The sequence below is a fragment of the Arachis hypogaea genome, chromosome 6, assembly GCF_003086295.3.
Source record: "Arachis hypogaea cultivar Tifrunner chromosome 6, arahy.Tifrunner.gnm2.J5K5, whole genome shotgun sequence".
Classification (NCBI taxonomy): Eukaryota; Viridiplantae; Streptophyta; class Magnoliopsida; order Fabales; family Fabaceae; genus Arachis; species Arachis hypogaea.
The window spans coordinates 7,017,796-7,089,884 of NC_092041.1; the positions used below are offsets into that span (position 1 = coordinate 7,017,796).

Sequence of the window (72,089 nt, forward strand, 5' to 3'; positions counted from 1 at the left end):
CGCACAAGTCCTATAAGGCCGTGTTTGGATGCGGTATAACTAACACCAGCAGCTGCGCCAATACCAACCGAAGCAGCCACACTTGCTGTGCATATTATGGATCCACGTGTCCTTCTTGCCACCATGACACGTGCAGCATGCTTGATGCACGCTGCTGCTCCGCGAAGATTCACAGCCATGGCGTTGTCAAAATCGTTCAGATCTAAATCAAGTATGTTAGAGATAGAGCCTGCAATTCCAGCGTTGCTGAACATGATGTCTAGGCTTCCGTATTTCTCCACCGCGAAAGCCACGGTTTCTTCAACTTGTTTCTCGTCTCTAATGTCGCAGTGGCAGTAACTCACCTTCTCTAACAAGCCAATGGAACTTGCAAGGAGGTGACCGAGCTCGTCTTGAACATCTGCTACAACTACAAACGCACCGTTTTCCACAAATACCCTCACTGCTTCTGCTCCTATTCCACTTGCTCCTCCGGTCACTATTGCCACCTTGCCTTCCAACCTATAAATCATATATATATGAAAAACTTATAGGAGATAGATCAGAAGATATGATAATAGAGAGGATATTAAGTAGTAATAGCTACCTTTGTTTAGACATTGTGAGAGAGTGCTCAGCGATGACGAAGGAACTTGATGATATGGAGAAGTGGAAACAGAGAGAGTGAAAGAGAAGCTGAGAGAAAAGAAAGAACCAGAGATGGTGAATAATCACACTTTGAAAAAGAGTGAGGTGGAATCTTACACAAACCTTGTCTAACTAACGTTGGTTAACCTAGCTATTGAGTTAAATTAACCAAACAGATGTTAGCTATTTGAGTTAAATTAACCAAACCTTGTCTAAATATATATTAAAGGAGTGTTAGAGGACAGTAAATTTTGTGAATTTTAATCATTAATTAACTATTAATAATATTTTTAGTAAGGTGAAATTTCATCTAATAATAAAAAGTTACTCATTTTTTTATTGACTAAATACTGATTAAATTTTAATAAAAATTCTGGCCCTAAACTTTCTCTTTAGGTTGGATATATAAAAGCGAACAAAAAAAACACTGATTTGTTATATGTGCAAATATCAATTTCTTTCAACAAAATATTGAAGACTATGCTGCCATAGAATAATTGCAATTGAAACAGCGAAAAAAAAAAGTTCGGTTTATTGACTCTAGGCTCTTTTATTTATTTACTAATGAGTATGCAAGATCAGTATCCAAAGCCAGAAATAAATCTTCTATATTTTTTTCTTAGTTGTTAATGTAAAATGTGATTTTTTATTATCGTTTTTTTAAGTCAAATTTAAAGAAATATAAAAAATGTTAAATAATAAAAAACACATTTGATAAAATAATTAAAAAATAAAAAAATTCCATTCCCTCCAAAATCCACTAAGCATATATAACAATAATAATTCAATTCGAGGATTAGATATTAACTAACCCCACTAACAACATTTGAAATAAATTAGTTTAACTTTTTCTGCGACATAAAATAAAAAATCCATTCATAATTACGTGTAATAGCACAAATAACAAAAAGCTACTGATATTATCTGTTTAATACTTTAAGGTTTAATTAATATATCTCACACATGTTAAAATTATTAATTAAATTATTATTTATAAACTATTAAAAAAATTTAACTTTAATTTTTAATGTATTTACTCTTAAAATAAAAATTTAATTTATGTAAATTATGTTGTAATAAATTCAATAAATATGGATGCTCATTAATATCATAGTTGGGTGACTCAGTTTTCATATTACCAAAAAAGAACTTACATTAATGTAGGTTGAAAATTTTCCTTTATTATGCTTATAAAAAGAGGTTAAGCCTCCATTAATATTACACACACAACAACAAGTAAATACTATTTTCTCTTTCTTTCATATTATTAATCTTTATTCTCTCTCTTTATATAACTTACTATAATATTAGTAAATATACTAATTATATCTATTATATTGTGATAATAATTATGGTAAATATTACTATTAGAGATATAATTATATTTTATATTTATTATCTCTTCCTTATTTATTTATTTATTTCACAGCAAATTACTTTTATTAATAATAATTTTAACATGTTATTTAAGAGTATATATTAGCTATACTCCTATATTTATTACATTAATATATTAACATTAAAGAAAAATATGATAAAAAATACTTTACAGAATTATCGTATTTAGGCTATTTTTTATAGAAATAAAAATTGTGATATACTTAAACATGGTAATTTTTAGTATTTTATAAAATTGTGGAAGATATACAAATTAGATAGTTCGATTTCTGTACCTCAAATTTTTTTAAATATAAATCGAATGGTCTAATTTTTGTATCCCAATTTTTATTTATCTAATTAAACGATTTTATATTTGGGAATAACACCTGTCAATCTAAATTTTTAAAAAATGCCATTGTGACTCCAATATTAAAAACAAAAAGTTTTTGTATTTACATACGTATAAGACACATTTTAGATCTAATACTCATCTATTGTTCAAAAAAATTTATAGTACATGCCACTTTTTTTTTTTGTTTCATTTTATAAAGTTCTCAGTCCTTGTTTTAATACTGTCTTCTTAGGATTATGCCGCATCCGAGGAAGAACCCAATGAAAAAGAGTCTGGAAGAGAAAATTACTTTTTATTTTTATAAATCCAAAAGTTGAGCATCACTTCAAACTCTATTACATCCTAGCCAATAGAATAAGAAATATTATAAGACAAGCAGAGGAAGCATTAATCTATTTGGAGAGACATAAGAGTCGATAAATCATTTATTTTTATGTTGTCAATTTGTATCTAAATTATAGTAGATGGCATTGGATAGTAAAAAGGAGGCCACTCAGATAAAGACGTTTAAAACGTTTTTTTTAAGATATTTTCATGTTGTATTTTAATTGGTTTTTATATAATTTATTCGGTATTCTTTATCACATATTATTAAATTCCTCAAAAAATTTTCTTTTCAAAAATAATAAAAAAATATTTAATTTGGACTAAAACAAAAAAGATAATAGATTAACTATTAAATTTTTTTAAAAGATTATTTACATAAAAAAATATCACATTCATCAAAATATATATATATATATATATATATATATATATATATATATATAACAAGCTCTTAAAATTTTTATAAATAAAAAAATAATTAATTTTTATTCGTATAATATATAAAATAATTACTATATTATTATTATTATATTATAGATTAAAATTTACTAATTTAAATTTTGTTTTTATTTTTAATATAAGCATTAGAAATAAATAATTTTTTTATAACAAGATGTAATGTAACAAAATATATATAATATTAATTAGTTTTTAAAAAATTTTGAAAAGATGGTTTTTTCTAATAAAGTGTTATTAAAAAAATTAACATGATAAAAACTAATTTCAACCAATATGATATAATAGGTTATTAAATATATTTAATACAAAACACATTGAATATAAATTTTTATTGAGTTTAAATTTTAAATAATTTTTAATTGAATTTCGAATATTTTTATTTTAAAGAGTTAGAATATTTTAACACCATTTTTTTTGTATCTTTTTAATTGAGTCTTTGATTTTTTAAATTATAAACCTTATTTATAATTAAGAGTAATATTTTAACACTACCAATTAGTCACACATATAAAAATACAAGAACAATTCTATTGTCATAATTATAATCTAACTTTATAAGCAATACAATACAATGAAACTATATATAAGTAATATAACTAAATTTTATCTACATCTATAGTCACATTTCATAAATAATATAATTAAATTATATTTATGTTTACAATTAAAATATGAATAAAAATACAAAAACTTATCAGAATGGTTAAATTTTTTTCGTTCATAATATTTTTATTATTTTTGTTGTGAAAAATTTAATTATTTTAATAATTAATTATTTTTTAAAAAAGATAATTGAATAACACAAAAAAGTCTTATTAAGAGTAATTTATTTATATATGATTAAAAAATAATTGAATAATTATATATGATAAAAAATTAATATTATTAAAAAATAAAATTAAATTTTATTTTAAAATTAGAAATAAAGTTTATTTAAAAATAAAATTAAAAATCATGATTTTTTTTTCTTTTTTCCAAAATTTATCTACGAGTAATTCTATAAATATTTTATGATGAATAAAAATATTAAACTCGTACTAAAATTTATTCTAATAAATTTTATTTTTATTCTACTAAACGTTAAATAAACTATTGAAAAGAATTTTGTTTCCTCCATTAGAGAAGAATGATAAACTTTCATACTTCTATTATGTTATGGCAATAATTTGGTCTATTATTTTTTAATGTACATAATAATAATAATAATAATAATAATAATAATAATAATAATAATAATAATAATAATAATAATAATAATAATAATAATAATAATAATAATAATAATAAACAAGTATATCACAATAAAAAAGAAAGCACGTCACCAAATAATTTATCATCCGAATTATATATGAATCAAATTGATAATATGAGGGCTAACACTACAAAAATCGATAACAAGGTTAGGGACTTATAAAACCTTTATTAAGATCATAGAAAAAAAAACGTTTATATTTGTGTGATATAAAAAATAATTATCATATTATTATTATTATTATATATATATATATATATATATATATATATATATATATGAGCTAAAAAGTTCAACTGTTTTAAAATAAAATTTTCTTTTAATATTTGATTAAATATTTTTGTATTTAGTACTTTTTTTGGCACTTCTTCTTAGTTAAAAATATAATCATTAGAATCTTTTAGTTATTATTGCTAGGGGTATTTACAGATGGGATATAGCTGAAATTTCGATCCAATCCACACTAAACTCGTTAGATCAAATTCGATATTCGCATTTTTTATGTTTGGAATAGATATAAAATATATCCATAAAATAAAAAATATTAAAAACTTTTATTTTTATAAAAAAGTCAATAATTTTTTTGTTTACTTTTTTTAACATATTTATTTCTATCTGTTAGAGTGTGGACACCCCTAACTACTACTATAGGTTCATTGTTGCAAAAGAATTCTTTTTTTATTATAAACCATTATTAGATCTTAATTACTATTAAAACAACTTAATTATCAACAAAGAGATAATACTTATTGGTCTATGAAATTATGTTCGTATTTCAATCCATAGTTATAAAAACCGAACTGAATCGGCTGGTTCGACCGAAAAACTAGTGAACCGGACTAGAACCGGACTATAGTCCAGTTTGGTTTATTCTTTGGACCGTTTAAGAAATAAAACCGGTGTGAACCGATAAGAATCGGTGCAAACCAGTCTAACCGAACTAGTCTGCTTGAAAAAATTTTTAAAATGTCTCCACAAGGTCTTGAACCAAGAACCTTGGAGCAAAAGCAACCTCTACTTGCCACTTAGCCATTGCACTTCTAAAATATAGTAACCTTTGCTTACTATATTTGACAAATATTAATTATATAGTATACATAAATATCTAATTTAATTTAATTTTTGTTTTTTTTATTTTTAAAATTAATTATATTTTAATTATATACCATTATTAATATAAATATAAATTTCACTAAAAATTTATTAATTTACTTGATCTATTTTATTGCTAGTATTGTGACTAAGGTTATTTGTTTTGATGTTAGTGTTAAAATCTACTAATATTATAGTTAGATGATAGGTTTTGTGAATTAATTATTTTTTATTGTGTTAAAATAAGATATTATTGTAGTATTAAAATTTTATGCTTTTTTTATATTAGTTATTTTTAGAAGTTGAGACTTGATTCTTCATAAAATGTTAGTGAAGATATGCATTTCAAATTTTAATTTTAAGTTTTTAACTATTTTATATTTTATATTTACGTGAGACCGATTTTATCGGTTCAACCAGTGATTTATCGGTTGAACCAATAAACCAATGAACCAATAGCGTGACCGGTTCAATAACTGGTTCGGTTCTAACAACTATGTTTCAATCTAATTTCAAAAATTTTGATTTACTCAATTTAATCTCACAACTTAATAGTTATGACTCACATTGGTTCATAATCTTATTTTTATCACTGTCTCACAAAATCATTAACGACATGCTGAGATGGACTAACGATTGCTACATTATACATTCTAGCGACTATTTGATGTGACAATTGAAATTTTTTTTACCTTATTTTTTTCAACTAAACACTTAAAACCCTAATATGAGTCACGGATACCTAAGTTAAAAAATCAAACTAAGTAAATTGAAACTTTAAAAATTAGATTAAAGCTCGAATATAATTTCAAAACAGAACTTTAACTTATGTAGTGATTAATTTAAATGAGAATCAAATAAATCAAAATTCAACATAATTTTTATCAATGTTTTCAAATTCAAAATTTCTATACCAAAATTAACTAGGATTTTTCTTTAAATTAAAAATTTATTAAAATAGTGACTTTAATTATCTTAACCAATGTCCTAATTAATTACTTTTATGTCTTAAAAAAATTTTATATGAAAAGAAAATAATTAATGTCTACTTTAATAAATAGTTATTTTACTAAAATAAAAAAAATTATTTTTTTAGAATTTTTTAAGAACTAATTAATATTATATATATTTTGTTACACTACATTTAGTTATTAAAATTTTATTTATTTCTAATGCTTATATTAAAAATAAAAAAATTTAAATTAGTGAATCTTAATCTATAATATAATAATAATATAATAATTATTTTATATACTGTACGAATATAAATTAATTATTTTTTTATTTATAAAAATTTTAAGAGGCTTGTGCTTTTATATATATATATATTGATAAATGTGATATAATTTTTATGTAAATAATCTTTTAAAAAAATCTAATAGTTAATTTATTATTTTTTTGTTTTAGTCCAAATTAAATATTTTTTATTTTTTTTGAAAGAAAATCTTTTAAAAAATTTAATAATATGTGATGAAGAATACCGAATAAATTATATAGAAATCAATTAAAACACAACATGGAGACATCTTTTAAAAAAGATGTTTTAGGCGTTTTTGTTTAAGTAGTCTCCTAATAAAAAAGTATTTTGTGGACCTTGTGACGGTAGAATATAGTCTGAATGTTGGGAAATACAAACTCTTAGATATATAAGGAAGAAAAAGTGGATTATGTTCTCTTTTCCAATAATATGGGCGATATGAAATTGTAGAAATATTAGAATCTTTGAAAAAAAAATTGTTCCACAGATGAATGTGTGGGAAGAAGTGAAAGCTCTCGTTAATAAGTGGTGTGAGGTAAATAAAGTGGAGAAAAAAGATATTGAGAAGGTGAAGTGTGCAGAGAAAAAGTATATATAGGTGGGTTTGGTGGCATTGCTTCCTGTATAGACCTATTATTAACAAGTATGTAGTAGGGAATTTTCTAACAAGCTTTGACAGGTCTGGAACGTTTGATGGGAGATATAGGGCGAAAGCTAGTACAATTCAGGTAAAGTAGGGAGTGCAGCATTCTTTAAAAGTTAACCTACTATTAAAAGTGATCAAGGTAAATTAAATTTATTTATTATTGTTATTATTTTTTGGTTATGGGATGAACAAACAAACCGACACTAACAAAAAAAGCTAATTCGCTCGATTAACAAAGGACTATCTTTACACCAAAAAAATACTCAGAAAAATTTAATCGAATTTCTCCGTTATTCTGTTATTGTTGATGTGATGTCTTCAAGCATTTTTACTGTTTTATTTACTAGCAGGTATTTTTACTATTGTTCTGTCTAGCCACAGATTTTGACGCTCTTGAACCCACTCCATTCCATCTCTACCATAAATGGATCTTCAAAGCCGAAAAAATTGCTGCCATAGAAAAGGAAGATGCTGTTGGCTAACTCCAAACTGATTCTGTAGAAGAACTGGTCTCCATGAAGGTACTATGATTCTCAGATGATGACGCAGTCAAATCACAAAATACATGACAGTTATAACAAGTCTATTATCTTTTATTTCAAATTATCCTCAACTTGTACGTAATAGAATGAAAAATTAAAATATAATTTTATTTAAACAATTATTTGTATTATTTTTTATTAATTTATTCAAAAAATAATTAAATTTTGAAGCTAATTGGTATAAAATGTTACAGATATAAAACTAAGAAAAATTTTTATTTGTATAAGAATGGGCCTAATAAATAATTATTCTATTTAGATATAATTAAGAGTATTTCTTTCTTTGTCAACGAGTTATAATTCAAATGACATAATCTCTATATTCACCTAAAAGTTGGTAAAAAAAATATTTTTTTTTATTAATTTTTTTAAACATTAATTATTTATTTTACATACTATATAAAAATAAATGAATATAATATTTATTGAGTAGACATAGTTAGGTAAAAAAATTTTATTGTCATAGTATTTGAACCAAAGAAAAGAAAGTATTATTTTAAGAAAAACTAACAATATATTTTTAATAATATTTTTAATACAAAATAATAAATTTTAAATATTTTTTTAAATAATATATATTAACTAAAATAATATAATTATCCCAAATAATATATTATAAATATAGTAAAATGACATATTTCAATAAAAAAATTGTTAATAAAAAATTATATAAATTTTTGTTTCGCACAAAATAAAATTATTATATGTTTGTTTGCTTTTTATGTTATATATATGGTTTTTTTAATTAAATTAATATAATACAAAATCTTTTATTATTCTATTCATATTTAATGTTTTAATTTTGTTTTTCACAAAATAAAATTATATATATATATATATATATATAACACAAAAAATTTTATCATTGTGTTTATATTTAATATTATAATTTTATTTCACCATAAAACAAAATTTATTTAAATTTTAATATTATATACATAAAATATATATATAACACAATTTTTTATCATTGTGTTTATATTCAATATTATAATTTTATTTCACACAAAACAAAATTTATTTAAATTTTAATATTATTTAAATTTTTTTTAGATTTAATACATGAATTTTTAACTTATTTTTTATGTATTATTTATTTTAATTCTAAAGTCCAATAATTTTTTTTACAGACATGTTGTTTTTAATATTTATATACTATTTTTTTATTTTGAATTTCAGCCTGAGACTTATAAAAAAATTCTAAAACTTGTAAAAAATTATTAACCTGATTAACAGGTTACCTTTTTAAATCCAGACCATTCAAATAAAATATAATAAATGAAGAGTTTAGATTTAATAAATTCACAAGGTGTGCAGCACTCCATACTTAGCAAGGAGCGTTTAAGAATGAGCCGAGATATAGGCCTGGTATGATAAATTTTTTTGAATAGGTGAATATTTTATTTTATGTTTGATAAATTAAAAAATTTATGTGTTTATATTTGAAAATTTTAAATGATAAAAGTGTTTTTAAAAATATTTATTTTTTAAATTAATTTATATTTATTAAAATTAAAAAATTTAACTTTTATAAATTATTTTTGCAAAATAAAAACTTTACGAAGAGGGTCCCACGGTGATGCTCTGCTAGAAGGACTTTAAAATGCAATACAGTTTTTGTTGGAGGAAGTTGGTGTTGTGTAAGGAGACTTGGAAGGTGGTTAATGGTTATCGATAATAAGAGAATAGTTGAATAGATAAAAAGGAAAGAAAAAGCCAATTGGAAGCAGAAATTTGTGAGGATAATAAAACCATGAGCATGAGGCATACATTGCAGAACATTAATTTGTACTGTGATCAAAGGTGAAAGGGATATTAAAATAATGAAAGAATGGGAACAAAGGGCGCGGAAAGGGAAGATAAGAAGTGGACATGGTGGGAATGATGAGAAGAAATTTGACCAAGAAGGAATGCAGATTTCATGCAAGAAAAGGGGTTACATTAGATAACAGTAAATATGATTAAATAATCGTATCATTGGAGTAATGCTCTTCCACGGAGTTGCAAGGTATGTTGGCTACATCATTATATTCAGGCATGGTGGTGGAAGATAGATGCAGTACATGCATATTGTATGGAGAGGTTCTATTAGCTTTTTTTTTTTTTTTGTTAAGTGCTATGTTTTATTTATCTGATCTTTGTATTTTGACGATCCTTGATGGTTATGTCGAAGAAGATTATTTAATTATCTAGAAGAAAAATTAAAGTGGAATTGTTCATTAAGCATTGCATCATTAGAACTGAAAAGAAAATGATTAACGTCACTCAAGCCACTACTAAATCATTACATCACATAAAATGATGAAAATCCATATCTAAATCTAGATAAGAATGGAAAGAGTAAAAGCTAGTATCATTAGCAAGGATCGAATCTCGATCATATATTACTCTAATCAAACCATGCATGCATTACTTCATTACTAATCTCAGAAATCAAATGCGCCTCACGAATTCTTTTTTTTGTTAACCTTCTTGGACTTGCAACCGGCTTCATGTCCATGGATCATATCATGCAGCTCAAAACCAATGAGGTAGCAAAAATAAGTATCAATGGTGATGAACATCATCTTCTCATCCGTATACACGTTGTACAAATGCCACCAGGTCAAAGTGCTTTTTCCAGTACTGTCTTCGCCAACTTGTCAAGATAGTACTGCCATAGATCTACCTTCTCCCCTACCTCTTTCATCCCTTCTACCGCCATCGCCCTAAGGTCCAACGCCTTCTTCAGTTCGATCCCGTGGTGCTTCTCCAGCTTTGCCTTCACGTTTTCGATCTCCATTCCGACCGTGATAACTCTAGGGTTGACGAAGAAGTCGCGGAGGGGCCTAAGATTTTGCTTCCCATTGTAATAGTCAGCTTGTTTGGGAAGAGGGTAGAGAAGGCAATGAAAGCCAACGCAAAGGGAAATGTAGTCGTAGCTGACACCGCGCTTGGTGCACCTGGTAAATTGGCGGAAAGTGAAGTCATAAGTCTCGTGTTCAGTGATCATGTTGGGTTCAATGCTGATCTCGAGAACCATTGTTATTACTTGTTAGTGGTTGCTGCTACCCTGAGTGAGAGGGATAAAGAGAGAATGTGGAAAGAAGAACGAAAACCGTTACGAAATGGTTTGGAATGCGTGTGGTTCGTTATTAAGGAGAGGGACGCAAATATGATTCTGTTATAACAAATGCGTATGGTTGTTGGGAATCACGCGCGTCGTTTTCGTTGCCTTCTTTTTCACTTTTATTTTTTGGCCAACAGATCGAAATGTCTGTTTGAGTGTAGACTGTAGTGTACCGGAGAAGTGTGTCTGTGTGAGTTAATCACGGGTTCATGCTATCAAGATGAATGACTAAATATGAGTATATGACTGCGCCTGATTCAATACTCTTGGAAGGTTTGGAGTAGGTTTGAAGTATTAAAATTCTTCCTAAAGAGTTAAACAAAAGTTAACGTATTTGGAGTTTTAGTACTCTTTAATCAAGAAGAAAGGAAAGAATTATCATTTAATTTTTAAAGAAAGAAAAAATAATTAGCATTAAATTCTATTTGGATTAAATTTTTTGTTTTAATTTAAATTTATTTTATTTTTAGATTGATGTTAAATTATTATAAAATTATGATAAAAATAAAAAATAAAAAGAATTAAAAAGATATAATACTCTTATTATTCTAAAAATTTTTTTATTTAAACAAACATATTCATATTATTTTAAAATTAATACGAATAAATTTATTTAAAATTTTTAAATTTTAAATAAATATATTCATCTTATTTTAAATAAATGTTCTCGTATTATTTTTTTTAAAGCGGTTAAATATGATTTTTAAATATCTCAACAAAAGAGATAGATATATGTAATCTTTCAAATTAATAATATTAGAGTGTATATATAAGTACATAATATATGAAAAGATTAATAAATCTTACTTAAAAAATATAGTTAGAGATATTTTTTACTTAAGATAATAAAAATAATACAAATACGTTTATTTTTATTAAATTAAATTATTAATTTAAATTATATCTATCTAAATTTTAAATAAAAAATTTTAAAAATTTAAAATTCAAATATGTGAATAAAATTAGATTAATAAAAAAATAAAAATATACGAATACGATTTAAATTGTACAGAAATAGGAATAAGTTTGTTGGTGAACAAATTCATTATTTTCAATGAACAAAAGAAGATAGTATATTAAATAAATTTTATGAAATAATTATAATTTTAAATAAATAATTAAAATAAATAAAATATAAAATTATTAATTAATTAGATTTTATTAAGTAATTAAATAACTTATATACTAATAGAGCATATTAAATTTCATATAATAATTATAATTATCATTTATTAAAAATATATTTATAAGTTGTAATTAATATGTTTGTAGTTTTTCAAAAAAAAGTATTAATTGTTTATCGATTTCATCAGTATGCATTAAATATTAACCTAAATCAACGCAAAGTAAATTAAATTTTAAATTTTAATAATATTTTTTTGTTAAAATTATATGGAGTTTTAAAACTCCAAACATCAAAGAAGTATTGTAACATCCACCGTATATAACGCATAATTTTGCTGAGTTAAGTAGAAAGGGAGACGGTGACGGTTCAAGCTAAGGTCACTGGTTTTAAATGAAAGATCAATGAGTGTTTATAACACGGAATTAATAAAGTATTTGATAATGATTTATTTTGTATTTAAAATGTTATTAAATAATATTAAATAATTAATTTTTACAGCTATCAGCTAATTTTTATAAATTATTTTATTTACCTTAAATTTTATGTCATAAATTATAAATATTTAATTTTAAATTTTAAATTATAAATTTAAATATTAAAAATTGATTATTATTGACTAACAAAAAGCTAATTTTTTATTTTTTCTCTAGATATAAATTTATGAAGAGTTAGTAATATTTTTCTCATATATTTGTATATATAAAAGAAGAAAATGATAGTCCCACTCTCATATTCATAATATCACTACTTTTTAATTGTAACTTTTTATTTTTTTTTTAAATTATCCATAATATTTATAGACATGACAAAAAAGATTAAAAAATAATGATATGACAAATAAGGATTGAGCATAATTTTGGAAGATAAAAATAAAATTAAAAAGGAGTGACATTATATTTTTTTAAGAAAAAAGAATTTATTATTATACATCTATCAAGTATGATGTTATTACTTATTTTAAATTTAAATATTATCTTATTTTAAATTGAATTTTTATGAATTAAATCACAAAATAATTTAACATAAATTTAGTTAGAATATTGTCCAAGTTCAAATATCCTATTAAATTTAAGTATTTTTTCGTTCGAATTTACTTAAACTTATTTAAAAATTTTTGTTAATTTAGGTTGTATTGATACTGAAACAGAGACAAAAAAACATAAACTCGTATTTAGCAGATAAAATATGAACATAAACATTGTATTAAGAGGTACTGAATTAGTATATTTTGTGTCCATCTTGATAGAAAAGACACAAAGATACTATCAAAAAATACAACTGATTTTTTTATTATTTTTATTAATTTTTTATAATTATATTTTTTGTTGTTATATTTTTTCTCAATTTTTTGAATAAAAATATGAAAATAAATTAAATTTTATAATTTATTCTATTTTATTACCAAACAAAATATAAAAATACTAAATTTTATATCTCTATCTTTTTATGTATTATTTTTAGTATCTTATCTTAATTATATTCTCATAAATAAACACGGCTTTAGATAAAGAAATCCTTACAGATACCCTATCCAAATAAGGATGTCGGATAATCTATTTTCGGACAAATAACTCCGAATTTTCATTCAAAATAATCTGAATATCTTACTACCACCTTCAAACAATTAATTTGTCTATAAAGTGATTCTTTAAGGATTAGAAAGAATATGTTGGTTGTGAAGATTTCTTACAATGTTTTTTTATATTACATGAATGACCTCTAAATTAGCAAAATTATAATCAATAAATTAAAAGATGGTCTAATTATACTAATAATTTTAAGGCATAAATTTAATAAAATAAAAATGTAGACTTTTTGAAATAAACATGTATTTAGTAAAATTAATTTATTAAAAACAATATATATATAAGTAAATATCAAAATAATCAGTTATTCCTTTATTTTTTATATTGATAAAAATAAAATAAATTTGGTATTAATTTCATTTGCTTTGCTTTATTTTATTAGTACCAAAAATATATATAATTAATTTGAATCTTTCAACAAAATTATCAATGAAAGTAAATATTCAATTTGAAATCCTTATTTACAAACTATGTAATTTATATATATTTAAACAGATTAGTAGATAAAATTTAGTAATTATATATATCATGGGTAATATAAATAATTAAAAATATAATATTTAATTACTTTAATTATTATTTATATAATACTATTAGTTAAGTAAATATAATCAAGTTTTTAATTGTTTTTAATATATTTAAAATGAAAAAAATTCAACATTTTTTGATTTTAAATTAATATAGTAATGACTTATTAAGGACAAATAGGTTATATATATGTCGATCATAATTTAATTTTAGTCCTTCCAAAATTAATAAAAAAATATATTAGCCAAACATGCATTCTTCATATAAAACTAATTTCATTTTCCGTCTTTTACACAAGAATTTAAATTATAATTGTAAACAAATATTATTTAGTATGAATATAAATTAATTTATTTTAAAATGATTGATAATATATATATTTTTAGTATGTAATAGTAATATTTGACGTGTAATTTACTAAAAGTTGATTTATTATCCTATTTTTTTTGTAAAATTATAGCTTGAAAAAATAGTAACTTTATTTTTTATTAGTTAAAAAATTATCCATATTTTTTTTATTATGCAATTAACTTAGTTAATAATTTTTATTATTGTTTTCCTACAAAAAAATATCAGCTTATATTATTCATACATTTTTTTAAGACTAATAAGAAAAAAGATATTGATATTTGTTACGGTAGGTAACCGGAGATTAATAATACGGATGGCGTTTGGCGGCCCAAGTGTATGATGGAGGAGAACTCCGGGTAGGTCCGCAACTCGGGAGGCTCCGTCCGACTTGTGCTCGCGCGTGAATGGGGGGTGGTACCTGCAAAGACACTCCGATGCCTAAGTTAGCAAGAGTGTAAGCAGGTCTCAGAGAGTATTGGACTTAGAGATACCTGAGGGGTGTCAGTGTATTTATAGTGATGAGCCAATAACCACCGCTGGTGTAGTGCCGTATCTTTAGGGTAGTAACCGTCCCTATTATCTTGGGGAGGTTAAGATATGGCTTTATGAGGCGGTTAGAGAGATTTTAGGGGCGGTTACTCATTTGAATGAGTGTTTATCTGCCAGCTAATCTTTCATCCGACCTCTTCCGACCAAGTCGTGGTTGATACCGACTTCTTATGTGAAGGTCGGTACTTAGCTAGGCTCTAATCCTTTAGATTAGGCCTTTTAGTTGGACCTGGGCCTTTGTATTGGGCCAGGGTATGAACAGTGCCCCTACTTGAGCCCAAATTTTCTTTAAAGTTTGGGTTCAAGTATTCAACTCGGGTTCGTAGTCGATTTGTTTGAAAGAACACGGATCTTGGAAACCGACGTGATTTTCGCGACTTTTGGTTTCTGACAGTTACGTCAATTCAAGCGTCGTGTCCGTTGAGGGATCATTTAGGGATTGAGGGCTTTGGTAACGGTGCAGTCTCATTAATGACTGCTTCGCTTTTTACCATTATGCCCCTTAGCCTTTTTTATAAATACTTTCCCTCTCTTTCCATTTTCCGTTTCTGCAATCTTTCAAACTTTCTCTTTATCTTGTTCGTATTGCATCCTTGCGTTCGAAGACTTCTGCCCTTCACCAACCTCCCTTTTTGTATAAAGGTTAGTTTTGCTTTTTCCATGTCATGCTTTATGTTTGCATGTTTTGTTTTACGAGTAGATAGGTTGGCCCGTAGATTCTAGTTTCGAATCTCTCTTCTTTAGTGGCCGTGTTTTTTGATTTTCTTTTTCTTTTTCCTTTTTGTAGGTTTTCTGCCACTTTTCTTTATATAAAAAATGGCTTCTGTAGACGTTCTTTCTCAGTGGGTTGACGATACGGTCCTTGGGGAGGAACCGTTGGTCGACGCTGAGTTCATCACTCACCTTCGTACTCATCATAGACTCTGTACTTCGGACGAGGACGAGTCCAAATATGAACTGATAATCCCGGGTCCTGAAGACCGGGTCTGTTTTGGGAGAGTTAATGAGGCGGCCCCTCATTTTTTCTTCATGTATGAATGTATGATCACCCGTTTGGGTGTTTTGCTTCCTTTCTCAGATTTCGAGATATCCGTTTTGCACCACTGTAAGGTTGCCCCTACTCAACTCCACCCCAATTCCTGGGGTTTTTTGAAGATTTACCAGTTTATAAGCCACGCTCTGGACTTCCCGACTTCCTTGAGAATCTTCTTTTATCTTTTCCATATGACTAAGCCCTTTAGTGGGCTAAACAACAAGCAACAATGGGTATCCTTCCGAGCCATTCAAGGTCGGAGGATTTTCACCCTTTTTGACGAATCTTTTCATGACTTCAAAAACTTCTTCTTCAAGGTTCAAGCTGTAGAGGGTCACCACCCCTTTTTCCTGGACGAGCATTCCTCCCCTCGCTTTCCCCTTTACTGGCTGCCGGCCACCCCTTGTGAAAAAATTGGTCTAGATGACCTAGACGAGGTGGAGGCAGCCATTGTGGGGTTTTTCCGAGAAGCATGGGGGAAGGCCCCATACTTAGATACGAGAAAAATCCTTCAGGGGACGTCAACTTTTGTTCAATCTTGCATAGGTAGCGCATGCATTCCCTATTTCCGACTTGTATTTTACCGACTTGTATCCTGCCGACTTGTATTTTACCGTCTTGTGACTTGGTTGTTTCTTTTGTAGATATGGCAAAAAAGAATGCTCAAGAGTCCTACCAGAGGGTGCAGGAAGCCAAGGCAAAGTCCCGGGCTAGGTCCGGGGGTGGCAAGGCGGTCGTCTCCCCTCCTCCTCCTCCTAGAAATGTTGGTACTCCCTCTCAACCTATTATCATCTCCTCCTCCTCAAGTTTGGCTCGACCACTTCCTTCTGCCCAACTACTTTCCGAGCCGGAGAAGAAGAAGCGCAAGACTTCAGAGTCTGGCCCTTCTTGGGAAGGTGGTGTTAAGGCGGATGCTCTTGCATTCGTCCGAAAGAACATCTATCCTCTTATAAGTATGGATGATGTTTCTGTTCGGAACCACCTTTCCGCTCTGGCTGAAGAAAGTTTTAGGGCGGCGGGAGTTTGTGGCAAACTTTTGGATATATTCGAGAAGACTCCCCTCAGCTCCTTGGGGACTTCCCCAAAGGTTGAGGAGCTGGAGGAGAGGCTTCTCATGTTTGAAAAACATGAGAGGGAGTTGAAGGCGGAGAGGGATAAGTTGAGGAAGGAGAGAGATGACCTCCGGGAGAAGGAGAGCCAGCTGCGAGCCCAATGTACTATGGAGGTAAGTCTAAGGAAGGCAGCCCAGGAGAGTTACCAAAGCCTATTTAAAGATATGGTGGAGGTGAAGAAGGATTTGGTGAACTCTCGGAATGCTTACGCTGACTTGGAGGACTCTATCGCCGATGGCGCCGAGGAGTCTTGGAGAATTTTCCTAGAGCAGGTCAGGGTTATAGCCCCCGACTTGGATCTTTCTCCACTACATCCTGACAAAGTGGTGATTGATGGCGCCATTGTTGATCCTCCTGCTCCCGAGGTCCTTTCCGAGTCAGACCTAAAGACTCGGGGGCAGAGGATTATAGAGTCTCCTCCTCATCCTAAAGTAACTCCGAGTTCTTCAACCCTTGCTCCGACTTCCTCTTTGGCTCCTCCTCCCGGCCCTGGTGGTGTTCCTCCTGGTGGTGGTGATTCCTCTACTCCGTCCAAAAAATGACTTCTTTATTTTTGTGGCTATATGGGGGCCCGGCCTGTGGGTCCCCCCTTTTTTAAACTTCTATTTATTCATTGATGGTTGTGAACAATTTGCTTCTTGGCCTTTTGAGGCCGTAAACAAAATGATCTGTTTGGTGCCCTTTTTGGATAAGGGTTTTAAACAAAATAAATGCCCTTTTTTGGATAAGGGTTTTCTAATCGAAGTAGGTGCCCTTTTTTGGATAAGGGTTTAAGTTACTTTACGCGTGCACATGCTTTTCTGTTTTGGATATGTTTGATCTTTCTCGGAAAAACCCTTTGTTAGCTTGCATTGTTTTCTCGAGCCTTTTTCGTGCAAAGGCTTGTATGCAAACTTTAAACTTTTCAGGTTTTCGTATCTCTTTTGTTATCCTTTATACTCAACTTTGCTTTAGTGAGTTTTTATGACTTAGGTTATTTTTGCGATGCATTTTTCATCTACTCGGAGCTCGGTTTTCTTTTACCCGGAGCTCTTTCGAGTTTGTTTTACTCGGATTTCCTTTCGACTTAAGAGTCGGATAGTTTCCGAGTTTAATACGATCACTTGTATAACCTCTTTACACCGACTTGTACCTCGTCGTTTTATCCTGACGACCATGTTAGGTCGATTCATGGGATTTTCACGCTTTGTCGAGCTTAAGTCGGCGCGTTTCGTAGAAAGACTTATAAGAAATAGAGGAGGATATTTAAGAGAAATATAGTGATAAAAAAGATCTTTATTAATTGGGAAGGTACCTTTTTGCTACTAAGGGTCTTGACAGCGTATTTTCCCTTAGCCTCTACTATGATGCCTCGTTAAAAACCCCTCTCCAGAAAAAACCCTTTTTTGGGAAAAAATCATGAAGCTGGGAAAAGAGTACATCAGGTTGTAGAGTTCGCTTCTAACTGTAGTACCTTTTCATATTACAAGCATGCCACGACCTTGGTAACTCAGTGCCATCCAGGTCGGTTACTTTATAATAACCTTTCCCAAACACTTCCTTGATTTTGTATGGCCCTTTCCAATTTGCGGCGAGCTTTCCATCTCCCGACTTATTGACTCCAATGTCGTTTCTGATTAGGACCAGGTCATCTACGGCAAATGTTCTTCGAATGACTTTCTTGTTGTATCTGGTAGTCATTCTTTGCTTTAATGCCGCTTCTCTTATCTGGGCGTTCTCTCAGACTTCGGGGAGCAAGTCGAGCTCCTCTTTGTGCCCCTGTACATTTCCGACCTCATCATGAAGAATTACCCTTGGGCTTTGCTCACTGATTTCTATAGGAATCATGGCTTCTACGCCGTATACTAGTCGGAAGGGTGTTTCTCCTGTGGCGGATTGGGGGGTTGTCCTATAAGCCCATAACACTTGAGGGAGCTCTTCAGCCCAAGCTCCCTTCGCTTCCTGTAATCTTTTCTTCAAACCTGCCAGTATGACCTTGTTAGCTGCCTCGGCTTGCCCATTGGCTTGTGGGTGCTCTACCGAGGTGAATTGATGTTTGATTTTCATACTGGCTACCAGGTTTCTGAAGGTGGCGTCGGTGAATTGGGTTCCATTATCTGTGGTGATGGAATAAGGTATCCCATACCTTGTGATGATGTTTTTGTAGAGGAACCTGCGACTTCTCTGAGCGGTGATAGTGGCTAACGGTTCTGCTTCTATCCACTTTGTGAAGTAATCTATTCCCACGATTAAGTATTTAACTTGCCCTGGTGCTTGGGGAAAAGGACCTAACAGATCCATCCCCCATTTTGCGAAAGGCCAGGGGGAAGTTATACTAATGAGCTCTTCTGGTGGAGCCACGTGGAAATTTGCATGCATCTGGCATGGCTGGCATTTTTTTCACAAAGTCTGTGGCATCTTTCTGCAAGGTCGGCCAATAGAATCCTGCTCGGATTACTTTTCTGGCCAACGACCTTGCTCCGAGATGGTTTCCGCAGATCCCACTATGTACTTCCTCCAAGACCTCGGCGGTTCTTGAGGTCGGTACGCACTTCAGCAATGGTGTTGATATCCCTCTTCTGTAAAGGACATTTCTCACCAAAGTATAATGTTGTGCTTCCTTTCGGATCTTTTTAGCTTCTTTCTCCTCTTTAGGGAGGATGTCGAATTTTAGGTATTCGACTAAGGGATTCATCCATCCGAGGTTTGGGCCGACTACCTCAAGTACCTCTCGTTCATCTTCTGCTTTTGATACCGAGGGCTCTTGGAGGGTTTCTTGAATCAGGCTTCTGTTGTTCCCCCCGGGTTTGGTACTTGCTAACTTGGATAGTGCGTCAGCTCTGCTATTTAGATCCCGAGTTATATGCTTGACCTCGGTTTCCGCAAAGTGCCCTAGGTGTTCCAAGGTTTTTTCCAAGTATTTCTTCATATTGGGGTCCTTTGCCTGATATTCCCCACTTATTTGGGAAGTCACCACTTGTGAGTCGCTGTAGATCGTCACCTTTGTGGCGCCAACTTCTTCTGCTAACTTTAATCCTGCAATCAAGGCTTCATATTCTGCCTGATTGTTTGAAGCCGGAAATTCAAATTTTAAGGAAACCTCTATCTGGGTTCCTTTTCTATCTACCAATATTATGCCTGCGCCGCTCCCTGTTTTGTTGGAGGATCCGTCTACATAGAGTTCCCATGTAGTCGGTTTTTCCTCTTGTTCACCTGCGCATTCTGCAATGAAGTCGGCGAGGCACTGGGCTTTGATTGCAGTCCGAGCTTCGTATCTCAAATCAAACTCGGAAAGCTCTATCGCCCATTGAACCATTCTCCCTGCAACATCCGTCTTTTGAAGGATTTGCTTCATGGGCTGGTTCGTACGAACTCTTATTGTGTGAGCCTGGAAGTAAGGTCGTAGCCTTCGTGAGGCTATCACTAAGGAGTAAGCAAACTTCTCTAATTTGCGGTACCTTAGCTCAGGACCTTGTAGAACCTTACTGGTGAAATAGACCGGGTGTTGCCCGACCTCGTCTTCTCTGATCAGGGCTGATGAGACAGCTCTGTTTGCGACGGATAGGTATAGGACGAGGTCTTTTCCCGGTTCTGGTCGGGTTAAGATAGGAGGTTGGCTTAAGAATTTTTTGAACTCTTGGAACGCCTCCTCGCATTCCGGAGTCCATTCAAACTGGCATCCCTTCCTTAATAGGGAGAACAGTGGAAGGGATTTTAGTGCCGATCCTGCCAAAAATCTGGAGAGGGCTGCAAGTCGGCCATTAAGCTGTTGAACCTCTCTCAAACAAGTCGGGCTTTTCATTTCAAGGATGGCCCTGCATTTGTCGGGATTGGCCTCAATCCCTCTTTGTGTTAGCATGAACCCTAGAAATTTTCCTGCCTCTACTGCGAAGGCGCATTTTGCGGGATTTAGTCTCATCCCATGCAACCTTATAGTGTCGAAGACTTGTGAGAGGTCGGTTAAGAGGTCGACTTCTTGCTTGGTTTTTACTAACATGTCGTCGACGTATACCTCCATTAGGCTCCCTAGATGGGGGGAAAACACTTTGTTCATCAGCCTTTGGTACGTGGCTCCTGCATTCTTCAGTCCGAATGGCATGACCACGTAGCAGTAATTGGCTTTTGGTGTGATGAACGATGTTTTTTCCTGGTCGGGTTCATGCATCGGGATTTGATTATACCCCGAGTAGGCATCCATGAACGATAGGTATTGGTACCCTGAGCTGGAGTCCACCAGGGTATCAATACTCGGTAGGGGATAAGGGTCCTTAGGACATGCCTTATTTAAGTCGGTATAGTCGACGCACATTCTCCATTTACCATTTTTTTTTTTGACTAGCACTACATTGGCTAGCCATGTTGGGTATTTGACCTCTCTGATAAAGCCGGCTTCCAGGAGCGCCTGTACTTGCTCTTCTACTATGGAGGCCCTTTCTGGGCCGAGCTTGCGTCTTCTTTGCTGTACAGGTCGGGATCCTGGGTAAACCGAGAGCCTGTGAGACATGAGCTCGGGATCAATCCCGGGCATGTCGGAAGCCTTCCAGGCGAAGAGGTCGGAATTAGCTCTTAGGAGTTCACCCAACCTTTGTTTCAGGGTTTCCCCTAGGTTGGCTCCTATGTAAGTGTTTTTTCCTTCCTCCTCTCCGACTTGTATCTCCTCGGTTTTTCCTCCCGGCTGGGGTCGTAGCTCTTCTCTGGTTCTTGCGCCGCCTAGCTCTATGGTGTGGACTTCTTTGCCCTTCCCTCTCAGATTTAGGCTTTCGTTGTAGCACTTCCTTGCCAAATTTTGATCTCCCCTTACCGTTGTTATTCCTCCTGGAGTCGGGAATTTCATGCAAAGGTGGGGAGTTGATACCACTGCTCCAAGACGATTAAGGGTAGTCCTGCCAATTAGGGCATTGTAGGCTGACCCTTCATCGATGACTATGAAGTCTATGCTCAGAGTCCTTGATTTTTCCCCTCTTCCAAAGGTGGTGTGAAGGGGTAAAAATCCCAGTGGTTTTATTGGCGTATCCCCTAACCCATATAGGGTGTCGGGGTAAGCTTTCAATTCTTTTTCATCCAACCCTAGCTTGTCGAAGGCGGGCTTGAAGAGGATGTCCGCCGAGCTTCCTTGGTCTACTAGGGTTCTGTGGAGATGGGCGTTGGCTAGGATCATAGTTATCACCACGGGATCGTCATGCCCGGGGATTATCCCTTGCCCATCTTCCTTTGTGAATGATATAGTGGGGAGGTCGGGTGTCTCATCCCCGACCTGGTAGACTCTTTTGAGATGTCTCTTGCGAGAAGATTTGGTGACTCCTCCTCCCGCAAATCCTCCTGAGATCATGTGGATGTGTCTCTGCGGTGGAGGATCTCTCCTGTCCATATCATCCCGCTTTCTTTTTCCATGGATGTCCGACCTCTCCCTGAGATATCTGTCAAGTCGACCTTCTCTAGCCAGCTTTTCTATCACATTTTTGAGGTCGTAACAGTCGTTGGTGGAGTGACCATATATTTTATGGTACTCGCAGTACTCGCTGCGGCTTCCCCCTTTTTTATTCTTAATAGGTCTTGGGGGTGGCAGCCTTTCAGTGTTGCAAATCTCTCTGTATACATCCACTATAGAAGTCTTTAGAGGAGTATAAGAGTGATACTTTCTGGGCCTCTCGAGACCGGGTTCTTCCTTTTTCCTGACTTCCCTCTCTCTTTCCCTAGAGGAGGAAGTAGGTCCAGGTCGTGAACTCAAGTCTCTTAGTCTTGCATTCTCTTCCATATTGATGTACTTTTCGGCCCTTTCTTGTACATCACTTAGAGAAACGCGATGTCTTTTGGATATGGACTGTGAGAAGGGACCTTCCCTAAGTCCATTGACTAACCCCATTATTACTGCCTCCGTCGGCAGATCTTGAATCTCTAAACATGCCTTATTGAACCTTTCCATATAAGCTTGTAAAGACTCTCCGACCTCCTGTTTTATCCCCAGGAGGCTCGGTGCATGTTTTACTTTATCTTTTTGGATTGAGAACCTCATCAGGAATTTCCTTGAGAGGTCTTCAAAACTAGTGATGGATCTTGGAGGGAGGCTATCGAACCACTTCATAGCTGCTTTCGATAAAGTGGTCGGGAAAGCCTTGCATCTCGTAGCGTCGGAGGCATCGGCTAGATACATCCGACTTTTAAAGTTGCTAAGATGATGCTTGGGATCCGTAGTTCCATCATAGAGGTCCATATCAGGGCTTTTGAAGTTCCTTGGAACTTTTGCCCTCATGATGTCCTCGCTGAAAGGATCTTCTCCGCCCGGGAGTTGATCTTCTCCTTCATCGCGGGAGTTCTTGAGGGAGGATTCTAGCTGTAAGAGTTTCCTTTCTAACTCTTTTCGCCGTTCCATCTCCTCTTTAAGGTACCTTTCGGTTTCCTTTTGCCTCTCCCGCTCTTGTTCCAATTGCTCCAAGCGGCTATGGACCAATCCCATTAGTTCAGTTACGTGAGGTGGTCCGCCCTTTTCTGATTCACGTCCATCTGAGGAATTTACCTTCGGATTCTTTACTCCGGAGGTACCCTCTCTGTGTTGGTCGTTATCTTGTTGTTGGGCTGTGTCTTCATTGTCATTTCCCATGTCCAGATTCTCTTGTTCAGAATCTGTTTCCACATGGCCCTCTTCGTGGGATCTATCCGCCATCGTTGAATGATCTCTCGGGTCCCCGGCAACGGCGCCAATGTTACGGTAGGTAACCGGAGATTAATAATACGGATGGCGTTTGGCGACCCAAGTGTATGATGGAGGAGAACTCCGGGTAGGTCCGCAACTCGGGAGGCTCCGTCCGACTTGTGCTCGCGCGTGAATGGGGGGTGGTACCTGCAAAGACACTCCGATGCCTAAGTTAGCAAGAGTGTAAGCAGGTCTCAGAGAGTATTGGACTTAGAGATACCTGAGGGGTGTCAGTGTATTTATAGTGGTGAGCCAATAACCACCGCTGGTGTAGTGCCGTATCTTTAGGGTAGTAACCGTCCCTATTATCTTGGGGAGGTTAAGATATGGCTTTATGAGGCGGTTAGAGAGATTTTAGGGGCGGTTACTCATTTGAATGAGTGTTTATCTGCCAGCTAATCTTTCATCCGACCTCTTCCGACCAAGTCGTGGTTGATACCGACTTCTTATGTGAAGGTCGGTACTTAGCTAGGCTCTAATCCTTTATATTAGGCCTTTTAGTTGGACCTGGGCCTTTGTATTGGGCCAGGGTATGAACAATATTATTATATTTATTATCCTAGATAATTGAATAATTCGCATAAATAAATAGTTTGGGATTGAAAATTTAAATTTGATTTTAACAAGACTAAAATACTTTTTTAGTTTATTTTAAATGACTAAAATTTTCTTTTTAAAATTCAAACCAAAAGAAACTTTTAGTATTAATTTAAAAAGACTAAAATACCCTTATAATTGATGTTCAAGAAAACAAAACAATCTCAGAAGGTTAATTCAAAAAAAAAAAAACATCATAGGACTATTTCATATTATTGATTGTGTTAAAATTAAAAAGTTTGAATATGATCTAAAAATAAAAATAAAAAACTCTTGTAATTCGTATTTATAATACTAAAATATCCTTTTAATCATTAGCATGAAAAAGGCTAAATTTTTCTTATAAGATTAATTAAAATTGTTTGATTATTTAAAAGATAAAAATATTTTTATACTTAACTTTTAAAATACTAAAATAATTTTTTATAATTAATATTAAGAGACTAAAATATCTTTTATGATAAATTATATGTCATTATTATATGAAAGATACTATTTAAATTATAAAGTTGTGTGTCACTAATACATGAAAGGTTATTTTAATTATAATTCACCTATGTAATGTAATAATTTATAATTGGATTTGTCGAAAAATAAAAAAAATTAGAAAATAAATTAAATATAATAGAGATTTATTTGTGTGGAGGATAAAATAGTCATTTTAGTTGTCAAAGGAGTGAAATGTGGTTGTGCCACATGTGCAAATAAGTAAAAAAATATACTTTAATTCTAAATTGATTTAATATCAAATGAGCCTTAAAATAATAAAAAAAATGCATAAAGATCTTGATCCTTTAAGGACCTTGATATTCTTTCACCATGGTAGAAGTCTCCACAAACATTACCTCAGAACAATAATAAATCTATAAATTTTTTATCAAATATATTGTTGTATTAATCTTTTAATTAGATAATACATACAAATAATAACAAATTATTTAAACATGTTAAATTAGATTATTATGATACTTATTCCCAACACTAAAGGAATTACAATGTCACAAATGACTATCATATGCGTGCTAGCTATCAATTTAACTCATATACTTAAAATTATATTAATTAAAAGATTAAATATGTATTTGGATTAATATTTGTAAATAGAAATGTGTATAAAATTGATTTTACAAAATTAATTTTGATTAAAAGTGAGTTAGTATTAATGTAGTTTATATTTAGTAATTTTTATTCAAAATGGATTATAGTAAACTAAATATTGTTTGGATTACATTATTTAAAATCACTTTTAGATAAAAAAAAATGATAGAAAAGTACATGAATTTAAATAATTATTTTATGTTATTTTATAATTTTATTTTAAATATGTTTTAATATTGTTTAGTACTCTTTAGCACTCTAATAAGATTAATCATAATACAAAACAAAAAAATATTCCATACAAACATAAAGAACAATAATAATAAAAAAACTCATATAAACAAAAAAATAAGAGTTTCATAAAAAAAATAATAATATATATGAAAGAGTATTAGAAAAAAAGTATTATAAAAAAATCACAATATATGAATAATAAAGGATATAATTGATAAATAGATAATAAATTTCACTCTATCGTACAAAAGTAAATGCAAAAACTAGAATTTATAGTTTTCGATGAATATGAGTTTAATGATAGAAATCACAAATAATAAAAAAATTATCAAATATAAAAATAAAACATTTAAGAGACTCAAACATGTTTCTCTCTTTTATAACACAAAACTAAACACACCCTACGACTTTTTTTTTTTTTTTTTTGGTTAGATATGCCTTACTGCTTATGCATCAAAATATATATATATATACGAATTTTTTGTTTTTCATAATATCTTTCTAACTCAAAATTAATGGGTCCCCCTCCATTTGCTACTAACAAGTAACAACTTTATCATGTTGTCAACAAAAAACCTGTTTGATGGTGTCTTTTTGTCAAAATGAAATATTGAAATCCATGAGCCTAAAACTCATCGCGTGATATTAAATTGTTTGGAGTTTGGACAAGTGAAGTCTACAGATTTGGTTGAGCCATGCAAGCCCTCACACAAAACCAATCAAAGGCCCTAACTCCTGGCCCAAGAAAAGGTCCTAATCAGCATCTTAATAGGTTGACCCAAAACTTTTTAATAAGAATGTAGATTCATAGTACTAGACTACTAGCATAGTACTATCACCAAAAAATATGTAATGTCGCCATAAGACTACTAGCATAGTACCTATGGATAGGAAAAAAACAACTGCTTAGGATGGGGCAAGGAATAAATTTGCCAGCTCTGTCCTTAGTTGCGTGTCAGGGAATTGATGGATGATGGTAAATCGAGTATTAAATTAATGTTGTGGGATGCTTATCCAACCTGATCAAGTAATATAGTAGCAATTACTGGATTAAATAATTTGTTTTGTCCCCTGATTGAAGAGATGGCATGGGACAATGGCATCTTCCTCCCTACAACCTCTCTTGTGATGACAATTATTAAAATATATGTATAATGACTACAATCTGACCATAAAATACTAATTTGATGCATTATTTGTGACTAAACTGTTTTTATCTTGTCTAAACCCACCAAATAATTGGGTCAATTAGTCACAGGATGAAGAAGGAAAGAAGGAAAGAAGAAAAACAAACAAATATATGCTGCTCCATAAACAATGTGCAACCAACTGGGAGCATCGAGTAATGATTAGTATTCAAACTTAAAAAGCTTTCAATCTGAGGGGCAGCCCGGGGACAAACTTAGCTGTGTTGGAGCACCGAAAATCGAGATATAAACAAGGTGCAGCATCTGGGTCAAACCGCAGGAACCTTTTGATTTTCTAATGAAAAAAAAACATCAATTTTAATTATACCATTAGCATTTCTTTAATTCTTCAGAAAATATTCATTTAATCATTATCTTTATGTTTTTTCACAATTATAAAATCGATTTAAGTAAGGTGGAAACTCAGTGTAGTCAATTTCAAATGAAGTTGATAATCGAAAACGGTTAAATGATTTAATTGATTCGACTAAATTTTTATCTAACGACTCTCAACTATTAACTTCACGTGAAGTGCACTGCACATAAATTTTCATATTTAAGTAATATATAGTTTGATTTTGCCCGAGTATTTGAGTGATATGATATAAAGTTTTTTTTTCAAAAATAATAAATAAACCATAAATTATATATTCATCATGCATTGATGATGGAAGGTCACATGTCATTGAAAAGAATCTTTTGTTATTACTCAAGTAGGTGATAGTTTATTAATGCCACAAAATATCATACCTACGCCTTTATATTCAGAGTCATCTCTTCACCATAAAAGAAAAAATAAATAAATAATAATTAGGTTTGGCTCATATAAATTTTAATTTAGTTAATAAATGAACTCATCATTGAGTTTATTTCAAGTTTTGTATATTTTATCCAAATTTTATTCTTCAAAAATGTTAAGACATTCTACCTAAACTATAAGTCATAACTAATAACTATGCAGCTTGTTCAGTGTATCCAGTCACTCAATAGCTAGTGTATATTCCATGATTTACTGTTATCAATATAGATTTTATAAAAAATATATATTTCTATACTTGAAACGTATAAAATAATATAAATAATTAAGTCAAATTACTTTACTAGTATAATAAAACGTAATTGAAAATTGATATAAGTTTTTTTTTAAATAACCAGTATATTAAAACTAAATTAGATATTTATAATGGTTTGATCATAATAAAAATGAGTCAGTTATAAAATGCAATAATGTGAAAGTAGGTTAGTATTTTTTTCTGTGGTATGGAGATGTGTAATCGGTTGATCTGATTACTTTTCAATGAAGTTTTTAAAAATATTTTTATATTAAATTAGAGAGTATATTTTTTTTATAGTGATTTTTTTTTAGTTTACAAATTAAATGATCTAATTTTTATTTTTAAAATAAGATATTTTGATTTTTACATTCTAAATTTACATCTAAAATTAACATATTTACTGTCTATAATCTCAAAAAATACTCTTTTTATTCCAATATAATAAATAATTTGCAACAAAAACTTAAAGAAATAAAGAATAAATACACTAATAATAAGAATAATAATTAAGTTGTTAGAGCTCAACTCTTTTTTTTTTCTGTAAATAAAAATAGTGATATATTTTAAGATTGTAATTTTTAATATTTTTTAAAATTATAAAAAATATATAAATTAAAAGATCTGATTTTTATACTTCAATTTTTTAATTTTTTAATATAATCAAATAATTTAATTTTTATATTTTTCACAAATCAAATGATTCAATTTTTATATTTTTTTATAAATCAAACTATCTAATTTTTATTTGGCTAAAAAATTTTGATATGGAAATAAGATGAGTGATATACTTTAATATGGTAATTGTTGGTGTTTTTTAAAATTGTGGGAGTACACAAATCGGACCCTCCGATTTGTGTTTAAAAGTTGAAAAAAATTCAGAGCACACAAATCGGACCCTCCGATTTGTGTTAAAAAAAATTAAAAAAACTCAGAGTACACAACTCGGACCATGCGAGTTCTTTGATCATGAAATTTTGCTTCACAAATCGCATAGTCCGATTTGCAGGTGATGGAAATTGAAATCTAAAACGTAGAATTCGGACCCTCCGTTTTTCTTGTTCTGGGTAATTCACAACTCGCAGGGTCCGAGTTCTGCTTCCTCTAATCCCACAACGAGGTAAAGCACCCCTCCAACCCATACGCGAGTCTAACACGTTCTTTGCTTCCATATTTAAATTAATTAGTGTTTTTATTTCTCTAATTAAATAATTTTATATTTAAAAATAACATTTCAAAAGTCTACATTATCAAAAACAAAAAGGGTGAGGCTCTGGAGTGTGAACACAGTTACTCCATGAAAGAAAGTGAGAAATATTGGGAGAATAAAAAAAGATAAAGGTTTGATAAGGGTTGAATGGTCAAAAAGGTTAAAGAAAGAGAGTAAAGAAGGAAGAGAGTGAGTGAAATGATTGATTGATTGGAAAAGCAGAAGGGAAAGAAAAGAAAGGAAAGAGAAACATAGTTGTTTGAGAGCTTTGTAAATAGTAGTTTTATTTGTTGACTCTCTCTCTCTCACACACACACACTCTCTCTCTCCACCAAACAAATACAACCATCCATCCATCCATCCTCCATTATTAATTTTCCCATTTGTCCTTATCCTCTTCTCTCTTGTTCTCTCATTCTCTGCATCACTTCTTCCTTTCACTTCCATTTGTCTCTTCCTCCACAGGCCTCCCACTTCCCCTTCTTTCTCCCTTAGATCCATCTTCCACTACACACCATCACGCAGGTCAGTTGCTTTCTCTTCACACTTTCTCAATTCCTGGATCTTGTTTTTTTCTCATCATACTCTCTGTTAGTTTGCATAATTAATCATTAATTATTGTTGTTGCTCTTTGTTGCACTGCTATTTAATTCTGCTTTGGTGCTAGTTTACCTGTGCTAACTTACACGATTTGTTTATGCTTTTTCGGTACTCTGAGTTCAGAAACTAAGGAAATCTATGCTTTTCTTTTTTATATGTATAATTTAGGGTTTGGTTTTAGTTGTAGACATTTGATTTGATCCTTTTTTTGTTGTTTTGTGTTTGACAGGTTTTAGGGCTCAAATCTTTTTACCTGTTGTTCTTTGAAGTTGTTGAACTAGCAAAAAGTATAATTAAGCAATTTTAAAAAAATATATATCTATTTTGATCACCGTTTTCTGAGTTGTTGATGGCATCAGCGGGTGTAGCACCTGCTTCTGGAGTAAAAGATATGAACGGAAGTTCAGTTGCTGTTGAAAGATTACCTGATGAGATGAATGACATGAAGATCAGGGATGACAGGGTAAAGAAAATAGATATATAAACTTTCATCTTTACCTTTACCAGCAAATTAGAACAAGTATTGGTTGAATATGCAATTAATTTGTGTCAAAATTTTGCAGGAAATGGAAACTGCTGTGGTAGATGGAAATGGCACTGAAACGGGACACATAATTGTCACTACCATTGGTGGTAAAAATGGTCAGCCCAAGCAGGTCTGTGCCTGATTTCATTTCATTTCTGTGTTAATTTCAATTTCCACAGATATATGCTCATTGGATTTTGGACTAAAATTTCATGGTTGCTTTTGTGATTGTAGACAATAAGCTATATGGCTGAGCGTGTTGTTGGACATGGGTCTTTTGGTGTGGTTTTCCAGGTTCGTTCGGTTACCATATTTTGATTGGGGGAATAGGTTATTTTGAAGCTTTGTTATAGGGTGATGCTTATTTTCTGTGTTTTGTTTCAGGCGAAGTGCTTGGAGACTGGTGAAACTGTGGCTATAAAGAAGGTTCTTCAGGACAAGAGATACAAGAACCGGGAATTGCAAACAATGCGCCTTCTTGACCACCCTAATGTCGTCTCTTTGAAGCATTGCTTCTTCTCAACGACTGAGAAAGATGAGCTCTATCTTAACTTGGTACTGGAGTATGTTCCCGAGACTGTCAATAGGGTGATTAGACACTACAACAAAATGAATCAAAGGATGCCACTGATATATGTCAAACTATATTCTTATCAGGTTTTATTTTGTTGATATTATTTATATGTATTATTTTTTGCCCCTTCCTGTGATTGTGATCTTAAACCCACCCTATTTGTCACTTTGTTGGTGTGCATTAATCTCTACTCTTTCTTATGTTGTAGATATTTAGAGCACTTGCTTATCTTCACAACAGCATTGGAGTATGTCACAGGGACATAAAACCTCAAAATTTACTGGTATATTCTTATAGAAACTTGTTTATTTGATTTCTCATCATATAATCTGTCTTATACATGCTGGATTAATTTATTCGTGTGTTGTTTGTCTCATAATAGGTCAATCCTCACACCCACCAGCTGAAGATATGTGACTTTGGAAGTGCTAAAATTTTGGTTAGTTTATTCTCTAACCCGCAGTTCCTAATGTTTGTTTTGAATGATAATGTTCTATTATAACTAGATTGTGCATACCTCTTGCAGGTAAAAGGTGAACCAAACATATCTTACATCTGTTCTAGGTACTACAGAGCTCCTGAGCTCATATTTGGGGCAACTGAATACACCACTGCCATTGACATCTGGTCAGGTGGTTGTGTACTTGGCGAACTATTACTTGGCCAGGTAGCTTCATTTAAGTATGCTTAATTCTTTCGAGTTTAGAATTCAGATATGTGTAGAGACTAAGAATGAATTTCTACCCCCTTTCAGCCTCTCTTTCCGGGTGAGAGTGGAGTAGACCAACTTGTGGAAATTATCAAGGTAAGATATTTTACAAATAATAGTGATTTAAACAGGAAATCTGGGCATTCTGATTAGTGCTGTTTTTGTCTTTGCTTGGTGATCCTTAATCTGTACAATCATTCACTGAATACAGTAGCTAAGGCTTACTTTGTAACTAGCTTGTATATATTAATAAACGTGACTTTTCATATTTATTTTTATTTTGGTCTTGCGTGATGCCATTTTTCTTCATTATTTCTGAACATCCATGGCATTCATTTGTTTTCAGGTTTTAGGTACGCCAACAAGGGAAGAAATCAAGTGTATGAATCCTAATTACACAGAATTTAAATTCCCTCAAATCAAAGCTCATCCATGGCACAAGGTATTTTAATCAAATTTTCCTCTCGGCTTATCCAAAATGTTGGGATAGTAATATTTATTCATATATGTTCCTTGTTCAACAGATCTTTCACAAGCGGATGCCGCCTGAAGCTGTGGATCTTGTTGCAAGACTACTGCAGTACTCTCCAAATCTTCGAAGCACAGCTGTGAGTATCTAGTTTTATTGAAATATGCCAACAGCTTATATCAAATCCGTGGAAAGCCAATTATCATGGATGTGTTCATATTGTACTTAGTTTCGAATAATTTTGTTGGTACATTTTTAACATGCAAAACTTCTGATGATGCTGTTGGCCATTCCCTGATTTATAATCAAACATGATCTTAAATTATTCTTTTTTCTTTATACAATATAGTTGGAGGCTCTTGTCCATCCATTCTTTGATGAACTGCGCGATCCGAATACCCGCCTACCAAATGGACGCTTTCTTCCTCCATTGTTCAACTTTAAACCAAGTGGTAAAGAGCTAATTTCTATTTATATATTATGTTATGATTCTCTGTCATGAACCTCTTGTATAATGACTATACCGGTTATTTGATGCAGAGCTGAAGGGAGTGCCTGTGGAGATGCTGGTGAAGCTGATTCCTCCTCATGCAAGAAAGCAGTGTGCCTCCTTTAGTTCATAGTGCAGTTTTATGTGTAGTTAATGGTATATCGCCCTCTTCCTTCCTGAAGTGTATCTAAGTCTGTTTCAGGTGGTTATTATATGTTTTCTTTCTGTTAATTTTTAGCCCCCTCCTCCTCAACCCTCCCGACCAGAAACCCCTCCACATTCCAAATTTGTTATTTTTGTCCCTGCCTGTAGAAAGCTGTTGTAGAAGAGATTCAGCTTGATTCCTTTGTAGGATTTGATGGGTTCCTTTACCAAAAAGTTTTAACAGATTGTATTAGTAACTAATACCATTATTTAATGAAGTGATATATACTTGATCACTACTAAACTGGTCCAGCAAGGGGGATTCTTCTCATATCTTAAAGGTGATTTTTCCATTATCATTATGGGGAATTTTTTGTGGCGTGTAGGATTCCCTTACTTGCAAGAAACTGTTACTGTCAAATTCCCTTTCAATGCTGTTGCCAAGTCCTGAATGCTCAACATTAGTAGTTGCTGGGAGGAATGGGAATAGGAGTACCTATTCAGAAGACTGGCTTGCATGGTAAGGGGTAAAAAGTAAAACAGCAATTTTGGTTTACCTGTCCTGGGTCAGTAAAAAGCATGTTTGGTTTCATTAAATTGCTGCTGCTAGTTGGTTGCAAGTATTATTTTTGACCGTTGAATGGAATAAAAGCTCAAGGGTCGATGAGAACACGATGTAAAGGGCTAAGGCCTAATAGGATGTCTAAATTGTAGCGGTTGGAGGGTGTAGTACTTTCGGCAAGGGGCCATAAGAAAAAGAAAAAGTACTTAAAAGGATACTAGACTGTTGAAGAAATTAGTGAGCTTTACGACCTTTCCACCGAGGTGAAAAGCCCTCTTAATTAGGAAGGGTATCGTATTTGCTTCATGGATTTCATGGTATCGATGGTAAGGGTTTTCGGCGAGTAATATTTGTAAAAGAAAAAGAATAATTGGAAAGAAATGATACCGTGAATAAAAGAACACTATGTTGTTGAAATCTTACGTTTCTGTTTATCACGTATCAACCCAGTACCAGGTCAGGGCTTTGAATTGTGGCTTTAAAAGATAAGATCCACTAAAAGGTCACATGTCTTAAAACTAAATTCTAATAAAATCTTAAAGTAGTTACACGCAGCACGCAGTGTGTTTCGTACATTATATCGCACCGACAAGTTCTAACACTGGAGACTAACGAGATCAATAATGCATTTAGGATTTGGTTGTTATATATCCGGATAGGACAAAATAGTCACGCTACCTCATCCACTTATCTTTTCTGACTAATCTGGCTCAAATAAAAAGGAGCAGTTGATTCAGTCTTATCATTCGAACTTGAGGCTTTTCATCAAGGAGTTGGTTTTTTGTAATGGAGTTTATACATTAGTTACACTTGTTTTTGAAATTTAGATTCACTGAATGTGGTAGTATCTCAGAACAATGGAGAATTGGCCATTCGGTAGCCGAAATGTGTGGAATAATTGCGATCAAATTAATTTACAAAATGAACCCACCAAGTCAAAAAGGGCTATGCTATAAAGTAGTAACTAGTAACAGTAATAGACAAGGATGCTAAAGCGTCATCATTGGCTTTCAGCATCATTATGAATCTAGAGGCCATGACCATAAATAGTGGCGCCAATTTAGGTGCCCAAAGAAAGCTATAGCAATTTACTTGACAACTCTCAATAAGTGCAAAACAAACATTAGTGAAAGAGAAGATATGCATTGTATATTTTTTGTTTTTTGTTTTTTTTTTTTTAAATTGTGATCTTTTCCATTATAAAATGAGCAATTTTTACTACGAAGAGTGTTAGAGCCAGCAATTTTTGTGTTTTGTAACCATCAATTGGCCATTAATAATGTTTTTAATGGTGTGAGATTACATCCAGATCACTCATTTTTCTTTTGATGGTTAAGTGCTAGTTACAAAAAAAAATTTACTGGTCTCTGGACTTTAAGTGAAAGAGACATGTTAGGTAAATAAATTATTTTTGTAAATAAATTCAACGAAGTCTTTTTTTTTCCTTCTTCTTTTTAGGTGTCTCCTCTCTCTTTAACTGGTTTTTATTGTACTAAAAAAATATTGAATCAACTTGGTTGTACTGACTTAGTGATGTGACATTATCGTTATTAAAAGATAGAAGGCACTGAAGCATTATTCATTTTTCAACTTCACAATACCAAATCAATTAGTTGTAGGGAAAAAGGAAAAGTGAGTCGATTTCATATTTGACTTTTCTGAAACCTTTTGTTTGAGCTGTGTACCAATCAATCACTTCTGTAACGTGTTAAAAAAGGGTTTTTGGCCATCATCATAGGAAGCAACATGCCACATTACAAAGATTAGCGCAATATATGCACATTAGCTAGCTCTCTGGAGTTGTGCTTCTTGTGTCTGATGCATAGAATTCTTGACAAGAGCTCAACATAAATCATAGGTAATGTAATGTATTCTTAAACTAGTTGTATCTTTTACTATATAGTTGTGGTCGTGTATATCAAAATCTAGGACCATAAAAAAAGAAACAAAAGAGTGGCAGTTATGGGAAGAACATGGGAGGCATAACGACTAACCCACTAAGCTGATTTCTCGTTATTCCGATTAGGCTCTCTTTGCAGATAAAGTTATGTGCAGAATGCACATTCTCAATTCTCTTTTTGCCTTATGAGGCTGTTTGTCGTTTCCTCACTCCCACAGCCATTAAAATAATTCATGCCTTGAGATGAAACACCTTTTAGCAGACCTTCCACTATCAATTTTTATTATATATAGTAACAATGTCTCTCTGAATCTGCATGCACTTCAAGGCCCAAACTTGGTTGAAAACTTGTTGCAAACTTTTTGTGTTAGTTTTAGTATTAGTGCTCAGAAGCTAGAGACACTAGTGCTGCCTAATTAGAGTCTCTTCAGTAGTTGGCTGTGAAAATTTCTAGCTCATGTTCTTGTCAATTCCTGGTTGAAAATGTTGAGAATGAAGTATTGTCACATTTCAGCACTAGTGTTGTGCATGTTTCTCCTTTCCTTAATTCTTTCAATCCAAGCTAGACATCATTCCCATAAAAGACAGAGACATTCACATTCTCATAAATCATCTAGAACTTTTGATGTAACAAAATTTGGAGCCATTGGAGATGGAATAACAGATGATACAGAGTCATTCAAGATGGCATGGGACACTGCCTGTGAAAGTGAATCAGAATTTAATGTTATTATTGTTCCCAAAGGTTTCTCCTTCCTCATTCGGCCCACTATTTTCACTGGTCCTTGCCATGGTTACTTAGTATTGAAGGTAATGCATGCTTACTTTACACCTCTTAATGCTTTAGTTTGAGGTAAATCTAGGAATTCATTTGATTGGTCACTGTAATAGAGTTTGAAAATTGAATTAGAAATTGTATTTGGAATGATTGAAAATGAGATTGATGTACATGGATTAGGTGGATGGAACTATAATGCCACCAGATGGACCTGATTCTTGGCCAAAGAACAATACTAAGCGTCTATGGCTGGTGTTTTATAGAATCAATGGAATGTCACTTGAAGGAGGTGGTTTAATAGATGGAAGAGGAGATAAATGGTGGGAACTTCCTTGTAAGCCTCACAGGGTACTGATGATTTATTCATTTATTTTTCTTTTTCTTTTTATGTTGGAAAATGTGATCAATTTTGCTGCTTCAAATTAAATATCCACTTGACCCCTTAGATAAAAATTCCACAGGGACCAAATGGAACAACTGCTCCTGGACCTTGTGATAGCCCAATGGTAATTCTCTCTCACTACACTCATCTTGGATTTTGTGTATCTGCATTATTATTAGGCCAATTCTCTAGTGCCTTGGAATTTCATACCAAAATTGCTGAAATTTGTCTGATATATCAGTTTGGGGGATAAACTGTTAATGTTGAGTTTTACATCTTACAATTTGCACAGCTTACACGTTTCTTATGGCAATTTTGACAGCTTACATTTCGGCACTGTAGACAACACCTTATAATATTCTTCATGGTTTATGCAGGCCATAAATTTTTTTATGGGTTCCAACTTGACTGTGCAAGAACTTAGGGTCAGGGACAGCCCCCAGATTCATTTAAGATTTGATGCATGCAGAAGTGTCCACATTGAATCTATCCACATAAAAGCTCCAAGACTAAGCCCCAACACTGATGGAATTCACATAGAAAACAGCACTGATGTCAAAATATATAATACTGTGATTTCTAATGGTTGGTAACAACTAAGAAGAGATCAAATCCCGTCTTTTCCTCATCTAAGGGATATACTAATAACATTACATGTTAACATTATTACAGGTGATGATTGTGTGTCCATTGGAACCGGTTGCTATGATGTTGATATAAAGAACATTACTTGTGGTCCTGGTCATGGAATCAGGTAACTAATAAGAGTTTTAACTTTATGCATATATTCTCTAACTAATACTATTGTTATATTGTTATATTGTTCAGCATTGGTAGCTTGGGAAAGTACAACTCTAGAGCATGTGTTTCAAACATTAAGGTGAGAGACTCAGTTATTCAGATGACAGATAATGGAGTTAGGATCAAGACATGGCAAGGTGGATCAGGATATGTATCAGGAATAACATTCAGCAACATTCATATGTATAATGTTAGAAACCCCATGATAATAGACCAATTCTATTGCCTCAAAGAGGGTGAAGTGTGCAGAAACAAAACCTCTGCAGTGGTTGTATCAGACATTCTATACAGAAACATAAAGGGAACATATGATATAAGGAGCCCTCCTATGAGATTTGCATGCAGTGACAGTGTTCCATGCACCAACTTAACCCTCTCAGATATTGAGCTTCTTCCTGATCAAGGAGATATGGTTGTTGATCCTTTCTGTTGGAATGCTTATGGTGATCTCAGGACACAAACCATTCCACCAGTTTTTTGCTTGCTTGATGGATTTCCTCAGTCCATCTTGCACAATGACATAGCTCATTGCACGCGGTATTCATGAGAAGTTTGATTATTGTCTCTGTTAACAAGATATGCCTTTTTAGATCAAAACAATTCATTCATGATTTGCTTTTTTCTTTAGATGAGCATGTATATATAATTAGTAGCTAGGGAAGTAATTTTGGAATATTGCATGATCTTGAATGTTATGTTGTAATTGTTGGAAATTATGCCAGGGAATGACAAGTGATTTCATACTTCATCATCTTTTGGCACAACAATAGGTAAAATGTTTGGATCCATAAATGATTATACATACTTCATCATCATCATCATATAATAATGTGAAAATGCGATGAGATACATGCTTTCTTTCTAGAGAGGTGAATGTACTTCATGTTTAAGTGAGAGTGATTTATAAATTATAATTATTAGTATCTTGGCAAAAATTGGTATGTAATTTTATATAAATTTCACACTTCCTTTAATACTAAATTATATTTATCAATGTCCATAAGCAATGTTCCCATTTTGCATTTACCCTTAGGTCCATTCTTGAAATTTGCTTTCTGTAAAGAAAGAAAAACCGAATCATGAATATATAATTGTTTATGGTTATAGATGTATGATACCACACTCAGATGTTTTAGCAGTCCAAGTCTAATAGTCAATGAAAGTTGCTGTTTCTTTTCAAGAGAGTAGAATATTCCAATGCTGCTTTCCCTTGGCATTTGTGTATTGAAGCCAAAATTTCAGTGATTTAAAGATAGAATCACCCTATAAAGCCCCTTCAATTATTATTGTCAAAGTGGAGGGACAAGTTAAACTTTTTTTTTCAGTAGCCATGCACGCGCAGTGGCCACTCACAGTTTTGTTTTCTATATATAACAACAAAGAAGGTATAAACTTTTGTTCACCAAGAAAGAGAAGAAAAAGGTCATAGTTTTGGTGCAACCTGCTGAATAATCCAATTGCCACCCACCAAACACACCCTTTTTTCCTTGCTAAAATCTTAATATAGCTTAGTAACTTAATTCTTAGGAGGACTTAGAAGCCAGCACTGAATGCAAGAGATAGATGAAATATTATAGGATTCAATTGGGATTTAAAAAAAAAAAAAAAGAATAACAGAGTATTCTGCATCGATCATAGTATATATTTCTGCATTTTCTGAAATGCTTGGTTAAACTAATAACATTTCAGCTTTTAGGCCCATATTGCCTTTTTTTTTTCTTTTTTCTAGTCCAGTAATTATTTTTTCAGCACCACTATAATACTACATTATTGTTCCAGATAAAAGTTCACTCTCAAATCAACCTGAATTGGTCAAGTGGTTAGCTTATTCGTTCATTTAAATAAGTGTTGGGGTTTGAGTTCTATCTTATACATGTAGTAATCCATTGACTAACGATAAACCTTTAAAAAAAAACTCAAGTTGGGAGATATTGTGAACAACAAAAAAAAAGATTCATTTTCAAGATTTATGGATCTTTATACTAAAAAATAGTGTTATCAAAGAATCCGCATCGAGATTTTTTTATTTTTATTTTTTATTATTGTTTTATTTCAACTTTTATATATGTGCTTGATTAATTAGGAATAGGCATAACATAATGCTCACAATTCAATTCAGATTCGCTACAAATTAATTTTTGACTTGTCGAATTAAAAGATACTGTGAATAAAATTTTTTTTATTTTTTAAATTTACCGATCTTTATACTAAGAAAAAGTGTTATCACAGAATCAATATCAAAATTTTTTATTTTTTATTATTGTTTCATTTCAACTTTTTTATATGTGCTTGATTAATTACGAGCAAGCATAACATAATGCTCACAACTCACTCAGACGAAGATATGCATCTATAATACATTATCGCTGATATTGTATCCTATATCTCTTTCATTAAGAGTTTTATAAATATGAATTTGTACATCATTATTTACTATAGGTAGAAGAATGTGAATGCTGCATGAATCGAATGTGGGAGTGGAAAAATGACAAAAGTTATTTAAAACATGAAAAATAAATGGAGAAAAGAATATAATCAAATATTAATAGGCCACCCTAAGGAAACCTTTATCGGTGTGACATGCAGTGCACAGCACATTTCTGGATTATTATCTTGTAATGGTGTAAAGAAATACACAAACTTTCTTCATTCATTATGATGCTCCAACAGACTGTTTTTTAGTAGCAGTAGAAAAGTGCAAAGTTAAAGGAGGATGAATTAATGAAGAGTAAATATTTTTTTCGATTTTGTTTTTTTTTTTGAAAATTGACTAGTCGCACCCTAATCTTTAAAATTTGACAAATCAACCTCTCAGTATTTGTTCTGTTAGACACATCGATCCTTCCGTGGCTCTCTTGCTTGAAACTCGACGAAAAATGCTGACCTGTAACGGTGAGCAGTTGACCTGGCAATTAGCTGAATTTGTTAGGACAATTTAGCCCCTGCCCACTCATCAAAACATCGTCGTTTGAAGGAAATAAAGGAGAGACGTGCGTTTTAGTGACCTTCTCCTCCTTCTCCCCCTCTTCGAACCCTAACTCAAGTAGCAACCATGAGTGACGTAGAGCTATCCTTAGCCGCTCAGACCCGTCGTGGTTGGAGGAAGGGTAGGATGGGTTCAAGTAATGCTAGTGGAAGGAAGAAGGTGAAGTTTCAACACCCTAAATGCAAGTGTGGAAATTATGCAATCATGCAAGGATTTGCAACTGCCAAGAACCCAGACAAGATCTTCTTCGGTTGTTGTCACTATCGTGTAAGTGTTCCTCCAGGCTTGATTATTGTAGTCAATTTGTCCAGTGGAATCAACAACGTGGCTGTGACACCCCTAGACCCAGTGGTACCTTTTTTTGCTGTTCCATATTTAGTTTTTTTGTTAGGTAGAAAACTGATATGGACTGAAGTCTCACTTGAAACATACTTCTTTTTTTACTGTCCCTATCAGACTAAGGTAAAAAAACAGAAGAAAAAACTTCCCAAAGTGAGGACCACCCCCACACAACTCGAAGAACCAAGAGTGGAGATCCCACTTTCATAGTCTGCACCACTACAACTAGAGGTATTTTTTATTTGTTAAACAACTATTGCATTGTACTGTAACAAATTTTTAGCCCTCTGTTCCAATTATGAATATGGTTTTTGGTGTTTTTCATTAGGGAATTAATGCCAATGCTGGATCTTCAATGCTAAGTAACCCAAATCCTATCAACCATGGAGCACAATCCGAAACAGGACAAACAATGGATGTGAGTAGCAACAGAACCCCACAAGGTCCGAAACAATAGAACAATATTGCTGAGACTGATTTAGGAATTGCACCAACCTTCAAATTTGTCCCTACACCTGGACTGAAAAAACCATCTATATCTAAGAGGAAATATTGCTTAAGGCCACCAGCGATGAAATGACCAACTCATACACATGGTTACAGCAACATAGAATCCTTCAAATTTGTCCCCACACCTGGACTGAAAAAACCATCTATATCTAAGAGGAAATATTGCTTAAGGCCACCAGCGATGAAATGACCAACTCATACACATGGTTACAGCAACATAGAATTGGTGTCTTTTTTCATTTTTATTATAGATTCACAATGTATTAAAGGTCGAGACCTGTTATTTAATGACTTAAAGTATGTAACAGACTACTAGTGACCTTTTGTTTAGGGAGTAAACATTTAGTTCAACAAAACAATTTTTTGTTTCCAGCTGATACATCAGCAGACTAAGCTATGCCTATGTGTATAGCATTATGAATGAAATTTCTTTGCTTTTGGATATAAATCACACTGTCCAGGATTTCGTAGATCCGTAACTATTACTCAAAATTAGATTATCATTAATACAACAAAATCACAATCCATCCATATAGAACATAGTTATTACATACCCAAAAGCAAACTTTTCATATATTAACATTAACCACACATTCCATACTGCAACAACATATAATCTATGTCCTAGACTACAACGCATTTCACTGCTGCTAATACAATCAATATGGCTACCATGACATAAACCCTAAACCCAATACTCCATTCTTTGAATTTCTTTCAATTGCCAAATCCACTTTGTGCTCCAATTGCTCACATTCTTCCATTTACATCAATATCTTCCTCATGTGCAAAATGACAAAAAATTAGCTCATCTTGTCACATGAAGTAGTTGCAGTGAGGTCGTTCTGTCTGCAATTGCAGTTATCATGAAGATCATTTATTCAAGTACAAAGGCAAATTGACTACAATAATCAAGCCTGGAGGAACACTTACACGATAGTGACAACAACTGAGGAAGATCCTGTCTGAGTTCTTGGCAGTTGCAGATCTTTGCATGATTGCATAACTTTCACACTTGCATTTAGAGTGTTGAAACTTCACCTTCTTCCCTCCACTAGCATTACTCGAACCCATCCTACCCTTCTTCCAACTACGACGGGTCTAAGCGGCTGAGGATAGCTCTGCGTCACTCGTGGTTGCTACTTGAGTTAGGGTTCGAAGAAGGGGAGAAGGGGGAGAAGATCACTAAAACGTGCGCCTCTCCTTTCTTTTAAACGATGACGTTTTGATGACTGGACAGGGGCCAAATTGTCCTAACAAATTCAGCTGATGTGTACATGTTAGGTCACCTGCTCACCATTACAGGTTAGCGTTTTTCGTCGAGTTTCAAGCGAGGGAGCCATGGAAGGATCGATGTGTCTAACGGAACAAATACTCATGGGCCGATTTGTCAATTTTTAAAGATTAAGGTGTTACTAATCAATTTTCAAAAAGGACAGGATTAGAAAGGGTATTTACTCATTAATAAATGTGCCAACTAAATAATTGCCTAAGAATAATTTAAATTCGATATAATAACTCCTTATCAGTTATTCAATTTCAGTAACCATGTATTTGTAAATAAATATATATGTTATTTAATTTATTTTTAATATGTATTTTATATTTTAATATATATATATATATATATATATATTTTATATAACTATGTTTTAATATATACGTAATATGATTGTTAATTAATTAATGAGTTTTCTTAACAATATTTTTGGGTCATCTTTAATAAAATTTTGGTTTTATTTTTAAATTTGTAGCAATTATGCCTTGTACATTAATAAAAGTAATTTTCAATAAACACAAACTACAACTTTGAGTTTTATAGAATTATTTTTAACATTTAAATATTTTAATTGAGATAAATATAACAAAAATTAACAATAAATATAAATATTGATTAATATAAAAATATATGTAAAACTAGTTTTAAAAGGTATTTTTATAAATTTTTATAAACTTTTTCGAAAATACTCTTACCTTTTTAAAACTAATAAGTGCCTATATAATCCGCCTCTGTAATTCGACAAAGACAATAATTCTCTGGTACTTTGCATAAATTATTTCTCTAATATTCTATACTCATAATTATATATATTATACATTTAAACACTTATTTATTTGAGTATCGAAATATCTTTTTTAAGAATATTTTTATTTATATATTATTCTCAATTAGATTCCGTTCATAACTATAAATAAGAGTTTTTGACAACAAACTTTTCAAAAGTTATAATTTGGAGTCATTATTTATACTTCAACTACAAATTCTAAAATTTTGTATGACAAATATAGAATTAACAAGTGTAATTATCTGTGTCATGCACGTGATAAGATTGAAATTATAATTTTAAATTATTTTTTAAAATTAATTTAAATTATAATAATTTGATTAATAAAAAATTAATATGTTATGCATTATTTGTTTTTTTTTAAATTTAGTATTAATTGGATTAACTCTAACATAGTTATTAATCAATTTTAATAATCTACTTTATTCAATAAATCAGACATATATACTGAATGTGATCATAAATAATATAGTAATAGTTAAATCTACCAACAAACATATTGGCTATTATCACACTCTAAAATAAATTAAATATAAAGGCTATTAGCACGCACTTATAAATCTATAAAATCGCACTATCTTTAATTCGTGCAAGGGTTTATTTATCAAATAAACTTAAAATATAAAAAAATATATTTATAAAATGGACCTAGCATCACTTGAAAGAATCATGGAAAATAATCAACTTACCTTATAATCCATAAGAATCATTTTTATGTAAGTCGTGTTGTTATTGTCAAATTTGGATGAGACTTTTCATAATCTTATAATTCTTACCTTTATTTTTCAAACTTTTTCATTACATAATCTATCATAGGTAATATTGTTGATAGAATCGTAATTAGTATCCTTTAGGTATGAAAAATAATAAATAGAAGAAGTTCTATGTCTGAGGTACGAATTTTCTAGATGATAAATAATTGTAACAATTCACTATTAATCCTTATATATATATATATATATACACACACTAATTATACACGGTAATAGTTAACAAATATTTTCAATGGAGATACTTACTCAATATATATGTTATTGACATTAATTATATGCCAATATTTTTAGGAAAGAGCTAAAAGATGAGATATATAAATATATATAATATTATTGCTATATAAGAAGCATACATAAATTGCTACATTTTTTTATTATGTTATACAACTTAAAATTATACTATCATATTATTATTAATCCTAGATACTTGCTATAATTATATCAAATTTAATTATGAATCTAAATAAATAAAATAGATAACATTCAATATTATTTTTTTTACATTCAATATTACTGTAAATATAAAAAATAAAATAATTAATGAAAAAATATGAGCAGAAAATAAAATATATTAATTAAAATTCAATTTTTTATCTAATTAATCTTGTGTCCATACGATATAACTTTACAAAAATGTTATGAATCACAATCTTTTTATTCTACAAAAAAGAAAAACACTATTATGTAGTCTTTAGTAGTACGAAAAATAATTATAAAAATTAATTATTGATATTGATATTAATCATAATTGATTATTAATACTCTAATTTTTTAAAATATATTTTACCTTTTAAAATATAATGCATGTACCGTGTAGACTTTATTATTATTATTATTATTATTATTATTATTATTATTATTATTATTATTATTATTATTATTATTATTATCCACTAATTGATATAAAATTAAATGGGTCACTATTAATGTGTGCATCAATTATCTTCTAATAAAATTATTGCACTTGAATGAGAATTAGAACTATATCAATTGATATAATTAGAATGATTAAAAATATCGATGATTTATAAGTAGTTTAATAACGCATTAAATATTAATTTGATATAATTATAATGAAGATATTTTCTTAAATTAATATAATTATGCATTATTCATGAGCTAATTGTAATATAATTAAAATAAATTTATTTAAGAAAAAAATTCATGCATAATTTTCAGAAATTATAATAATTTTTTTTATTTATATATACGTATATATTAATTTTGTTAAATAATTCTCTATATATATATATATAATTATATACATATACATAAATAAAAAATATATGAATTATATTTTGTTAAACTCCATGTTACCAGCTATTAAAAATATTTAAATCACATGTATTAATTTTTTTTGTTATAATTATTTCGTTATATATATGATTATTTTTTATTCTACAATCGTGCAATAATATTTTTTATAATATTATTGCTATATATGAAGGAGCTTTATATTACTATAATTATATCAAATTTAATTATGATTGTAAATAAATAAAATAGGAAACAATCAAAACTAATTTTTTTATAGTCAAAATTTACTGTAAATATAAAAAATAAAATCACTAATGATTAAAATTTTGAGTAGAAAATAAAAATTCATAAGCTAAATTCAATTTGTTAACTAATTAATTTTATGTTCATATAATAATATTATTATTATATATTGATTAAAACTGTGAATACATACTAATAAAATTATTACATACTAATGAGAATTAGAACTATATCAATTATATTAATTATATAAATTTGAAATCATTATTATTATTATTATTATTATTATTGAGTAATGATGATAATTTATGTGATAATGAATATTACCTATAAAATATCTAAAATTAAATAATATTCGAGTATAATTATGTGACAATTATAATTCAAAAATTACTGTATATGAAGTCACGTGAATTATTATATATAATAATTGCTATAATTGCTACATATTCTCAATCTTATCGGTTGTATCAATTTAACTATATCAATTATATTCAAATTAGTAGTCAATTATTTTTATGAAAATTCTTGCTATAATTAGGTTATACTTATGAGATCATCTTGTATTAATCGTTATAATTAATTTAAGGGATAAGTATTGTTTTGGTCCCTCACGTTGAGGGTCGGAATCGAACCCGTCCCTGATCTAATTTTCGATTTAGAATCGTACTTAACGTTTTTTTGTATTAAAATCGTCCTTTTTAATAAAATTTTTAATTTAATTCCTAAACTACCCCTATTTTATTAAATAAAATAAAATTTTAAAATAAAATAAATATAAAATAAAAAAAGAAAGAAAGGGATCAGAGAAGCGGGGTGGGGGGGAGTGGGGAGAGAAAGAAAGAAAGGGAGGCCGAGAAAGGGGTGGGAGAGGGTGGAGGGGGAGAGAAGGGGGACGCCATGCCGCCGCACCGTCGTCGCACCGCCGCCCGCCGCTTCTTCTTCTTCTTCTTCCCGCCACCGCACCGCCGCCTGTTTCTTCTTCTTCTTCTTCCTGCCGCCGCATTCTTCTGTGAATTTCTGGATTTATTCTTCTTTTATTGTGGAATATTATTGTTGCTGATTTGTTGATTTGTTGTTTTCTGCTTGTTGATTTGTTGTGGAATATTATTGTTTCTGCTTGTTGATTTATTGGGATGGAAGAAGGGAATACGGGGAGGGGGAGGGGACGGGTGGGGATGCTGGGTGGGGGGGGGAGGAAAGGGGGAGGCAGTGAGGGGGAGGGGAGGGGACGCGGGGTGGGGGTGGGGGTGGGGGAAGGGAATACGTGGAGGGGGAGGGGACGGGTGGGGACGCTGGGTGGGGGGAAGGGGGAGGCAGTGAGGGGAGGGGACGGGTGGGGACACTGGGTGGAGGGGGAAGGGGAGAGGGAGGAGGGGGACGGCGGTGGCGTTGGTGGTGGTGTTGGTGGTGGTGGAGTGGCAGTGGGTGTTGATGATGATGATGTTGGTGATGATGATGCTGATAATGGTGGTGGAGTGGCAGTTGGTGGTGGTGGTGGTGAAGAGGTAATTATGTTGGTAGTGGTGAGGGTATTTTTGTCCAAAAAAATTAAAAAGGACAATTTTAATAAAAAAAACGTTAAGGACGATTCTAAATCGAAAATTAGATCAGGGACGGGTTCGATTTCGACCCTCAACGTGAGGGACCAAAATAATAGTTATCCCTTAATTTAATAAAGATATTTATTAAGTATATATGTTATCTATATTAATTATATACCAATATTTGTAAGAATGAGTTTAAAAAAGTGATATATAAATATATATAATATTATTGTTATATAAAAATAAATTTAAATAATATATTAAATATTAATTTGATATAATTATAATAAAAATATTTTTTTAAAATAATATAATCATAAGCTAATTATAATACAATTAAATGTATAATATTATTCTATATTATTTATTTACCGTCATGATTTAATTTGATTGTTTTCTAGTTTATTTACTTACATAAATTATTAAAATATATAACATAACTATCATAATTATTATAATTTTATGATATAATTATAATTAACATATTTTATCATAATTAAATATTGATTTGATATAATTATAATGAAAAAAATTTCCTAAAATAATATAATCATACATTATTTATGAGCTAATTATAATACAATTAAAGATATTATTATATCATAATGTCTACTTACTATATTAATATAATATCAAAATATACATGTTTCATTATTTTTTATAGATAAAATCGGTTTTTATTGGCAATTAAATTGTGTTTAGGTCAACAAAAACTATATGTTTAGGTAGAGATTTTTTGTCAAATATAATGAAAATACAAATAAAGAAATAAAGGATAAAAATAAACTTAAATAATATATCTGGTACCTCTTCATTTTATTAATTATTAAATTTTTTAAAAATAGTACACCCACGAAAAATACTCATAATATATAAATTGAGGCAATAATTTAAAATATTCTAATTATAATTTAATCAAATACTAATATTAAAACTAAATTACTTAAACAATATTGAATCTATTCTAGTTCTTAGTCACGTATAATATATAGTCATTCTCGGTCGATAACCAACTGAAATAACATCGTAAATATCAACATTTAGAATTCGTGCAAATTCAAACGATCCTCTTGTTAAATAAGCTTCATCATTCGCTATCCATACAATGCGGCAAGGTATAGAATTGCCACACCGAGAAACCAAACTAACCCTTATTCCTCTCAATGGCATTGCATGCATGCAAAAAAAAAAGTCGGTAATTTCTGAAAAAAATCACAATGTGTTATAAAATTATTCTAATAATGAACAACTTAAAATAAAAAAATTTAAATATATTACCAATCGTTGAAATTGCATATCCGAGTTTGTCACAAATTTAGCAAAACTGAACTTAAACTGAGAGAATTCAATCTCATTATGTGCTCCACTTTGAAGATTTTGGGGCAGACGTAAAAAGTATGGAGGGGATGGAACTTGAACTTGCCCTATAAAATTCAGTGGATGCAATTCCTCAATAAAAAATTGAGCTCTTCCTAAAAAAGCTAACTTTAACCACATTCTATTAGGTTGGTCATAATAGGTGAGTAGATCTAACCACCCTTCGGTAAAGTATAGATTATTGCCCCTTATTTGAACGCTTACATCCATGTAGTTGGAACCTGAATTAGTGAAGACAACTCGATGAGGTATTTCATGGATGTGATGCATTGTAAACAATTATGGTAAAAGACAATCGAACTGGAACATTAGACGATAAGAATAACTTAGAGTAACAGCAATTAATAAATTATTAAAAGAATAATATAATAGAATGAGTATATGAAAAATATTATAAAAAATTATAAATTGTACCTTAAAAGGATAAACTTCAATAAAAAACGAAGAATACAATCTTATTCTATAAAGTAGTAAAAAATACTAAATATAAAATTATGAGCTGACTCTCAAATTTAGATTCATGTACCACAGAAAAACACTATTTATAAACCTTAGTAAAACAAAAATAAATATGTAAATTACTTATTATTAAGGCAATTTTTTATTATGTACAGTAATTACACATTATAATTGATAAGTAGTTTAATAATGCATTAAATATTGATTTGATATAATTATAATGAAGATATGTTCCTAAATTAGTATAATTATATATTATTCATTAAATATTAATTATAATATAATTATATAATTATAATAAAGGTATTTTTTATAAAATAATTTAGAATAGATGAAAAATTTCATTCGTTTTGGAGGGAAAATGGACTCACGAGAGATTGACACGTCACCCTTATTAGCGGGGAAAAAACCCAATTTTAGTATATTAAGTAGATATTCAAAATAACTCCTAAAATTTGATCCCCAATTTAATTTAACCATCGAATTTTAAATTGACCTAAATTGTATCCTAAAATGTTAACGTGCCTCAAATTGGCCCTTCCGTCCATTTCTGTCACCAGACAACTGACCTAACACAATTAAATGACGTTATTTTGCTATTTGTTCCAAAACGATGTCGTTTTACTCTCCCTCTTCTTCCTCCTCCTCAAACAGCCATGGCTTCTCTCCAATCCAGTGATCAAGTAATCATCATTACCTTCATCTACACACGCATGAGCAATTGTTTTATTCACAACAATAACCACAACCACAACCTTTTCTACTTCCTTCGTTTCACTTCAAACTGATTCTTAATTATTATTATTTTTATTATTATTGAAAAAGAAAATATAGAATGGGAGATAGGGTTCTAAGGCAACACTACAACCTAACTCACCCTCTTCCTTTATTGAGAGTCCCCTCCACATTCTCAAAGCCATTGACGCCCGTATCACTGCCCTTTCTCCCATTGACTACATTGCCGCCCCCACCTCGGACCCCGGCACATACAATTCTGCCGTTACCCTCGTGAGTGCTGCTCCACTTTTTTTTCACTTTCTCTGCATTGTATTCACAAATAAAAAATAAAAAAGCTTTTCATGTGATTGAAATAACTGATTTAAAAGTTGATTATTCCGGCCAAAACAAAATGAATAAGAGAAAGAACAGAAAGATACAGTATAAGGAGGAGGAGGAGGAGGAGAAGGAGGGACGACGAACGGTGCACGTCGATGTAGTGACCAAGATTGTACGATCAAGGAAGAGGTGGCAACGATTTCAAATGCGGTGGTAGTGGAAGGATGTTACAAGAGCTTCTTGTTGGTTTGTTTGGATTTAGGACTATGAAAATTTGACCCCCTTTCAGTGATGAAGGACCAGGGAATTAGATTTTTGAAAAATGACATTTTTTTTGTGTCACTCCCGGATGTCAACTAAATTTACCAAGGTTCCGAAAATCGGTTCGAACCGGTCAGTTGAACCGATCGAACCGTGAACCGCTAACAAATATGGTTCGAACAAATCCTATAATCGGAACATCGGAAAACCGGAGTTGGACCGTTGAACCGGTCGGTCGAACCGAACCGTGACCTGGCCAGTTTTTGAATTTTTCCAAAAACGACAGTGTTTCCTTCGTGCAACCCTAACACCATAAGTTCCCTAACCATTACCCCTCCAGAGTCTTCCCTATACTCTCACAAAGCGAAGCAGAACTCCCTCGAGATTCTCCAGTCCTCCGTCGTCTCATCGTCATCGAAGCCACCGGCGCAACTTTAGTCCAGCCACCATCGCCGCCGTGCCTCCATCGCTGCCAATCCATCACCGTCGCTGTTAGGGTTTGTTGGAGCTGCACAAAGCCATCGTCGTCGCTGTCACGTGAGGAAGGAAGTGAGAGAGACCAAAGCTACGAGAGAGGAGAAGTCACCCCACCGAAAGCCACTGCTGAAGACCCCATGATAAAAGCGATTCTGCTTGAATCTTTGAAAGTTGTTCTGATTTTCCCACTATTGTTGCGATCTGCTACTTTCTTTGCAATTGTCTCTAAGCGTACCTGATTTTCTGGATTTAGAGTTATTTTTTATTTTTTATTGAATTTTTGGATTTGAATTTTGAATTCCTACTTGATCTGTAATTTCTGTTGATTCTTCTGGTTGTTGTTGTGGTTGAAATTCAAAATTGAAATATGATTCTTCTTCTTCATCAATTTCATATTCTGGACTTGTTGATTTGTGAACTGATCTTGTGAAATTGAATTTGTAATCTGTTGTTGGATTTTTTGCTAAATTGCTTGTTGAATCTGAATTTGCATTGATTTCGGCCTATCTTTTTTTCATGCTGCTGCAATTTCTTGTTCTGTTGATAGCTGAGATTTGGTTGCTTCTTGATCGATTTGTGGTGGTTGCTGTTGTTGCCTTAGTCTAGCTTTAATTTCTTCCCACTCAATATTCCATTTTGCAACTTCATTCCAGCAAATTTCTGGCAAGATTGAACGCATATCCGGTTGGTAGCAATGATAGAACACAATTTTGAATGTTTTCAAATTGGCAAATGGATTGGGTGCCTTCCATAACTGAAACCATCTCTTGAATGTCTCTTATTTATACTCTTGAAAGACTAAGTAATTCTGCTGGGTATAACTAGTACCCTTCCTAATATTAAATTGTAACATGGAGTGGCTACTGTTTATGAATATTAGAAGTATGCAAAATCAGCAGAGGATGCTATTGCTGATGTTCTCAGAGCAGGTGTTTTATTTGCCATTTTCATTTCAAGTGGACGAATGATTTCACTTAATTTAATACACATTTTTTGTTATTAGTTTATTTTTAGGTGTGGACATCAATTGTGGAACATACATGCTTAATAAGGCAAGGGATTGTGAATATGAATGAATGTGATAAAATTGTGAATATGAATAAATATGATTGATGATAAACTTGGATGTTGACATTTTATGTTTGGTTGGATATTTCTGTTATTTGACTTGAATTTATATTTGAATGAGATCATCATAACATTTTGGTTTATGTAGTATTTTTAATTTGGATGATATTTTAAAGTTTATATTAAACTATAATTATATTTTAATGTGTTTATTTATATTTTATTTATTATTTTATTATAAAACGGTCTTTTGGTTCAACTACGGTCAAACTAGTTGAATCTATAAACCAGTAAACTAGTAACTAGAACGATTCAATGACCGGTTCGGTTTTCAGAACCTTGAAATTTACTACGTCATTTTTTTGGTGATAAAAATAAACAGAAATACCAACTTAAAGCACGTGTTAAAATTTTAGAGGTATTAACTCGACAAATATATCTTCAATGATATACATCGAAAAAATGTTTCGGACACCAGAATAATACTAAAAACCGAAAAATAAATTTTATACTTACAATTTGATAGTATTATTCGGCTATTTGCAGAAAATTATTTGAAATATTTACCTATTTTTTATCATCTCATATTCCTGATTCTTCCCCGTCCCCATTGCATCAATGGCTCCTCTTGCATCTGCCAATCACAATCCTACCACTCATAAAATTAGAGAGTTACTTTAAGTGCTAGTAAAATTACAATGTAAAGGGGAAAATTGTTAATGAGTTATTTACAGATATTCAGTCTTATATATAAAAGTAATTTTTTCTATTTCTTGGATTTGGATTCTGACCACTAATATGAAACTAACAAAAAATATCATAATTTAAATTAACAAATTTTAACATTGATTGTTGCACACAATTGTTATTTTAAAACTATAAATAACAAGAATAATTATGCTATACGTCCAAATTTTTTTTAGTAATTAAGTCTAATTAAATTAATTTAAATTTAATAAAAATTAATTTTATTAGTAAAAGCGAGAATATACATTTTGTCCAAATTTTTTTGGCAACCAGATTCAACTAATATGGTCCAAGTCTAACAAAAATTAATTTTATTAGTAAGGATGTAGCACACGCTCCAACTAATGTGAATGTTCCTGCGTCGCATTAATTCCTTTTGTTAGAATTTTTATTCTAATTGTAGTCCAATTTATTAATATAGAAATTACTTTGGGTGGTATTGTAATTATTAATTAATTATATTGGCAGTTGATCTGTTCTTTGATGAAAAAATCACGACTGTTCATAAACTTTATAAAGTTTGGGTTCTCAATTCTGATGATACAACAAAAAACAAACACATTTTGATTCTATTTGGCTTTGTGATTCAAGAATTGGAAATTTTAAATTAAATCAAAAAATTTATTGGCAATGGCTAGAAGTACGCAAATTACTAATTTTATAAAATATCTAACATATGGTATCAAAGCAAAATTGTCTCTACCTTGCCATTTCAAAATTTAATTACTGTGCATTATTTTGATTAATTATTTTCAAAGAAAAAATGCATAATATGAATTTTGGAATAAGTAAAAAAAACCATTGAAATTGAAATTGAAATTGACACACCACAAAAAGAGGGAATAATAGAAAATACTCCCAGAAAAAATTCTCCAAAATTTGTGTCGTAGTTGTTCTTCATAATCGCATGATTTCCATAATTCCCATAAGTTTTCTCATTTTTGAATTAAAAAAAAAGAAATGGGAAACACTGTTTAACAAGAACAAAATATTTATCCATTAGATCATCTTCACTTTTAATAATATTCATGTCACTGAGTTTATTTATTTGATGATTATATTTACATGCAATATAAATTCTTTCACTCCATATCATATTGTAATTAATATATGATTTATTTAGGAATAGTCACAGCATTTTTTATCATAATTATTTTTTTAGAAATCACATAAATATTAATATGATATATTTGTAATTGTTGTGACTTATATAATAAACTTACCCACAGGAATTTATTATGTTATTCACATATAATTAGGTTGAAACAGAAAATATTTTTTACTTCTTAATTAGCCTGCAGGTATTAAGTAGTATTTTATTTTTCAGTTTCAATATTTTAGTTAATATAGTGAATATTATGTGTGTTAAAATCTTTGTCCACAGATAGATTTTAATGATACTATGATTCATATATATTTTTATATGACTTGCATTGACATGTATTATCATATGTTATGAATTTTGATGTGCCTATTTAAAGTTGAGTAATGTTAGCATGATTTATTATTTGCAGCAGTAACAATATCTAAAATTGTATCTGAAGTTCAATTGTTAAGTGGTGATAACTATAAAGAATAGAAAGATAAGGTTCTCTTTTACTTAGGGTGTGCAGACCTTGACTATGCTCTTCGTAGGAAAGAGCCTCCGGCACCTACTGATGTTAGTTCTCGAGCCGAGGTAGAATTATACGAACGGTGGAAGAAATTCAACCATTTAAGTATGATGTTCATTAAGTCTCGTATTTCAGCTAGTATTCGAGGTTCAATTCCTGATTGCGGAAATGTCAAGGATTACATGAAGGCTATTGATGAACAGTTTGAGTCTTCTAGTAAGGCACTTGCAAGCACCCTAATGGCACAATTGTCATCCATGAGACTTATCGGCGTAAGAAGTGTGCGTGAACATATCATGAGGTTGAGAGACATTGCAGCACAACTAAAAGCTTTAGAGATTATGATCTCTAATTAATTTCTGGTGCATCTTATTCTGAATTCTCTTCCTGTCCAGTACGGACCATTTAAGGTTTCTTATAACACACATAAGAAAAAATGGTCCATTAACGAATTACTGGCGATGTGTGTGCAAGAGGAAAGAAGGCTAATTCAGGAACTTGGTGAAAGTGCACTATTAGTGACAAATGAGGATGGTAAAAAGCAAGCTTATAAGAAGAAAGGAAAGGGTATTGCGTCCCATCCTATAAAGAAAGAAGGTGCACGGTGTTTCTTTTGTAAAAAGAAAGGACACATGAAGAAGGAGTGCCCAAAATTTAAAGTTTGGCTTGAAAAAAAAGGTACTAACCTTTGTGATCTTATTCCTTCAGTGTGTTTTGAATCTAATTTTGTTGAAATATGTCATGACACTTGGAGGATTGATTCTGGTGCTGAAATTCATATTTCAAATACTATGTAGAATTTCATAAGGAAAAGGAAACCGATAGGAAGTGAACTGAGCATCTCTATGGACAATCGGATGCGTTCACGTGTGGAAGATGTTGGAACATTTAGACTTGTATTAAGTATTGGTTGTATTTTAGATTTAGAAAAAAATTATATTCCAAATTTTTTTAAAAATTTTATTTCTTTATCTAAGCTTGTAAAACAAGGATTATGTATAAATTTTTATGATGATTCTGTTGACATTATTAAAAATTCTAATATTATTGGACGTGATACTTTAATTGGTGATTTATTTAAAGTCCATTTAACTAATAATATTCCATCTGATTTTATGGTTATGCCAATTCTCTATGTTGTGGCACCAAAGGTTGGGACACATCTCCATTGAGAGAATGAGAAATTAGTAAGTGACGGGGTTCTTGAACCTCTAGACTTTACTGATTTTGATACTTGTGTAGACTACATTTAGGGAAAGCAAACCAAAAAGTCTCAAAAGGGTGCTAAGAGGAGTTCTGACATATTAGAAATAATTCACACTGACATATGTTGTCCTAATATGTCCTTAAGTGGTCAGAAATACTTCATCTCCTTTATTGATGATTATTCACGATATATGTATCTCTATGTGCTTCATAATAAATATGAGGCATTGGACGCTTTTAAAGTTTATGAAGTTGAAGTAAAGAAACAATGCGAAAAGCAAATTAAGATCGTGAGATCATATAGAGGTGGAGAATTCTACGGGAGATATACTGGAAGTGGACAAGCACCTGGTCCATTTGCAAAGTACCTTCAAGAGCATGGTATTGTGGCACAATACACCATGTCTGGCACACCAGCTAAAAGAAAAAATAGGACTTTGCTGGATATAGTGAGGAATATGCTTAGCAACTCCAATCTTCCTTTATATTTGTGGAGTGAAGCCCTTAAGACAACCACATATATATTAAATAGAATTTCAACAAAGGCAGTTTCTAAAATGCCATTTGAGATATGAAAAGGTTGAAAACCTAGTTTGAATCATATATGCGTTTGGGGTTGTCCTGCTGAAGTTCGGGTTTATAATCCACAAGAAAGGAAGTTAGACCCAAGGACAATAAGTGCCTATTTTATCAGCTATCCCAAAAATTCTAAGGGTTACAGATTTTATTATCCCTCCCATTCAAGTAAAATAGTTGAATCTAGAAATGCAAGATTTTTAGAGCATGATGTGAAAAGTGGAAGAAATCATCTTCTTAAAATTGTTGAGAATGATAATGTTTGTCAAACCTCTCCATGTACAAGAGTGATTGTTCAATACAGAGCCCATACAGATAGGATCAATGTGGAACAACCTATTACTGATGTTCCACATCATGAAGATAATTTTCAAGTAGATCATATGGTAGAGGATCAAACTCTTTATAATGAAAATGTTGTTCAAGAACATATTGCTCAAGAGCAACTTCAAGAAGAGGGAGAACCTGTTATGCCACTACCTTTATGAGAGGTTGATGATGTAACATTAAGAAGATCAATAGAATAAGAAAGCCTGTAATTTTTAGTGACTATGTAGTGTATCTTGCTGAGTCTGACTATGATGTTTGTGATGAAAATGACCCAACGACGTTTTCACAAGCAATGGAAAGTCGTAATTCTAATTTATGGCTAGATGCTACGAAGGATGAAATGAATTTTATGGCAAATAATCAAGTTTGGGATCTTGTAGAATTGCCTTATGGGAAAAAGGCCATTAGCTATAAATGGGTCTTTAAGACCAAGAAGGATTTATTAGGCAATATTGAGCGCTACAAAGTTCGACTTGTTGCCAAAGGATTTACTCAAAGGGAAGGAGTGGACTACAGGGAAACCTTTTCTCCTATTTCAAAGAAAGACTCTTTTCGCATCATTATGGCATTGGTAGCACACTTTGACATGGAATTGCATCAAATGGATATGAAAACGGCCTTCCTTAATAGAGATTTGGAAGAAGAGGTCTATATGAGACAACCGAAGGGTTTATCTCAAATGCTGGTAAGGAGTTAGTTTGCAAGCTTAAGAGAGCAATGTATGGTCTTAAGCAGGCTTCCTGACAGTGGTATTTGAAGTTTCACAATGTGATTTCTTCATTTGGGTTCATTGAGAATATTTCTAATCAATGTATATATTACAAGATTAGTAGGAGCAAGATCATATTTCTCATCTTATATGTAGATGATATTTTGCTTGCAACAAATGATTTAGAGTTGTTACATGAAGTGAAACAATTTCTCTCTAGATATTTTAATATGAAAGATATGGGTGATGCATCTTATGTCATTGGTATAAAAATTCTTAGAGATAAACATAAAGGAATTTTAGGTTTATCTCAAGAAGCCTATATTAATAAAGTTCTTGGGAGGTTTAAAATGCAAAATTGTTCACCAAGTGTTGCACCTATTGTGAAAGGTGATAAATTCCGCTAAATCAATGTCTCAAAAATGAACTTGAAAAGGAACAGATGCAAAATATTTCTTATGTTTCAGTTGTTTGAAGCCTAATACATGCTTAGGTCTGTACAAGACCTGACATTGCTTTTGCTATTAGCATGTTAGAAAGATATCAAAGTAATCCAGGAATTATCCATTGGAGAGCTACAAAGAAGGTCTTAAGGTATCTTCATGGGACTGAGGATTTCATGCTTACATATAGACGAACCGACAATTTGAAAATTGTTGGATACTCAGATTCAAACTTGGCGGGATGTGTTGATTCTAGGAAGTCAATGTCAGGATACATCCTTATGCTTGCTGATGGAGCAGTATCTTGGAAGAGTGCAAAACAATCACTTGTAGCCACTTCTACTTCTACCATGGAAGTCAAGTTTATTGTTTGATTTGAGGCTACATCACAAGGTGTTTGGTTAAAGAATTTCATCTCTGGGTTTAAGATTATGGATTGTATCTTTAGGCCATTGAGAATATATTGTGACAATTCAACTGTTGTATTTATGGCTAAGAATAATAGAAGTAGTAGTCGAAGTAAGCATATCGATATTAATTACTTAGCCATTAAAGACTGAGTTAGGTCTAATGAGGTACATATAGAGCATATTAGTACTAAACAGATGATAACTGATTCTTTGACAAAAGTCATGCCACCAGGATTGTTTAAGGATCATGTTACTAGAATGGGTTTATGTTCTGTAACGTCACTTATATGACTTATGTTATACTATATGACATATTTAGATATGGAATTCTTATTATTGTTTGTTTCTCATTTGGTTAGTATATATGCGCATACATGATTGAGAATGACAAATAAAATTCAGTGAAGGACCTAGAATAAGCATTAGGCTTATTCCTACAGAAATACCACATAAAGAGTTTATTCAATTAGAAGATGTTACATTGTAATACATAGAAGGTAATACTCGGTTAATGAGAACCTACTGATATGATTCGTGTAATTTGTCTTAATTGTTTAAGCATAGTATGTAATTACAAACTATACGTAACAAATGTTGGACCAAGTGGGAGAATGTTAGAATTTTTATTCCAATTGTCGTCCAATTTGTTAATATAGAAAAATTAGTTTGGGTGGTGTTGTAATTATTAATTAATTATATTGGCAGTTAGTCTATTTTTTGATGGTCATAAACTTTATAAAATTTGGGTCCCCAATTCTGATCATACAACAAAAAACAAACACATTTTGATTCCATCTGGCTTTGTGATTCAAGAATTGGAAATTCCAAATTAAATCAAAGAATTTATTGGCAATGGTTGGAGGTACGCAAATTACTGGTTTTATAAAATATCTAACACCTTCTTCTTCTTCACATGTTTCCTCCTCGTCGTCGTGTGTTTCTTCTTCTTCTTTATTTGATTTTTTTCTTGTTTTTATTCTTGTTAAGAGAGTAAAACAAGAAAATTCATGAGAAGGTAAAATAAGAAAGAGAAGATGAATAAGAAAAGATGAAGATGATGATGATAACGAAGAAGGAGGAGGAAGAGGAGTTTTGAATTATCTTGAATTTATCAGAAAATAATTTCAATGCATTTTGAATTTAAATAAGGTACATTTTTTGTCTGTGCTTATTTTGAACTGAGTTTGTTTGTGTGTCATCGTTATTAAATAATTCCAGTGCATTCTGGATTTAAATAAGGTGTATTTGGTCTGTGTTTATTTTCAACTGAGTTTGTTTATGTATCGTCATCATTAAATAATTTCGGTGCATTTTAGATCTAATTTCAATGCATTCTGGATTTAAATAAGGTTCACTTTTAGTGTTTTGAACTGTATTTGTTTATGTGTCGTCATCATTAAATAATTTTCATACATTCTGGATTTAAACTATTATATATATAGGAAGAAGACGATGATGATGGGTTGGAAAATTATTTAATTTTATAATTTGTTTGTGTATAATACATATATTAATTATAAATACAAATTATTCTATTTCAAATTAAAGGACAATGATCTCATTTATTATTATAAATGCTAAACTGAATAAGTCATAATTACTTTTGATTTGGAATTAAATAAGAAAAAAACACATATTATATTTATTTGGGCTTTAGATACTATTTTTATTTGAGTTTTTGGGTTTAATGGGTATCATGCTCAAATATAAATGGTGACTTCAGGGTTTTGGTCTCTAACACATCAAAGCTGCCTCCACAACGCTTTTTCCATCAAAAGAGTTGGGATTCAGCCCTGTTAGGGATATAGAAGGTTTTGATTGAGGATGATCAAATAACCAAACTCTTTCAATCATGCTTATGAATTCAGGTACGCTTCCGCATTCAAGTATTTCTTTCTCAATGATTTAACATGGATGATCTTGGGGTTACGAAAATTCTAAAAAATTTTAACGCGATGATGACAATAATGATAACGACAACGATGATGATAGAAGAAGAAGAGCATGAGAAGAAAAAATGAGAAAAAAGAGGAAGAAGAGAAGAAGAAAATGGAAATGGTGGTATAACAGTGGTGACGATGACAATAATAAAAGATAAAGATGAGGGAAAAAAAGGACGAAAAAAAGAAGCAACAAGAGTATAAGGAAGATGAGAAAAAATGTAACAAATACGATAACATAAAACATGTGCATCTAATATAAAATACATTGGTGAATTCTATTCAATCCCCTCTGAAATAACATTGTAAGTTATCCTTCATGTCACACTTTAATTAGTCATTATCTTAACTATAGTTGGGTTATTTTGTAATTTATTATTTTAGATGGGTAATTGTATAATTTCTTAAAATATTAAAATTCTACCCGGTAAGCAGCACTGCTTACCGGGTAGAATTTTAATATCTTATAAAATTATACAATTACCCATCTAAAATAATAAATTACAAAATAACCTAACTATAGTTAAGATAATAACCAATTAAAGTGTGACAAATTATGAAGGGTAACTTATATGTTATTTTAGAGGAAGTTGGGTAGAATTTACTAAATACATTATAATAATTTAGTTAGATTTAATTAAATATTTTTTTAAATTATAAAATTTTATCGTAACAGGAAGGGGGGATGAATTAATAGATATATTGCACTAGTCTTTAAAAATAATAAAAAATATATGTTGAGCATTAAACATTGGACAATGGAAAGTGTGGTAGAGGACTAGAGGTTGGCATTAATTAGTTAGGTCATTTAACTAACATGATCTTTGTAACGACATAGGCGTTGCGTTAGGCAAGTCGCAACGACGAGCGACCCTCCCCCACCATGAGCTATATAATTAGTGTTTGTTCGTACGTAGTTTTTTTTTTTTTTTGTGACTATTCGTACGTAATTGGTAATATTGATTTAGACCTCAACATTTTAGACACAAATATTTCTCTGGTAGGTTATTTTAAAATCTGCGGGTGAATTGGCTAACAAGTTATAATTTAAATGATATAATTTTTTCATATTTATTTAAAAATTGTAAATTCGAGTCTTTTTATTTTTAGTAAAAAAAAACGTATTGGATAAATTGTGTTCTTTCTTTTCTTTTGTAATTTTTTTATTATTATTTTTTATTTCTATTATTATATTTGTCTTTTTATTTCTTTTTCTCCTTCTTCTTTTCATTCTTTTTGTAGTTATTATATTATGCCTTTTTTATTTTTTTATTTTTTTTTGTTAAAAAGATGAAACAAACAAATTATAATAAAGTAAAATAACAGGAAAAGAAGAAGAAGGAAAGTTTTAAATTGTGTAACAATTTTCAGTACTATTTTTTGAAATTTTTCAACCAATTAAAAATTTTCAAAAACAAAAATAACACCAAAACTTTTTAACTATGACATAAAAAATTTTTAACAATGACACCAAAATTTTTTATTGAAATTTCTTAAGGTTTTAGACTTGTGATTCTTTAAAATTTTTTTTTTGTATCATTCACAAAAAATATTAAGTAAAATTTCTAACTAAATATTGTGCTAGAACTCATGCTGTAGTTTCTTTTTTTGCTACTTCTTTTTTTTTATTGTTCTTACTTTTTTTCATCATGTTTTTCTTTTATTTTTTCTGTTTTTGTTCTTTTATAATATAAATAGAGAGAAAGAAAAACATAACGAAGGAGGAGGAGGAGAAGGAAAAAGAAGAACAAGAATGTACATAAATTTAAAACAACAATGCTCTGTATCCATGTAAAAAATGCATCCAAGTTATCCAAGCAATTTTTGACAGACGCACCTTTCTCATCCCCTCACTCGTTTGTGATACACGCGCTATATATAACATAAATCTTCTGCTGCAACCTAAACCTTATGCTCTCCTAGTTCTTCTCTGCTCGCGTTCTTCCTTAGTGATCTACATTGCCTTCAACGTAATAAGCTTCGTCGTTCTCCTCATGTGCTGAATAAAACGTGATAAACATTTAATCATCAAGAAAAACTTTTTTGCATGCAAAAGAACTAATAAAAACACATAACAATAAGGTGAGTCAAAATGACCATTTCCACTGAAGCGAACACCAATCATGTGCTGAATAAAACGTGATAAATATTCAATCATCAAGAAAAATATTTTTTGCATGCAAAATGACTCAACTGAACACTTGACAATTAAATTAATCAACATGAACAACTCCACTGAACAGAACTTCATTCATGTTTTGAATAAAAGGCGATAAACATCAATCAGCAATGAATAAAAAATTTGGCTTACCATAATAATATCCAGCGGCACACAGTATATTTGTTCTTGAAACCGACAACCTTTTATTTGGTTGAGAATCATGCTATGTGCAGTGACCACCTACAGGAAGAAAATTTATGAGATATATAGTATAAGAGTCTTTAGAAAAATCATTAATGTTAACGCAATAGGCAAATAATTTACCGTATTTTCCACATGTTGTTCGGGCATTAGAGACATGAAATGATGTCGAAGCCCTTTGAAATTCGCTTCATGCTTCAAGATGAATATGGTATCATATTCTTTGGTACTATCTTTGGTTTCTTTTACATGTGTCATCCAATGATAACAATTTTCCATCAACTCCTCTGTGATTTCTTTCTCTTTCTCCAGAGTTTTGCACCTTTCAATGACTGTGTGGCTCGGCTCGGCACTTGTTGCATCAGCAAATTTCAATGCTGCTGCCACCCCAGCATCTACCACCGTGTCCACCAATATTTCGAGTTGACTCATTGTTGGTTGAGAGGGGACACTTGGTTGAGATGTCGGAGGACTTATCCCAAGGCTGAATGAAGGTGCATCATCTTTCCATTGCCTAGGATGAGCAGCACTGCAAGACGACAGAGGAAAGTTTCAAGCAATTAGGAAAAAGCAGTATACCATATAACACAAAAGCTAATAAAAATGATATTAATTAAAACTTACATATTCAACGGAGGTTCTAGCTCTGCCTTCCCTAGAGAATATTCCTTGCCGTCTTGCTTTTTGGGTTCCGGAGGGCAGTTGTAACAAACAGAAAATAATTGATTTCTAAATTTTGATGAATTGAAATTACCCAGATCTAACAAGCAGTAAAACTTACCTATCAATGTGTGCTTCTTCTTCCGATTGCCCTACCGCCAGAGATTCTTGGCATGGTTGCTGTTGCGGTTCTGAAGGGTTGCTGCATTAAGCAGAAAAGAGTTCAATAATGACCCACAAATTATGATAGTATACCATTAAATCTAATAGAAAGAATTTTATGTGCAACTTACTCATTAACAGAAGCTTCTTGTGTTTGAAATTCGGAAGGGTCATAGGTAAAGTCATCTTTTATTAGCTCTTCCTTAAGAGAACTCAAAAGAGACACCGCAATAGGAGCTTTAAGGAATGTAAAAAAGGAAGAAATTAATATTGAATAATTAGAATAGGTTTTAAGAAACCAAAATCTGCACATTGAAAAACTCACATTTCCAAAGGTTGAGAACGAGTTTCTTCTCGAACTGCAATGATTTGGAGGTCAGGTTTAAGTGTAGCGCTTCTAACAATTAAACAAAAATTTCGTCAATACTTCACTCAATACACCAACAAGCACAAGCATGCATATTTTAATCAAGTGAATCAAAATGACCAACTCCACTTAACCGAACTCCATTGATGTTTTGAATAAAACGTGCTAATCATTCAAACAGCTAGAAAAATATTTCTGCATACAAAGAACTCTACTGAACCAAACTACATTCATGTTTTGAATAAACAAAAATTAACCAAAAATTATTACCTAAATCTAAAAAACCAACATAAATATTTCAACTTACACAGGTGGAGTTTGGGATCTCTATTTTTGATGGACTTTTTTCTTCTAAAAACTTTTATCGGGGTTTTCGGGGTATTTTTCCTAATAAAAAGCATACCAAATTAACATCATCAACCAAGATTAAAAATAGAGGATTAAAAACACATCAAATCCATTTTTAGAATCTAATGAACCACACTTAACCCAGAATAAACCAAACTTACCTGGCATTTGCTGGTGCATTTACAGACGGTGTGAAGCTCATCTGAGTTTCTAAAAGCTCGCTGTCCAAATTTACAATCGGCAGTCTAAGTAAGAAAATCAATATTATTCAGTAAATCCAGTTACAAGAGGTTTAGCAAAGTTAGAAAACAAAGAAAAAGAACTCGATATAAGGAACTGAATCTTACGTCTCAGAGAAATCATTTTGGGCCTCTATAGAGTCAAAGTCATCCAGAGCAACATTTGTATTTCTAGCTCCATCATTTTTTCTCTTTGATCTCTTTTCTTTTAACAGCTGCAACACTTGTCTTCTTCTTTTGGAAGCGCTGTCCTTTACTTGTTCACTTCTAAAAAATCATGAAATAAGTACCAAGGGACCAAAAATAAAAGCATCAATAACCAAATATATGATTCCAGAAACTTACTCCTTTTCAGATTTAGTTTTGCTCTCTGAACCTGTCAGAACAATATTGCTTGATTTGATTTGTTTTTTGGCCACCCGCTCTAGTTGTTTTCTTTTCACTGTGGGTGTTTTTTCGATTTCTTTTTCTCTATAACACACACAAACACATCGAATTTATACCAGAGACAATATCACAGCCGTAATTTACTTAACAAGCACACACAAATAATTTTCAGCAAATAGAAGCAAAATCAAACCAGATGAACATTATACAATCACAGCACTGAACCAAAAACAATCAATTTTCAAGCTTATTGATTTTCAGATTCACTTGTGCTCTCAGAATCTGTCGGCATAAGCTTCTTTTTTATTTGTTTTTCAACCCCCTTTTGTGGATGTTTTCTTTTTTTTGTCACTCTTTTTTCAATTTCCTCTTCTCTGCAATATATCAAAACCAACGCATAAGAAAAATTTTAAACAAATAGCAATGAATATCAGACAAAGACAGCAATGAACTGAAAATAGGCATTTCCAAAACTTATTGGTTTTTCGATTTAGTTGGGCTTTCCAAATCCATCGAACTACTTTGGTTTTGAGATTCACTTGATGTTTTCGAATCCGTCAAAACAATTTTTAATTTTTTCACCAGCCTCTGTTGTCTTGTTCTTTTGGCCAGCGGTGTTTTGTCCGATTTGGATTCGAATTCGGAAAAAGTGTCTTCTTCTGAAGAAGAATCCACAACAACAACTTTCTTTTCTTCTTTCTTCCCTTTCTATTTCTCCTTCAGAAAAGTTGTTTTCTTCTCCATCTTCTTTCTTTTTGTTTTTTTTTCCCTTTATTTGCTTTCTATACAGAAGTCCCAAAAACACAAACTTATTTAGTTAGCAAAGTATTTTAGAAGCATCTGAAACGAGCAAATACACTAACAATGATGTGAATCAAAATGAGCAAAAACACTGAACTGAACACAATTCATGTGCTGAATAATACGTGATAAACATTCAATCATCAAGAAAAATATTTCTGCATGCACAAGGACACAACTGAACACACTAACAATCAAGTGAATCAAAATGAGAAAGTCCACTGAACCGAACAAGATTCATGTGCTGAATAAAACGTGATAAATATTTAATCATCAATAAAAATATTTTTGCATGCACAAGGATTCAAATGAACACACTAACAATCAAGTGAATCAAAATTAGAAACTCCACTGAACAGAAAGAAAATAATAACACATTTCATTCCAAACCCTAGTTACGCAAAAAAAATGGAATCAGAATATGTCAATCTATTAAATGAAGCAACTCAATATAATAAACCTAAAATGCAACTAGGAGAAATAAATTAATTATAACCTAAAACACAAGTTTATTTAGTTAGCAGAGTATTTTAGAAGCATTTAAAACAAAATTTCAGGCGGAATTTTTGTTTAATTTACCATTGTGTCGGTTGCTTCCTGAGAAATCCGGTCGAGCATCATCTTCTTTGTCCAGTGGGCCACCCACGGTGGCCCAGCATCAGGTGCATCAAAGCGAGAGAACTTGGTTTCATGGAAATAAATCAGCATCAAAACAAAAACACAGCCGTCAACGGACTGTTCTTTCCCTTTCTCTTGTTTTCGATTCCCTTCCTCAAGAAGCTGAGCACATGATTTGTTCAATCCCACTGTCGGATACTGTCCACATGAAGGGCAGGCAGCTTATGGATCGGGGAGGCCATACTTACTGTTGTTGACAGTAAGAAGCACTTCTGTACGAAGATGACAAAAGTCCTCCGAAATTTCTGTCTGTTCTCCTCCCCTTCAACACTTATGTCGAGGATAGACTTTGTCAAAGATGCCAACGTATTACATTTGAAGCTGTCGATTATCTCCTTGTCTACCGCATTCAGTCTGCCATAATCAACCTTTTCAGGAAAACGATTCCCTACAATATTTTAATAGCAACAAATCAGCCAAAAAGGCTCAGTTTAATTTTCTGTACCCAGATGAACCAAAATTAAAGGAAGAAATGAACCAAAAGTAAGCAGAAAGTGAAAACTGTATTATCTCCATGGTTTATGCCCAACGTAGCTGCTATCTTGCCAGGTGTTATGTATATTTTTCCATGGAGAGTTTTCAGGCATCCATGATAGTTATCATAGCAAGCAATCAATTCTCTCAAGAGGCTATGAGAGACGTACATTTCCGGGACATGTGCCAGCACACCGAATGCCATTTCTTCAACAATATCTTTCTTTTCCTGACTCATTTCCTTGAAGACCTTCGCTATTGCCTTTGCCTTGCATCTGCAATCATGAGTTTTCTACAATATTTTGAAACAAAATGTCACGATATATTTATAATACAAAATAGATTTTATTAGAATGAAAGCCAATAAATAAATTTAATGTGTGGATATGTTTACGTTATAGCAGGGCTTTTCCTTCTTTGTCACCATTGTCTTCTTCATTTTTGCTGTAAGGACAAAAAAATTTGGTCAATAATTCACTCAATACACCGACAAGTACAAGCATGCATATTTTAATCAAGTGAATGAAAATGTCCAAGTCCACTGAACCAAACTCCCTTGATGTACTGAATAAAACGTGATAAACATTGAAACAGCTAGAAAAGCATTTCTGCATGCAAAAGAACCTAACTTAACACACTAACAATCAAGTGAATCAAAATTAGCAACTCCACTAAACTGAACACCATTCATGTTTTGAATAAAATGTGATAAACATTCAGTCAGTAGAAAATCATTTTTGCATGCAAAAGGACCCAACTGAACATACTAGCAATCAAGTGAATGAAAATGTCAAAGCCCACTGAATTGAACTCCCTTGATGTACTGAATAAAACGTGATAAACATTGAAACAACTAGAAAAGCATTTCTGCATGCAAAAGAACCTAACTGAACACACTAACAATCAAGTGAATGAAATTAACCAACTCCATTGAACTGAACACCATTCATGTTTTGAATAAAATGTGATAAATATTCAATCAGCAAGAGAATCATTTTTGCATGCAAAAGGACCCAACTGAACACACTAACAATCAAGTGAATGAAAATGTCTAAGCCCATTGAACCGAACTCCCTTAATGTACTGAATAAAATGTGATAAACATTGAAACAGCTAGAAAATGCTTCTGCATGCAAAAGAACCTAACTGAACACACTAACAATCAAGTGAATAAAAATAACCAACTCCACTAAACCGAACGTCATTCATGTGTTGAATAAAACGTGATAGACATTCAATTATCAAGAAAAATATTTCTGCATGCAAAAGGACTCAATTGAACACACTAACAATCAAGTGAATGAAAATCACCAAGCCTACTGAACATAATACTATTCATGTTGTGAATAAAACGTGATAAACATTCAATCAACAACAAAAGCATTTCTGCATTCAAAAGGATTCAATTGAACACACTAATAATCAAGTGAATCAAAATGACCAACTCCACTGAACTGAATGAAAATAAGAACAAATTTTCATTTCTATGCCCTAGTTACGCAAAAAAATTTGATTCAGAAAAAGCCAATCTGCTAAACGAAACAATTCAATCCAATAAACCTAAAATGCAACTAGGAGAAATGCGAGATTGCAAGATTTTAAATGAACAGTAATTTTTCTCATACCTTTCGCCGTCTCTATTATTGTTTTCGTTTGTTTTTGCTTCTTGCTTTCGAAATCTTCTCGCGATTCTTCTCTAGGAGTGGTTTTCGCAGAGAATACGAGTGAAGTTTGAGAGATTTTGAGAGTGATTTGAAGTTCTCCAGTTGCGATTTCAGGGTTGAAGAAGGAACGTTTTTTCATAATGAAGCGCGAATAAATGTTAATGTTTTGGGGGGTTTAGGGCGCGTGTAATATACGCTCATTTAATGGTATTGGATTTTTTGTGTTAGGCCAGTTTGAATAAACTTAGATAAAAAATTACATAAATATATAACATGACTGAACTTAAAAGCACGTGTGTACGTAAATTTGACTTTGTTAAACTTCGTTAAAAAAAATTAATTGTCTAATATTTTTTATTTATTTTAAAATTATTCCGGTCATCTGATATATTTTCATCTTGTTTATTTGTATTCAACCCTTATCATTCACTCAAATTTTTTGTCTCTCTCTTATATGTCTTATAATATATTTTTATATATTATTTTGTTTTTACAACAATAAAAACTGTATTATAGCTAATAGTAATGCTAGTTGTTAATAAAGAGTTATTATTTTATTTTTAAATTAACATTGCAAGCTAAATGCCTAGTATCACCACTATATATATTAATAAATTTTGGTATTTTATTTTGTTGAAAAGTTAAGATTTTATTTTGTTACAGTATATTATTTTATTGTAATTAAAATAACAATAAAATAATTAATCCAAAAATTTTTATAAAATAGATATTGCGATGATAAAATTAATTTTTAAAATATTAAAAGTTATATTCTAAAAATTAACTTATAAATTATAATTGATTTTTATAATTAAAAAATAAGTTTTTTTTTAAACAAGTTTTTAGATTAAAAATTAACTTTTATGTGCGAAACCGATTTTACAAAAAAAAAAGTTATTTTTTAAAATTTGATTTTTATTTTTAAAATCAATTTATTAATTTCATAACCGGTAATAGCCGATTTTATTATTTAAAATCAATTTGATTTGTTAATAACCTAAATCAATTTTTTTACTTAACCATAATCAGATTTAATCTTTTAGTTAATCTTAATCATGTATAGTCTTACTTATTAAAAATAAATTTAAAAAATAATTATATTTATAAATTTTATTTTTAATATAAATACTATTATATATATTTTTAATTTTGATTCCTCTCGAATTTTGTTTAAATTTTGTCATTGAACAACAACAACTTTAAATCTTAACATAGAAGTGGCAATAGATAGGGTAGAATAAGATTTAAGGGTGATAATATTACCCGAATTCGTGGGTACCCACCCCACCCCTATTCACTCTGGAGCGGATTTTCAACAGGACGGGGCGGGTTTTTAACAGGACAGGGCAGGGTGGAGTCGGACTTAGGTTAAATCCGTCCTGATATATATAATATATGTATCATATTTAAATTTTTATTTTAATTTATGTTACGTATGTAACGATGGTTATATAAATTTTAAAATTTTATTTTATTTGTTAAGTTTTAATAATTATATGGACAGTAGCGGCGGGGTGGGTACCCGTAGAGGCGAGTTAGGGTTTATCTTTTTACTACTCGCGGGTAGAAATAGGGCGGATTCGATGCGGGTTATTGTAAGGCGGGGCGGGGTCGAATAGAGCAAAAATCTGTCCCTACCCACCTCATTGCTACTCCTAGTAGGGTTTGAACCTAACTCTAATCCTACCCGCGGATTAACAAAAAGAATATATAATCTAAAAATCATACAAATTAAAAATTCAATTCAAACATTCAAACAACAGAAATGATCCCACAAATAACACAATTTTCTCATACACAACATAATTATAAAATATTTATTACACATAAAAGTATTTATTTAAGTAAATAACACAAACATAAATAAAATTATTTAATTTCATGTCTCCATGAGCATTTCATTTGTTGCAACAACATCATCACTAGTCTATGACTTCAAAGACAGCATCATCATCATCATCATAATTATTTGTAGTTTGATAATCAGGTTTTTTATCTAAAAATCAAAGATAATAGGTTTATTTATTAATCAATCTATATATAAATTTAACATTACCAAAAACAAATAGAAAAGTTAAATCATAAATAACCTCTTTGACGATATGCTGCCCACAACCAGGCCAGTTTTGATCATACATAAAATAGCAATTACTCGACCACTTGTGCTAAAAGAAGACTCAGAAGTAACAGTAGATACATGGATAACAAATATATCTCTCACAATTCTTTGAAGGGTTGAAAATCTAACCCCATTCACTTTCCACCAAGCTAAAATATCAAAGTGGCACTCAAAGGATGAATATCTTCTTCTATATAATGATCAAATTTAGTCTTCACAAATAAACTCTTTTTCCTTTTCTTTTGTCTGATATACAATCGGTAAGCAGCATTATCATCTTTCTTTGCATTCATCTGTAGCTCTTGTGTAGAATCCTCAAATGCATTACTTGAATTAGACGGATTCTGTTGGTATTCATGAAGCAAGTCATAGCATATCTGTTTAATTGTCTCAATCTTATTTGAGCATTCATCTTGATTTTGACATAACATTGAGAATTTATACTCAAGCCTAACAAACTTATACCTAGGGTTTAGAATGACAACAACACCTATCATGCTATGAATTTTTTTCTTAACATTTATCAAATTTTACTCTCATACTACATGCTATATTACTAATCAGCGGATTTGGAGAAGTAGATCTTTTTTCAAGGCAACATTTATATCACATATTTTGTTAAAATAAATGTTAGTTGTTGAAATTTGAGTACCAAAAAATAATTGTATCATATCTTAAAATTATTTTAATTTATCACAAATTTCTTTAGTAAGGTCCACTCTTCATTGCTTGAAAAATTTTTGTAATTAGAATCTTTTTGTCTTAATCGAAAAAACACATTCCGATACAACTATGCAGTCTCTAACATCACATGAGTGGAATTTCATCTAATTGGACAATCAAGAGCAAATTTTTTTGTAAATTAAACATTTGACTTACTAAACCAACTTACAAAGGTTTCATATCTTTTAGAGGGTTGAAGTCCAATACAACACACTACCACGAATTTTTTCCATACTTTTCTTAACCAAATTTAAACAATTTTTCACAATTAGATTCAAGATATGAACACAACAATGTATATGTAATATATAACCCCCGCCAACAAATATTTTGAATCTAAACGCCCCAGCAACTCATCAATCATAACATTATTAGTAGAGTAATTATCTAATGTAATATTTGACAATTTTCTATCTATGTTCCACTCTAACAAAAATTTTTATTAATGCATTAGAGAGAACTTCACTCGTATGAGGAGCGAGAACCCAAGTAAAACTGGAAATCGTTCAAAAAATATTTCAATTATTATCTAAAAAAAATTAATTTCAAGTAAAAAATATTAAAAGTTATATCAATTACTAGAAGTATAATTTAAAAGATTACCTTAATACACGCATTTACAAAATTCATGAACTATCAATGTAGTGTACCGTGATAACCATGTATCCTTTTTCTTGGTTGAAAGTTCACATGTCGGTTGTAACTGCTACACGACTATCATTTCCATCCATTAGCTTAGTCATGTTAAGCTTCTCCAACTTATATATTTTAAAAATGTCATTTTTTATTGTGTTTCGGCTAGACACCTTAAAAGTTGGTTGCATTGATGCATATACTTCCTCCATTCCAACATGTTCCACAAAAGATAAATTGTACTCATGCATACAAATTGTCTTAGCAATATACCTTCTTGTATAAGATGAATTAAATACAAAAGCATTCATACCACTCCTTGCATGTTTAGACAATGAATCAGCAATTATTGATTGTCTAGAGTTTACTAATTTGATCTTTTTACAATAGTGAAGCACATGATTCTTCAAATTTGTAGTCTCATTTCTTGGATTGGCTCCAAAAACAGATTTACAATAGTTGTATTTTGTCTTCCACTCTTTTTCCTCTTGAAATCAATTAAAGTATTGCCAATAAACATTCTTTAAGCTCGATTTGTTGCTATTTTCAATCGAAGTGGACTTATCTGGAACAAAATTAGCGGTTATTTTCACTAGGGGTTCTTGTTATTGTTCTTCTGCAACCACAGCTTGTGCCACTACATCCATGTTGATACTTGACATTTCGAAGTGAATTCCCTATAAATATATACAAATGTAACATATTTAAATACACTTTATACATATATACAAATATATTAATGTAACAGAAACAAAAACAACACTTAC

General features: G+C 31.4%; 3 protein-coding genes across 4 annotated transcripts in view; 2 read left to right on the forward strand and 1 right to left on the reverse strand.

The window, feature by feature from the left end:
* Positions 1–744, reverse strand: part of LOC112695700 (short-chain dehydrogenase reductase 3b) — a 1,181-nt gene extending 437 nt beyond the window's left edge. The window contains exons 1-2 of the mRNA XM_025748150.3: positions 587–744; positions 1–501 (exon numbers count right to left, since the gene is read on the reverse strand). The exon at positions 1–501 is cut by the window's left edge and continues 437 nt beyond it. Of these exons, the coding sequence (XP_025603935.1) occupies positions 1–501; positions 587–600 (515 nt within the window). The 5' untranslated portion in view covers positions 601–744. The remainder of the gene's footprint in view (positions 502–586) is intronic.
* A 28,705-nt stretch (positions 745–29,449) lies between these two features.
* On the forward strand, positions 29,450–33,193 carry LOC112695702 (glycogen synthase kinase-3 homolog MsK-3). 2 transcript variants are annotated; one of them, XM_025748155.3, is made up of 13 exons: positions 29,450–29,902; positions 30,207–30,440; positions 30,541–30,633; positions 30,738–30,797; positions 30,888–31,160; positions 31,286–31,360; positions 31,460–31,516; positions 31,604–31,744; positions 31,832–31,882; positions 32,133–32,228; positions 32,311–32,394; positions 32,605–32,707; positions 32,796–33,193. In XM_025748155.3, the coding sequence occupies exons 2-13, from the start codon at positions 30,327–30,329 to the stop codon at positions 32,876–32,878; spliced, it is 1,230 nt and encodes a 409-aa protein (XP_025603940.1). In that variant the 5' UTR covers positions 29,450–29,902; positions 30,207–30,326; the 3' UTR covers positions 32,879–33,193. The 2 variants fall into 2 exon arrangements, with proteins under 2 accessions (XP_025603940.1, XP_072052721.1); XM_072196620.1 differs by lacking the exon at positions 30,738–30,797 and having other exon boundaries at positions 29,639–29,902; positions 30,541–30,660; positions 30,857–31,160.
* Positions 33,194–34,524: 1,331 nt separating this feature from the next.
* LOC112695701 (polygalacturonase At1g48100) lies at positions 34,525–38,060 on the forward strand. The gene is made up of 6 exons (XM_025748151.3): positions 34,525–36,161; positions 36,310–36,477; positions 36,591–36,635; positions 36,889–37,096; positions 37,184–37,265; positions 37,340–38,060. The coding sequence occupies exons 1-6, from the start codon at positions 35,835–35,837 to the stop codon at positions 37,857–37,859; spliced, it is 1,350 nt and encodes a 449-aa protein (XP_025603936.1). The 5' UTR covers positions 34,525–35,834; the 3' UTR covers positions 37,860–38,060.
* The last annotated feature ends 34,029 nt before the right edge of the window (positions 38,061–72,089 follow it).

Coding starts and splice junctions, on each gene's coding strand:
- LOC112695701 (XM_025748151.3), top strand. CDS start 35,835: ATGTTGAGAATGAAGTATTGTCACATTTCAGCACTAGTGTTGTGCATG. Junction 36,636..36,888: donor GACCTTGTGATAGCCCAATG/GTAATTCTCTCT, acceptor TGGTTTATGCAG/GCCATAAATTTTTTTATGGG. Junction 37,266..37,339: donor GGTCCTGGTCATGGAATCAG/GTAACTAATAAG, acceptor TATATTGTTCAG/CATTGGTAGCTTGGGAAAGT.
- LOC112695702 (XM_025748155.3), top strand. CDS start 30,327: ATGGCATCAGCGGGTGTAGCACCTGCTTCTGGAGTAAAAGATATGAAC. Junction 30,798..30,887: donor CTTTTGGTGTGGTTTTCCAG/GTTCGTTCGGTT, acceptor GTTTTGTTTCAG/GCGAAGTGCTTGGAGACTGG. Junction 31,361..31,459: donor TAAAACCTCAAAATTTACTG/GTATATTCTTAT, acceptor GTCTCATAATAG/GTCAATCCTCACACCCACCA.